The sequence below is a fragment of the Heloderma suspectum genome, chromosome 3 (genome assembly GCF_057233095.1).
Source record: "Heloderma suspectum isolate Gila_16-S chromosome 3, 16-S_ref, whole genome shotgun sequence".
Taxonomy (NCBI): Eukaryota; Metazoa; Chordata; class Lepidosauria; order Squamata; family Helodermatidae; genus Heloderma; species Heloderma suspectum.
In genome coordinates, this window is record NC_139460.1 from 83,942,091 (window position 1) to 84,014,179 (window position 72,089).

A 72,089-nucleotide genomic window follows, 5' to 3' on the forward strand; every position below is an offset into this window, starting at 1 on the left:
CAGGTCAACATCCCCCAGCCTCCTCTTGTCTCCCACCAAAAGTACCTCGGTCTTGTCAGGGTTCAGCTTCAGCCTATTCTCTCCCCATCCAGCCACTCACCGTCTCCAGACATTTGGACAGGGATTCTACGGCCAACCTTGGTGAAGATTTAAACGAGAGGTAGAGCTGCGTGTCATCCGCATATTGATTACACTGCACCCCAAACCTCCTGATGATAGCCCCCAGCAGCTTCACATAGATGTTAAATAGCATCAGGGAGAGGATGGAACCCTGTAGCACCCCACAAGTAAGTGGCCACGGGTCCAAAACCTCCTCTCCCAGTGCTACCCTCTGGTACCTGCCAGAGAGGAAGGACCGGAACCACCGCAATACGGTGTCCCCAGTGTCCAACCCCTCCAGGCGGTCCAGGAGGATACTGTGGTCAACGGTATCGAAAGCCGCTGAGAGGTCGAGGAGAACAAGGAGAACATTGCGAAAGGTGGTCTGTTTTTTTTTACTTGTGTGTTCAGCTCCTGATCTCTATCTTTATTCTGAAAGTTCACCGTCTTCAAAATTGAACCTGTTTTGCTGCATCATTCTAGAGTCAAGTCCTTACTTATGCTGTGTGTCTTATCAGTGAAACCATGAAGTATCATAACAATCCAAGTTAAAAGGCTAAAAAAAAGTGGCTTCTTATAAGAAATTTACTACTTTTCTCATTATGAACCTGTGTTATAATAAATTTAGTACTCTTGAGCATCTTCTCCCACTGAGTAGAACAGTGATGAAATGAGTGGGACTGCAACTAGAGCAATGTTGGTAGAAAACTTGGAGTAAGGCCAACTGGATATGGGCTAGGGCCCATCTGAAAGCCTACTGTGTGTCAGCAATGCTGTTGAGGACACCATTGATCTGTATGAGGATCTCTGGGGAAGTGAATGGAGACTACAGGTGGCGAGGAAATCAATGGTGCTGGGGAATTCAACATTGGAGGGGCAGTCAGGGCTGTATGGCCACAGTATAAGCCTTGGGGAGGGGGTGCAGGTTGTGCACCCCTGACCTATGAGAAGGAACAGGCGCGAGAGAGACAGAGACAGCGAGAGTGTGTGCGATGCAGGCAAAGACAATACCAGGAGCTTGCTGCTACTTGAGCTAGGCTGTTTTTGTTTCACTTTAAGTGAATGGCTTTTTAATGTATTGCTGTTCATTCATATTGTGGGCTGCCTTGAGGCTGTCAAAAGCAGGACACAAATAATTTATCAAATAAATAAATACAGAAAATATCTGGGTATATGAAGCTGCCATGTCCAACCTTTGGTTCATCTAGATCAGTACTCTGGCTGATAGTAACAAGCTAGGCCTCAGACAGAGGTCTCTCCCAACCCTGCTGCCTTAAACAGGGCTGCCAGGGATTGAACCTTGCACCATCTATCATGTGCTCTGTCACTTTTTCTGTTTGTTTGTACAGGGTTACAGTAATTGTTACCTAACACTTTGGGAACTATGGCATCAATAAACAAATCTCTCAAGAAAACAGTGTAACTATATTAAGACAAAAAGTGACAAGAAAAATGGCAGAGCATCTTGGAGATAAACACTGATACCAGTCTGCTCAGTCAATCCTCTTATGGACATTAGAAAAAAGATAAACTTCTGCTACAGTATAACATGAAACTGAGGTTTTGTCTTTATCACAGAGGACATCAAGTTAATTATTAATATTAGGATTATAGTTCCAACATCTCCTCCAGTTATGGCTGGATTTTGTGGCACTGTAGCACTGGAGCTCCCTCCACTGGCAGCTTATTTTTTTTAAAGGAAATGGAATGTGGAGTTATTCCCTTATTTTCTTTGAGTGTCCCATTTGGGCCTTATCTGCATGATTGCTAAAAGTATGTCACATTTCAGTCTTTTAGAAGGTGCACAAAATCATTTTTAATGGTATGATATCCCATCTACTTGTGATAGATTGGGTCAGTCTGCTACAATCCCCTCTTTAAAAACAAACAAATACACAAATAGCCTGGCTGGATGCACACTCCGACTGGGCTGTAGCCAAGCAACTGCTGGTAGATTTCTGAGTGATTAGCAAGTGGTTCTGACTCCCAATTCTCTAACAATAGCATCAACTAAAAAGTTTTTTACTCCTGAATTAGGTCGCTAAAAAAGAACACCTGGAGGAAAATCAGAAGTGATTTTTATGTGCAAAGACTTGTTATCTGGGTTCTGGTACTGATCACAAATTCCTGAACATATGCTCAGAGGAACCCTGTTCCTTAATTCTTAGCATATGGCTGCTTGCCTGAGCTACTATTTTACACCTGGCTTTGGTTGATGGACATTAGAGTTCTTCTAGTAAAAAGCCAAGTAGATCCTGCAAACCTGTAGTCTTGCATTCTTGCAGTACAGGAAGGAAGGACTACACAACTTCCAGAAAGAATATCTAATTAAAAAAAAAACTAAGCAAATTGGTTTGCAAAGTGTGGGGCATTACTGCAAATGTCCAGCTCCTCTTTGCCACTTAAAAATATAACTGTATGCGTATTCCTGTGTAGGTAGTGTACAATGAAGACATTCATATTTCTATAAACAAAAAGGTGGGCATGCACACAGGTTCTTAAAATAGTGGCATGTAGGGGGAAATGTGTTTCTCTTCATTAATAATGTCTCCAGAATAACCCGATAGGTACCCATGACACCAGCACAACCACACTTTAAAACCCAGTCATAACAGAAAAGAATGCACAATTTAGAAAAAGATATATTTTTATGCTTGTATGGTAGGGAAACTTGAAAATGCCAGCTTCTACAACTTTTAAGGAAAATATGTCAGTGCTGTACAACAAATAAGAAACAAGTGCACTTGCATCACACAATAAGAAGATTGTGCAGAAAGGCCCTAATTACATCTCTATATAGAGTCTTGCCCTGCTTGTGAGTAGATATGTTGTTCATGCTTACTTCTGAGTAGACATACGGAGACTTAGTACTTGAGATGCTATTCAACAGTGTTGCTGTTATTCAGTCCTATTTCGTTATGAGTAGGACTTAGGCCAACACGCTACCCACTAGGAAGTGCTACCCTTTCCAGCTCTTTCTAACAAATGATACTATGAAATAAAACAGTACACTGCCATGTACACAGTACCAATCTTGGAATATTAGATCACAATCAAATTATAGGTGATCAGTTGGCAATACTGGATTGGTCAATTGCCAGGCATGCCAAACCTATTGCTGATATAATTTGAGAGGGGAGGGTCAGGTGACATTTGAGCCAGGAAGTTCAGTAGAAATGGCCTCAGTATATTTTCTTTTGTTCAGATAGCAAACAAAAATGTGTAAAATAACTTGATATTTAGGAACTTGATTATTTAGTTGGAGCAAATCCAGAGCCAGTTCCTGGATCCAGCTGGAGCATATTTATATTTTGCATAGAAAAGGTTAGAATTATAACAAAATCAAATGTCACCACCAACTGAAACACAGCTGAATAATGATTAACATTTCTCATAATTAGACCAAACATATTTGTTTTTCACCTAGTTTTATTGATGTGGTATTTTTGTCATACAATAAAAACGGAAGAATTCTCATGAAAGAAATATGAAGGAAGCCAGAAAAGAGTTGGCTTGAATCTTGTTTTGTCTTAAGCTAAATTTTGTGAATGAAACCAGTCCTGGAAAGAGAAGGTAAGACCTTGGGAAGAGTTTGGGCTATAGTGAACAGATGCAATGAAGGATAGGATGCTGTGCCCTTAAAAGAATTATAAAGAAGAGAGGGAATTTCAGTAGGTGCAGCTTTTATCATGCCTCCAGTATTGTGACATAAGAAAGTTCTAGTGAAATACCCTGACATCTGGTGGCCTTATTTTGGAGTACTTTGAAATCAGAAACATGGCATTTATATTCTGTCATATATGCTACTTGGAACACTATGCAAAAAGCCAAAGGGGTTGCACATTTATGTTAACTATACGATGTGAATTGTATCAGATACCTGTACAATAGCTAATTTTTATTATGTACAGTGAAGCCAGAGCTTACTTGTATTGGCATGGGTCAATCAAACCATGTATTTCTAATTCTTTCAGCTCTTCTACTTCAGTTGATCATAGTAATTGCCATATACCAAATGTAAGGCATTTCATAAGGCATCTCTCTTAAAAGATATGCAGCACATAACTCTAGATATTGTACAGACTAGCTGTTGTACAGGCCCTTCTTTCTCAAAGGCTTTGGAACAAACTCCCAGAAGAGGTCCAGGCAATGCACCTTCAAACTCAGGTGTGTGGGAGCGTTGGCGAGGGGGAGTGCTACAAGGCTTGCCTATTTTGTCCAGTATTTGGGATATGAGCTGCGATTATGAAATAATTTAATAGTGTTAATGTTTTGTGGCTGAGATTATACTGTTTTTATTGCGTGCGTGATTTTATTCCCTTTTAAATGGGTTTCCCCCCGTTGTGAGTGGCTGTCTTAATTATGCTCGAAGTCACTGCAAAGGTTGGAGAAACGTAAGACAATGTTAAGGGCGCAATCCTACGCATGTTTAGACAGAGGAAAAGGCCTACAACTCCCAGCATGCCCCAGGCGGCACTGCTAGCTGGGGCATGCTGGGAGTTGTAGGCCTTTTCCTCTGTCTAAACATGCGTAGGATTGCGCCCTAAGTATGTTAAAATAAAGGTAGAGGTAAGTATCGGCACTGGCAATAAAGGCGGAGGTGGTGCTGCTGCTCAGAAATGTAGGTTTACTCAGAAGGTAGCCCCACCACAGGGCTCACTGCGAAGTAAGCGTGAGCAGCCGTCCGTCCGACACTCCCGCCTCCCCCTGTTCCGCAGACCTGGTACCAACGGGAACGTCCGGTATCTCAACCGACGCGCTCGCGTGCCGCTCCCAGAAAAGATTACGCGCCCTCCACTGCCGCCTGGGCGCGAGCGAGGCATCGGACAGACGCATGCGCGCCTGAGACGACGGCGGGGGGGGGAGGGAGGGGGAGAAAAGGAGAGGACGTCAGCTGGGACCCGCGTCCAATCGGCGGAGAGCGGGTGGAGGAGGCTGCGATGTTGTCACCTGACTGCGGGGCGGTCGGCGCGGCGCCTGCAGAAGCCCCGGCGGAGCTGGCCCCGAGGAAGGGGCGTCGAGTGGCTGACGCTCGCTCGAAGGGCTGCGGCTGGGCCAGAGGCGGGTGAGCAGACGGGGCCGTGTCGCGCGGGCGGAGCGGGGCCCGCCGGCGGCGGAAGGGAAGGGGACGGAGACCGCGGCAGAGGGGGAGCACGAGAGCGCAGGCGCGCATCTCGCGGGAGGGCTCCCCCGGGTCTACTCGCCTCCGCCTTGCCCGAGGGAGAGGGAAGGGGATCCGTTGTCCATTCGCGAGGCGGCTCAAGTATTGGGGGGGGGGGGGGAGGTTGTTGGAAGAATGCTTGGGGGGGGGGCGGGCGTCGGTGAAGACGTAGAAAGGAGTGACGGGGGCGTCCGAGGAAGAAGCTTTTAAAGCGCCGTCGCTGGCATATTGATGCCCCGCGGGAGAAAATGTCAGCGGCTCTTTGTAGGCACTTCGGGGCAGAGATCACCTCTCCTGCGACTTCGCCGTTCTGGTGCTGAAGGGGCCTCGGGCTTCTGGGCCTCAGGGGTACGTGTGCTACTAGTCCTGTCAGCGTGATCGCGGTGGGGTTTGGGCGTAAGACCCTGTGGCTATAAAGTCAAAGAAGCAGGTATGGTTGCTGTTGGATGTGCTGTCAGCGGGACAAAGCAGTTAAACCCGCAGTCAGACTTCGTTGCCTTATAACCAGAGTTTTTGTGCAGATAACTTGTGCCTAAAGCTAAGCACGCTTGCTGTGAACATGCCCCATTAAACTCAGTTGGACTTGCTTCTGAGTGAACATGAAGTGTATGGTTCTAAACACACGGTTAACTCTTAAGTTCTTATAGAGAAGCTCGCAGAAGCTGCTTCCAGATAAATGTGTTTAGGATCAAACGATGGCACTTTATAGGGACACAGGGTAACTTGGGACATGTGGTGTTTTCTGTCTTAATAACAGGATGAGTTACTATTGTGTGGAGCACTGAGACACATTTCAAATAATGACGCAAGTAGCAAAAAACATTTATTCGTTGGGGGAAGGCACCCATTGGATCCAGCAGTCAGATCTAACAGGTGACCACAATAGATTACGAGCCCAGTGAGATGTAGATATGTCCGTTTACTTGTACTTAAGGGAGATCTGTTACAGCTTTATTAACGGCAGTAATATATCATTTATATTAAACTTGGAGCTTAAACAAGTTCTCCAAAAGGTTAGTAGGGTCATGAAAAACTGCCAAGATTAAGTAATGATAAGTTGTACATTCTTTCTTGTGTCTTCTGCATTTCTATTGACACTGTGACAGAAGCGTCTTGCTCTGCCACAATAGTTAAACAGCCCAACTGCATTTCATACCGCTCATGTTCTTTCCCTTCTGGTTTGAATTTGTGTGAGCAGCAATGCTGCCGAACATGTAAGCTAAACTAGCCTTGTTTCAGGACAAGTAACAAGATTTTAGAAGGTATAAATAATGTCATAGTAAAATGCACACCATACACAACAAATATAGAAATCTCTTTGAGGCTTGCTTAAACCTAAGTTTAGTGAGCTTTCAGAGGAAAAATGAAAGCTTGTGTTTGTGCAGGCTTTGGAGTAAAGGGTGGCATAGGTGCTATTGGCTGCTCTTTTATCATGGTCATATTTGGCAGACGATTCTGCCAGGGCCCTGGTTGATCTCTGGAATGGAAGTGGCCTGGACAGTTGACACAATTGCTCCTGAGTGGGTAAGGGTAGTGGTGAACACCTCTTTACAACAAGGTGTGTTTCTATCCTGCCCAAAGGAGGCAGTGGCAACACCTTTGTTTTTTTAAAAAAATCTCCCTGAACCGCATTGTATTGGGTAATTTCCAGCCAGTCTCCAATATTGCATTCTCAGGCAAGGTCCTGAAGCATGCGGTGGCTTCTCAGCTCCAGAGATTTCTGGATGAGGCTAGATCCATTTCAGTCTGGCTTCCAGCCTGGTTGTGGGACAGCGAGTGCTTTGGTTGCCTTGGTAGACAATCTGTGACAGGAACTGGACAGGGGAAGTATGTCCCTATTTGCTGGCTTTCGATAGCATCAACTATGGTATCGTTCTGAGGCATCTGTCTGAGGTAGAACTGGGAGGCATTGCTATATGGTGGGTCTGGTCCTTCTTGGAGGGGCAATCTCAGAATGTGGTGCTGGGGGATTCCTGTGGCCATTGCCCTGTGGTATCACTCAGGGTTCCATTGTATCCCCCATGCTGTTTAACATATACATGAAACCACTGGGAAATATTGTCCAGAATTTTGCGGTTCTGTGCCACCAGTATGCTGATGACACCCAACTCTGTCCTTTCCATCTAAATCCAAGGAAACTGTTCTACTTCTAAATCCATGCCTGATGTCAGTAATGGACTGGATGAGGGCAAAGCAATTGAAGCTTAATCCAGACAAGACAGGTGGTTTTGTTCAGCTGAAAGGCATATCAGGAATAGGGATTCAGCCTTTGCTGGATGGGGTTACACTCCTCCTAAAGACTCAGGCTCACAGTTTGGGAGTACTCCTGGACTTGGCCCTGAACTAGGTGTCCAGGCATGTGTTTGCCCAACTGAGGCTAGAGTGCCAATTGTGCCCATTCCTAGAGATGTCTTATCAGCCCATGGTCACACATGCATTAGTTACATACTGTTTGGACTAACGTCACACGCTATACGTAGGGTCGCGTTTGAAAACTGTTCAGAAACTTCAGCTGGTCCAGCATGCTGTGGCCAGGGGTGGTTACAGGGAGCATGTGATTCCCTTGTTATAGCAGCTTCACTGGCTACCAGTTTCTGGGCAGAATTTAAAGTGCTGGTTATTACCTATTAAGTCCTGTACGGCTTGGGGCCAGGCTACCTGAAAGACCACCTTCTCCCATACGACCCTGGCTGGTTCTTAAGATCTTCGGGAGAAGCCTGTGTTTTGAGTAGGGATGTCAGAGAATTCCGCCACAGATCTCGGTGAGGACGAATGCCAGTACATTCGGCCTCCCGAACTCTGTGGCAGAACGGCCTGCCGCCCCCCCCCCCGCGGAACCCCCCCCGGGACGAGACTCACCTGGGGCGGATCTTCCGGGTGGCGGCGGCTCCGGCTGCGGCTTCTGCGGCGGCTTCTGCAGCAGCCGGTCTTCCGACTGGCTGCCGCCGCCGCCATTTCCAGGCTTGTGTAAAAAAAAAAAAAAAAAGACGTGATAGGCTACGTAAATCTTTACGTAGCCTATCATGGTTGGGTGGGTTTAAAAAAAAACAACTGCGTACGCAAATGGCGGCGGCTACGGCCGCTGCCATTTGGGTTCCTTCTTTTTACCGTCTTAATCTACGTAAATACGTAGACTATGATGGCGAAAATCAAGGGGAACACAAATAGCGTAGCGGGCGCTATTTGCGTCCCCTTTTGATTCGCTGTTTTAGCCTACATAAAGATTTACGTAGGCTAAAATGGTGAATGAAAAAGGGACACAAATAGCGCCCACTACGCTATTTGCGTTCCCCTTTATTTTCGCCAACATAGTCTACGTAAATATTTACGTAGATTAAGACGGCCAAAAAGAAGGAACGCAAATGGCGGTGGCCGTAGCCTCCGCCATTTGCGTACGCGGGTTTTTGGGTTTTTTTTACCCAGAGCCCTCCGCAGCTGGAAATCCGGCTGCGGACGGCTCGGGCCAGGCCGGCTGCTCCGCGGAGCTGCCGCGGAGCACAGCCGGCCTTTCGAGGATTCCGGGGGGAGGAACGGAGCGCCTCCCCCCCCGGCCAGGATTCCGGGGGGAAGGACGGAATGCTTCCCCCCCCCCACCATCAACATAATCCACGAAAGGTAAGTCATTTTCGTACATCCCTAGTTTTGAGACCCCCACATTCAGAGGCACGCTTGGTGGCAACCCGAGAGAGGGACTTTTCAGTGGCTGTTCCCAGGCTGTGAAACTCCCTCCCAAAGGAAACTAGACTTGCTCACTCTCTGCTGTTCCACTAGCAGGCAAAGACTGCTTTATTCAAGATGCCTTTGGCCTGTAAGTGTTTCTACTGAGTTGGGTGCTGTTTTTATTTTTATTCAATAATTGTTATTTTTATTGTATCTTAATGTATTGTTATTGTTTTAATCAATTTTAATTATGCCCATAAACTGCCACGTGCCATTTTTTGGTAGAAAGGCAGTATAAATCAAATAAATATTGTAAGGGAGGAATCCTATGGCCACTAGACACTGTTTAGAGGACCACAGGATTTTTTGGTTTTCAGGAACCGAGATCGGAGCAAGGGTTCTGAACGGAGTTTCAGTGACCGTACTTCAGAGGCAGCCGACTGATTACGTCCTAATTTTATTTTGAAATTTAATTGTGTTTGTGATTTCATTATTATTTGTTAGTTTTAGTTTTATGGAAAATGGTCTAAAAATTTAACAAATCAAGATGTTCACAACCTAGCTCTCCCAACTTGGCACCTACATGGTATCGTCAAGATGGTGCTCACAGTAAATCTTAATGCCTGATCCTAAGCACCTGCATTGTAAATAACCCACTGATTTCATTAGAACCTATGCAGTTGTGATCTCATTTTTCATTCTGTCGAGAGTCTGTGCCCTTCTATGGAGCCAGAATAAGGATGGAAACACTCCCTGATGTTGCACTGAGCTTTGAAAGGGATGGTTTTGGAGTGGTCTCTGAGGCTCAGCATTACAGGGATTAATCTACCTGTCTTTCCAGCTTGGAGCTGGAAGGACCGTGGGGCCTTATTCCTGCAGTCACCCTGGGATTTGGAGGTGCTTGGATTACTGCTAAAGCTCAGCATAACATTATATGCAGAACTCTTACCCCTCCCCTTAGGGTGAGGGGCAGAGTTTGTGGCAAGTACACGTTTTTGACTGGCTACCAAGGCCAGCCAAATCCTTGAGCATCTCTGTAATCCTGTACACACTACCTGGGAATAAGCCCCACTGAACATAGAGAGGGTTTACTTTTGTTTAAACATACACAGGATTGGGGTGTTAGGACACTGGTTCTGAAAATATGAGTTGGGTTCCACTTGAGGGCATGGGACTGCTGAAGGGGAATGCAAAGTTCCGGGGAAGGTGGGATTACAAAGCACATTGATCCTTCTTCCCCCACCCTGGGTAGCTTGAATGTTTGTTGCAAAGGGACATCGCTGCTTGACGTTAGATTTGTATGGATAATGTATTTTTACTCTCCTATTATTCCAGTCTGATTTGGGAAGAGGGAAACACAGGAAGAACTGCTGCTTTGTTCTAATGAAAGTTCCCTATGTGTAGTTTTGGAAGGGTTAGATGCTAGTATTGGAATAGTACTTCTGTCCAAGAATCTGAAAACAACTGCATATGAGAATATCCACCCATTCAACTTGGAATTGGGTTCAGGGGGGACTGAAGGACACATGGTGGGAAAAGTTTTGAATGTGGGGGAAGAAGTTCCATAAACTTTGAGAAACTGAGGATAAAAGTTCAATCCAATGCATGTTTATTTAGTCAGATGCAAACTGGTGTTGATTCCTAGTTAGCATGCTGGGGAGGATTGAGCTCTGAGTGTGATGGGATTTAGGGATGATACAATTTGTGGCGAAACAGAACTCACTATCACTGCAGGCTAGAAAGCAGGGTCATACTGATAGTTTTTAAAGTTAATTTTAACTCTGTGGAACTTTCCAGATGTTATCTCTTGTTGTTCAGTCGTTCAGTCATGTCCGACTCTTCGTGACCCCATGGACCATAGCACGCCAGGCCTTCCTGTCCTGCGCTCTCTCCCGGAGCGTGCTCAAGTTCATATTCATTGCATCCGTGATGCTATCTAGCCATCTCATCCTCTGCCGTCCCCTTCTCCTTTTGCCTTCAGTCTTTCCCAGCATCAGGGTCTTTTCCAGGGAGTTTTCTCTTCACATTAGGTGGCCAAAATATTGGAGCTTCAGCTTCATTATCTGTCCTTCCAATGAGCAGTCAGGGTTGATTTCCTTTAGGATGGACTGATTTGACCTCCTTGCAGTCCAGGGGACTCGTAAGAGTCTTCTCCAGCACCACAGTTCGAAAGCATCAATTCTTCGGCGCTCAGCCTTCCTTATAGTCCAGCTCTCACAGCCATACATTACTACTGGGAAAACCATAGCTTTGATTAGACGGACCTTTGTCGGCAAGGTGATGTCTCTGCTTCTTACTATGCTGTCTAGGTTGGCCATAGCTTTCCTCCCCAGGAGCAAGCGTCTTTTAATTTCATGGCTACAGTCACCGTCTGCGGTGATCTTGGAGCCCAAGAAAGTAAAATCTGTCACTGCTTCCATTTCTTCCCCTTCCATATGCCAGGAAGTGATGGGGCCAGATGCCATGATCTTCGTTTTTTTAATGTTGAGTTTCAAACCAGCTTTTGCACTCTCCTCTTTCACCCTCAACAAGAGGCTCTTGAGATCCTCTTCGCTTTCTGCCATTAGGGTGGTATCGTCTGCATATCGGAGGTTGTGGATAATTCTCCCAGCAATCTTAATTCCGACCTCTGATTTATCCAACCCGGCATTTCTCATGATGTACTCTGCATATAAGTTAAATAAGCAGGGTGACAATATGCAGCCTTGTCGTACTCCTTTCCCAATTTTGAACCAATCGGTTGTTCCATGTCTGGTTCTTACTGTTGCTTCTTGACCCTCGTACAGGTTTCTCAGGAGACAGGTAAGGTGGTCTGGTACTCCCATCACTTTAAGAATTTGCCACAGTTTGTTGTGATCCACACAATCAAAGGCTTTAGCGTAGTCAATGAAGCAGAAATAGACGTTTTTCTGGAATTCTCTTGCTTTCTCCATGATGCAGCGAATGTTGGCGATTTGATCTCTAGTTCCTCTGCCTCTTCTAAACCCAGCTTGTACTTCCGGTAGTTCTCGGTTCGCATACTGCTGAAGCCTAGCTTGTAGGATTTTGAGCATCACCTTGCTGGCATGTGAAATGAGCGCAATGGTGCGGTAGTTTGAACACTCTTTGGCATTGCCCTTCTTTGGAATTGGAATGTAAACTGACCTTTTCCAGTCTTGTGGCCACTGTTGAGTGTTCCAGATTTGTTGGCATATTGAATGCAGCACTTTAACAGCATCATCTTTTAGGATTTTAAATAGCCCGGCTGGAATACTGCCATCTCCGCTAGCTTTATTGTTACTAATGCTTCCTAAGGCCCACTTGACTTCACTCTCTAGGATGTCTGGCTCAAGTTCAGTGACTGCGCTATCATGGCTATCAGGGACATTCAGATCTTTCCTGTATAGTTCTTCTGTGTATTCTTGCCAACTCTTCTTAATCTCATCTGCTTCTATTAGATCCCTGCCTTCTTTGTCCTTTATCATGCCCATCTTTGCACAAAACGTTCCCTTGAGATCTCCAATTTTCTTGAAGAGATCTCTAGTCTTTCCCATTCTGTTGTTTTCCTCGATTTCTTTGCATTGTTCACTTAAGAAGGCCTTCTTGTCTCTCCTTGCTATTCTCTGGAACTCTGCATTCAGTTGGGTATATCTTCCCCTTTCTCCCTTGCTTTTCGCTTCCCTTCTTTCGTGAGCTACTTGTAAAGCCTCATCAGACAGCCACTTTGCTTTCTTGCATTTCTTTTTCTTTGGGATGGATTTCGTTGCTGCCTCCTGAACAATGTTACGGACCTCCGTCCATAGTTCCTCAGGCACTCTGTCTATCAGGTCTAATCCCTGAAATCTATTCCTCACCTCCACTGTATATTCATCAGGGATATGATTTAGGTCATACCTGAACGGTTTAGTGGTTTTCCTGACGTTCTTCAATTTAAGCCGAAATTTTGCAAGAAGCAGCTCATGATCTGAGCCACAGTCAGCTCCAGGTCTTGTTTTTACTGACTGTATGGAGCTTCTCCATCTTTGGCTGCAAAGGACATAATCAATCTGATTTCGATATTGACCATCTGGTGACGTCCATGTGTAGAGTCGCCTCTTGTGCTGTTGGAAAAGAGTGTTTGCTATGATCAGCATGTTCTCTTGGCAAAACTCTATTAGCTTTTGTCCTGCTTCATTTTGTACACCAAGGCCATGCCTGCCTGTTATCCCGGTGATTTCTTGACTTCCTACTTTAGCATTCCAATCCCCTGTGATGAAGAGGACGTCTTTTTTTGGTGTTAGTTCTAGAAGGTGTTGTAGGTCTTCATAGAACCGATCAACCTCAGCTTCTTCGGCCTCAGTGGTTGGGGCATAGACTTGAATTACGGTGATGTTGAATGGAACTTTTTCTTTTAAAATTATAGTCGAATGGATTCTTTACTGTTTAAGAATACAAAGTTTCAGTAGGAAAGGAAAGAAGACATGTATAAAAGAAAAGCACCAAGACATTCCAAAGTAATATTTAGTGAGATAAATAACAGCACAAACCTATTTATGTGAAAGTAAGCCTCATTATGTTTGATAGGGTTTACTCCCAAATAAGTGGGCATTGGATTTCAGTATTAATAAACGGTGCATTTTTACTGTTCATTTTAATGTGGCAGTACTCATTTGCTTGTTCTTAAATGTACTTGGAAGTATGTTCCTTGGAACTGCCAAGTAATTATAGTTAGGACTAGAACGTCAGGTTGCAGTCCTGTATTTCGGTGAGATTTAGGTGCACACAAATGTACAGGACTATAAGAACATATACTGGAGGGTTGGATTGCAACCTCTTTTTCATGTAAAATACCTTGTGATGAATGATCTTGATCCTGAAAATGTTAGTTCAGGTTAGTAAAACTGTTCATAAAAGAACTTCACAAGATGTGATTTATAGTTGATAAATTTATTTTGAAGCTATGTGGTTACCAACACTTTGAATTAAGAAGTTTAGGATAATGGGGGGGGGGGCGGTGTTAATCTTCAAAAGTCTGGAGTCATTTGTGGCAGTTAAGACTCAGAAGAACAGTCTCATTTTCACTAAGTACTATTAGAGTTGCCTTGTGTAACGAGTACCTTTTAACATCCTGGGTTATACTTAATTAAGTTAGTAATGAAAATCTTGAAACTTAACATGAGTTGAATAGTTTTCTCAACACTAATTGAGAAGTGCAGTTCCTTATCATTTTTCAAGTGCCTGGAATGCACTTGTGCACAACTTCTACTTTTAGAACTGTAATGTGGGGAAAGTTTCTATACACAGCTTTTTTTGAGACACATGTACGTAAGTAGGGTAAGATTCCCATTTGATAGAAATGGGAGATGCATAGTAGATAGGTTTATAAATCTTTCTCATGAAGGAATGGGGCACTTCTGTGTCTTTAAATGGAAGGCAAGAGTGCTTACAACTGTTTCATTTATAGTGGCAATGGCAGTGCTATGCAAACATAAGTAGTACCCCTGTTATATGGCAAGTAACAGAGCGGTTAAGGACGCAGTGCTATTGAGATAGATGGCAGCCTCTGAAGTCAGAGGCTGTCAAGTATCCAATGCAGGGAGGCTGTAGCAAAGAGGCGATCCTTGCCTCCGTGCTCTGGCCGCCCTGCATTTTTGGCTAGACAGCCGATTTTGGCTGTCTAGCCGCGGCTTCAGGGAGAGGGAGTGAAGGAAGCCACGCGGTGCATAGGAAGTGTAAAACAGCCTCCACAGTCTCCTCCCTGCCTCTGGTACCACCCGCTTTCACCACCTCTGTGCTCTGTTTCTGAGTGTGGAGACATGGACGACGTGGAGAGAACCGTGCTGGCTATGAGAGGGAGGGGGTGGGGAGCATGGTTTCTGGGAACTGCATTTGGAGCCCTGGCTTTGACCTCAGATCCCAGAAACTGAAAAATCCTGTGGCCCTCTAGACAGTGTATAGTGGCCATAGGATTGCTTCCTAAATGTGGTATATTTGCAGAGGGAATAACACCTTTTATGGCATGGCGTATATTGACTTGCTTTCTATTGTCTGGATTCTTCTTATCATAGACAATTATTTTCAGCCACTTACATTGTTTTCATTAATTGAGAGCAAATGTCTAAATATTTAAGACCACTTGCAGATAGTTTATTTTTACTTATTACATTTCTATCCTGCATTTTGTCCAAGGAGCTCAAGATGGTATACCTAGTTCTCTTGCCCCCCCCCCCCCGCCCACCATTTTATCCTCACAACAACCCTGTTAAGTAGGTTAGGCTGACGGTAACTGGCCCAAGGTTACCCAGTAAGCGTCTTGGCCGAGTGGGAATTTGAACTTAGGTCTCCCCAGTGTCAGTTTAAACCAACCACTTCATTTGTTACTGTACCTAATCAAAAGTTTCTTCAAAGTGCATATTTGCTTCACATTAAGATCTGTTATGGATATATCTATGTCAAGGTGCCTATTTCCCTTTTAAACTTTTGTAAACCTCCAGTTTTGCAGTGTTAGTCTATGGGCGGTATCAAATGCTACTGCTCCACTTATGGCATTGACTTAGCACAAGCTTAAGCAACATCTAGTGCAATTCTAGTAGTGGGTGCTGTTGTGATGGGCCTTCCCCGGAAAGCCTGTCATGCCAACATATGCATTTGGCACTGTGCTAGAGGCTGCTTATGCTAGCACTACATCAAAGGCATAAGTGGAACAGCAGCATTGGATATTGCTCTATGTCTCCTGTCTCTGTTTATTACACTTCTATCCCCCCTTCCTCTAAGGAGCTGAGGGCAACTTCAGTGGTTCTTTCCTCCATCCCCCCTTCATTTTATATTCAAAACAACACTGTGAGGTAGTGATTAGTCCCAAGGTCACCAAGTGAGCTTCATGGCTGAGCCTGGGTTTCTCTAGCCCTAGTCTGACACTCTTAATCACTACACCACAGTAACCTTTATCTCTTAAGAAAATCAATTGGCTAGACCTCGTGAAAATAGCAAGAGACCTATATTGGCTTGAACGCTGATCACGTGACTCATGCATCAAAATATTATAGATTTTGAAATTTAGAAATTATATTTTCAATCATACAGTGGCTGTTTTCCAGTCAAATGTATTTGCTAAGATTAAAATGCTTATTTCATATATGGCTGGAAAAAGAAGCTGTAATTATAATGTTTTTTTTAAACAAATTTAGGAATGGTTTGTCATATTAATCAATTGCTTTTTAAATTGAATATATTAATACAAAAACATTTCAGTAATTTTAAAGAAGGGGTGTTCAAGTTCAGTGTTAGTTAAGGTGTTGCAAAAGCCAAGTCTCTTATTTTTCAGTAAAATGCTGTTTCATGCAATGTCAGCATAACATAATGAATCAGCAGCTCTTAACTAATGCTAGCACTCATCTGGAGCGTATCTCTGTGTTTATAAAAGGAAAGGTGGTTGGGTGGGGTTAGATATGCAACTGTCACTTAAAAGCCACTGCTAGTTGTTTATCTGAACTTTTAAGCTGACTGTTTTCTTTAATAGTGAAAATAATACTTCCCACTGATTGGGAAAGTGGATTGTAAACAAAGGAAAATATCCTTAGCTTTGATTTTCAAAGGTAATTGTATTAAGTATGTGCCACTTCTGTTGTTTGACTGTTATCCAGTTATCTTCATTTAGTAGGTTAGTTAACAATGCAATAGTTATTTCCTGAGATTGGACATTAGCATTTCATGGTGGATGGTTTCTTGTTTTCACAGAGTCTGGCAACATCAGGTAATATCCGTCTACCTGGGCATTAGTATATAAAACACTATTAACAATAGTCATCCAGTTGTATTTTCTGGCCTTTAGCCATATTGAGATGTAAACATCAAAAGCATAATTAGCTATTGCATTCAGCATGATTGTTCTCGTTTTCATGCTTACACAATTAGACCTACTATACTGGATAGAAGTCCTACCATTCCAAAAGCTAAATACTATGTGATGTAGAAGTCTTTGTAGAAATCTCTGTATGCTTAAATGTGAACTGAATAACCAAGTTCATCCAGTTCTTAAACCATAGTTATATTTTGTCTGAGTCCATATATCTTTTCTGTCCAAGTCTCAGACATAACTCATTGAAGAGTCTTGGGATATTAATTATACGGAGTTCAAAGAACTAAGATCCATACACCGAATCACCACTGTACATCACAGGATCACACTGATGGTTACAGAAACTGTTGGATGTAGGCAAGGAAGGGGTGGTCTGCTATACATAGGCTTACAAGGAAGAATTATTGAAAATTCCTTATGGCTGGCAGCATATCTGTTACAGACTTTTATCCATTGAATATGAGGCTCACATTAAAAGAATCCTGTGGAGTTGATATCTCCCAGGTGCTTAATTTGGCTTGTGCTTTGAAAAGATGGCACTGATCAAGATCTGCTACTGAGTTATAGCTTGATTCTCAGTGTTGCATCACTACAAGCCTGAATTTTGTCCGTTGTTCTGAAACGTAATATTGACAGTGTATAGTGACTGAATACATAGTCTTGTCGTGTAAGATGCTTTCTTAGAAAAAGAGAAAGAAAAAGAAAAAGGAAGCTCATTGCTCATTTTAAATTAGTAAAAAAAAACTTTCCAAGGGTACAGGGTAGTAACAGCATGTAAATTTGTAAATATTGAAAATAAATGCACTAAATTAAGATGTGTCTTATCTTTTAACATTTTTATTCATTTCTTCTTGCATTTATCCTGCCTTTTGGTCTCCACTCCAGTCACTAAATGCTAACTTAGAGGCCTCACACCACTAAAGAATTATTCTTAGCCTTCTGTTTTGCTTAGTACATGTTTGTTATCTCCCGTGAGTTAAGATAGAGTGAGATGAAAAATACAGGAAAAATTGTAGGAAACCTCCTTAGAATTTGGGGTATAGAAAAGCAGTTAATATAGTTGGCATTTCCTGCACATGGGGGCCCTTCAGCACTACAGCAATTTGAAATAGGATGTAGGGTGTCATGGCAGCAAGAAAATGTCTTTGCTGAGGATACTACTGTCTATGTTGATGGAGAACTGTATCCTAAGCCATCTAAGAGTGTTTTGTGTGAGTGTGGGAGGGATAACACTTTGTGCCTGGGAGGGGGGGTAATACTTGATGAAAGCCCCCAATTTGTGATGGAATGGACAATTTAAAAAATGTATGGCATATGAGGAGGTGGCTCGATATGCTACATATGAGTCCTGTTTGAGATATTTGCTTCTGATTTGATTAATCTGGTCCTTCTTAGTAAGGTGTTGCTTCATTTAACTGAATTTGCTGTTTCCATATCTTTTTATGGCTCCTGAGAGTTGATACCGTTTAATGTTCCATGTTCTTGACTATTTTTCCCATGGACTATTAATACATGTGTACAGTTGATAATCTATATTTGGCATTTCTGTAGGTTCTAGAGGAAGAAGTGTTCCCAAAGTTGGTAATGATTGATTTTGTGAATTAACAAAGATCTGCTTTTTTTTCTTTTCTTACTTCTAATCTCCTATAGCACCTCAAATATTGGAGCCCATACATTTAAAGGAGTATTCATTCTGCTTTCTTGCTTAATCAACCTGTTTTGTTAAAAGTTCAAGTTAACGTTGGTACAGATTCACTCTGGCAACAGGGTTGCGCAATTTGTCCTGCATCAGCAAAATTTCTTTTAATTAGGGTGATTCACAAGGAAGCAATGACTCAGCTTGACTAAAAATTCAGTGTGCACTGGCTTCTCAGTGTACATTGGGTGGGAGGCTGGGGGGGACTTAAAATCTATCTTATAAACTGAACATATTTTGATGGAGAGAAGTGTTAAGAAAACAGTTGCTGTATTCTATAACTATGCTTAAAAGAGCTGAAATTAAGGTTGCTAGCCAACTGGGGATGGAGGGAACATTCTGGTCATGGCTTGTGTTGTGTGTTAAAAACTGTTCATGTATTCAAATGAATTCAAGACTAGCAAGAGATCTGGCACATGAAATAGTCACACTAGCTATCATTTTTCATTTATCAGTTAACACTGAGGGAAGGGGACTACTAAATAGCTGAGCAGAAAATGTTGTATCTATATTCAAGAAAGGGAACAAAAATAATCCAGCTTCACTGTTAGCTAGAATTTTTTTTAAGCTCTTCCTTTATTGTAACTGTCCTAGCAAACAATTTGTTTCAATTTATTGCACTTCCCAAATTCAAAGACCACCTAGTAATTTCATAGTTGAGGTGATTTGAACTAGGGACTTCTGCCCTACAGGTCTTGCTCTTACCCAGTATGCTTATACCAGTTTGGAATACTGCATAATCTGTAAAGTCGAAAAGATAGTGCATTTCATAGATTCTTAAAAATTGGGAGAACAGCTCTTGCTGGGAGTGATCAAAGCAACTTGAGAATAAACACCCAATATGATACATCATTACTGTAGAACTACTCTCACTTCTCTTCATTACACATAATATAATTAAACAGTTGTGAACTCTGCGATTAAACAAATGAAGCCTTCTTCCATCATTTAATTATATTAATAACTTAATGTAGCAACAATTTCAGCACTGGAATAAATACTATAGTTCAGAGGTGCACCATCATTTCAGAAAGTGAACAAAACATAATGGTACCACTCAATCCATCTGAGGAGCTCAGAATATTCACTTAGGGTGCAATTCTGTGGCCGCTAGACAGCAGCCAAATGGCCATAGGATTTTTCATTCTTCAGGAACTGACCTCGGAGCCAGCACTATAAGGTCGCTTCCCAGGAAACTGCCTCCCTTCCCCCTGCCCCCTCCCCCACCACCTTGTAGGCGGCATGGTTTGTCCCTCGCTCCGCACTTGGAAGAGCAGCACAGAGCGGGGGGAAAGGGGGCATTCTTTGGGGAGGGGACAACAGAAGCACCGGTACGACACTTCCTATGTGCCATCTGGCCTCCCCACGCACACTCCAAGCTGCCCCAATAGAGCGCGGAGGAGACTGTGCTCCGCCCACCCTGCATTGGATAGTTGGTTGCCCCCGAGTTTGGAGGCAGCAGACTATCTTCATAGGATTGCGCTGCTATTTAGTAGTTCAACACTAAATCATGGGAGGGGAACCAGCAATCCATGAGCCAAATACATCCTGCAGAGGGTTCTCACCCAGCCTCTCTTTTTCAGCCCCGACTGTCCTCAAGCTACTTCTGTTCATGCATTTCCACTCTGGACCTGAGAAAGTAAAGCCTTTTTTCAGAGCCCAGCATGGAAGTAAAGCAAGCTGCTAGCGGAAGAAGGGGTCACTTTCTTCCTGCATGGGCAGCTTGCGGTGTTTCTGTGCTGTGCTCTGAGAAAGGGAAGCCTCTCTCTCTCTCTCTCTCTCTCTCTCTCTCTCTCTCTCTCTCAGTATCCAGCATGGAAGGAAAATGAGCTGTCAGCAGAGGACCAGATCACTCTGTTCATGCCCTGGCAACCCACGTGAAAGGTTGTGTAAGAGATAATATGAGAGAAAGGAGAAAGTACGGCAGAGAGAGGTGTGAAGGGGGGAAAGTGTGTGAAAGGGGTTGCAGAGAGAAAAAGAGGGAAGGGTGTAGCGCACATAAGAGCTAGGGGGATGAATGGGGGAAAGTGGGGAGATGTAAATGGGTGTGAAAAATTGGGGGAGAGGAAGTGGTTTGATAGCCTTCCCCAACCTCGTGCCCCCCAGATGTTTTGCACTATAGTTGCCAGCATTTCTGAATATTGGCCGTGCTGGCTGGGGCTGATAGCAGTTAAGGTCCATCTGGAGGGCACCAGCTTGGGGAAGGCTGTGGTCTGGCCGAGAGAGAGAAAGCGCACCCCACTGTTTACTTTGTCTCCTCCCACTGCTGGTATGTGGCTCTCAACCACTTTTCACCCAGGGAATGCGGCCTTTGCATTTAAAATGTTTCCCTACCTATTTACTAATTACAAACATTGCCACCCTGATCTAGCTAATTGTTCAGGAAAAGTTGTTTGCACAATGGAAGATTTAACTTGCTTTCCAAGCCAGCAGTCTGTCTCTTTCTCTAACACATATGTATCCCCCATGCTTAAAAAGTTACTTGCCCAGATTAGTTTCTGAAAAAGGGCTCTCTGTATTGCAATGGAATGAACTCATGCCTCTTGTTTTATTTGAGATGAAAAAGAAATGCTATCCTAATAAAAGGTACTGGGGACATTACTAGCCCTTTTCTCTTTGGAATGTCACAAAGGTTGTTAAATATTTATTTTTTTGTTTTAAATTTCTGGCTGATTCCTAGGGCATGTAAAATCAGCAAAATAAAATACACAATTAAAGATACGTATAAACAGATAAAAAAAGAAAAGGGCAACTAAAATAATCAAGGGGCTGGAGCAACTCCCCTATGAGATAAGGTTACAATAGCTGGGATTGTTTAGCTTGGAAAAAAAGAGGCTAAGGGGAGACGTGATAGAGGTGTACAAAAGTGTGGAGAATATGCATGGTGTGGAGAATGTGGATAGGGAGACTTTTTTTCTCCCTTTCTCAAAATACTAGAACCCGGGGTCATCCCATGAAGCTGATTGGTGGGAGATTCAGGACAGATAAAAGGAAGTATTTCTTCACACCGCGCATAGTAAAACTATGGAATTCGCTACCACAGGATGTGGTGATGGCCACCAATTTGGGTGGCTTTAAAAGGGGGTTAGACAAATTCGTGGAGGAGAAGGCTATCAATGGCTATTAGTCTTGATGGCTATGCGCTACCTACCGTACCAGAGGCAGCGAGCCTATGTATACCAGTTGCTGGGAACATGGATGGGAGGGTGCTGCTGCTCTAATGTCCTGCTTGTGGGTTCCTGGTCAACAGCTGGTTGACTGCTGTGTGAACACAATGCTGGATTAGATGGACCCTTGGTCTGATCCAGCATGGCTCTTCTTATGTTCTTATGTACTGCCATGTCTGGTGTCTTCATGCTGTTGGTGATGTAGCTCTTGAGGCGTGCTGCTATCTTTTGCACCAGCTGAAACTTGTGAACAGTAATCAAAGGCAGCCCATATAGAGCATGTTAGAGCGATATATTCCTGCAGTTAGAAAGATAAGAATGGGGGTTACAAACTCTAAACTGGAGACAGATAGCTGCAACCCTCTTATCAGGTAGAGTTGGTGAAAAATCCTTCTACCACCACCACATACCTGAGCTGAAAATTATGCATGTGTAGTACTTTTCAACCCAACGTATACTTGAGATGGTAGAAAGCTAGTAATTAAAAGCATTTTTACCACTGAATGTTCTGTCATAGGCCAAATGAAACCTTGGTATGGAGTAGAATCGTAGAATATACTAGCGTTGGAAGGATCATCAAGTATGGGTAGATGAATTTGGATCTGCATCTTTCATGTTTACAACTTCTTTTTTTTCAATTTCCATAGGTGCCCTTACACATTTTTGGCCTTATACACAATGACAACTACCTTCAATCATTATGAAGAGTTTTGTGTTCGCTTTTTTGGGCGGGGGAGAAAATTAAAAACAACAACTTGGCCTTAACATTTAAAGCAATCTAGAAGTACTACTTCCAGAAGTATGATTCAGCTATAGGTCACAACAGAACAGATACAAACATAACCTATTAAAACTACAGAATATTCCACACCTTCAACATAAAGTTATGCTCCCAGGGTGGCTAACAAAGTATTAAGAAACAAAAATGGAATAAAAACAGAAATAAAACAAAGCATATAAGCTAACACAACAAACTAAAACAGCAACAGTTCATTCAGATAGACAGCAAAATTAAAACTGCTCTAAGTTAAAAATGCCAATGTTAGCAGTTCTGAAATGCTTGGGGAAAGATAAATATTCTTGCCTGGCACCTAAATAGCATTAATGACGTTGGTGGGCCTAGACTATTTGGATGTCTGTAAAATGTGTCTATTGCCTTTTGACAGCTTTGTTTTCTGGTGACAGTATCTTCAAAGATTTGGGGGGTGTTCATTTATTTCACTGTGTAGTATTCTGTATTATGGAGAGAGCGATCCTATGATCCCTGGGAGAGTGTCCCAGGGACCATAAGATTATTCAGAGTCCCCCTCCTGAGGCTGTAAACTTGGGAGGGGGACTCTGAGTTCCATTTGCCCTCCCCCATCCCATTTAAAGCCTCTTTGGAAAGAACCATGCCGGCCACTTCCCGAGGTTATCAGTGCGGTCTTGGAGGGAAGGAAAGGGGGTGTTCCAGTGGGTGGGAGGGGATAGGAGAGGGCAAGATATGAGAAATCCTATGGCCTCTCGAGGCCCAACCCCCACCTGTGTGCCCTCTCTGGTCAGGCTCAAAGGCCCATCTAGAGGAAAGACATTTAAAGGGAGAACAGAGTGGTGAATTGCCTCTGTCACTCTCTCACCCTGCTGGCAGCAGCCCAGCAAGGCATTGGATACATGGACATCTGAGATCTGAGGCTTCCTTCTAAGTGGAGGAGTAGCTGTGTTAGTCTATTGCAGTAAAAACAATAAAGACTAACACAATTTATTATGGCACATGTTAGTCCACGAAAATGTATGCCATAATAAATGTGGTGCCATAAGACTCATTTTTATTACGTATTTTGTAACTTTTTTTGCATTTATTTTAGGTGTGAAGACTAGAAGCATGTTCCCCTCTGAGACCTTCATCAATACTTGTTATACAGAATGCCTTTAAGCGAAAGGAACAATGTGGTTTTTGCATACGAATCCTCAGTACACAGTGCCAATGTTTTGCTTAGTCTTGATGAACAGAGAAAGCAAGATCTTTTTTGTGATGTTACCATCTTAGTGGAAGATCAGCGATTTCGAGCCCATCGCTCTGTGCTTGCAGCCTGCAGCATCTATTTTCGTTCAAGAATTGTGGGTCAGTTGGAACCAGATCTTATCATTATTTTACCTGAAGAGGTAAGTTCCTTTGGTATTCACACACACCTTATGTAGGCCATCATATCTGCAGATGCTAACTTGATGTTAAATTTTACTCATCCACACAGTATTATAGATATTACCATTAGCAGCCTTCTACAAATTATGTCTGGGCATAGTAGCCAAAACCTATTTCTCCTAGCCATCAAGAATGTAGTAAAAGTGCCTCTGAGCACATGCATTCTTTCCACCCAGGAAATGGCAGTCTGCACCTCCTGCAGAATTAAGGAGAAGGGCTAATAGTGCTAGTGACTTTTCCGACTAAAGACATGTATACATATAGGATTATTAGTGATATCTTTAGGATCTGAGTTGATAAGTAAGAGCTAAAGTGAAATGTCTGTAATTCTAAAACTACCATGTAATCAGTTCTCTATAATAACCACAATTGCATTAATTCTGAAACTGGCCAAAAGAATTTCTCATGCTACGTAATTCTTTTACATATACTTCCTCTAATTTCTTACACTTGAATTTTCATTTTTGTCACTCCTTGGTGTAAAACTTTCTTCCTCTTGTTGTAAAAAGAGAAAATGTTTTAATGTGCAGAATCTTCAGCACATTGCATCCTGTTGTAGTATCCTGTGTCACAGCTTTTTTTGTTTAACTGATACTCTAAGGACATATGAACCAATCTGATTTTTTTGCTCCTGTTTTCTTGTGTATGGTAGCCACCCTTCTCCAAAAGATGTATAACCTAGACAAAGCAGTGGAAGTGCTTCAGTGAAGCCATTAATGTCATATTGCTTACACTACCCTGTGACATCATTTCTGTATGTAGGTAGCAGTCGGAGGAAAATCTGCACTCACAGCCAGTGTCAAGGGTAGGTATGGTTGGGCACCTGCCAAGGGTCCACCGACAAGACCCCCCTGGAGTTGCTGCTCGTCTTCACCATTGCAACCTGCCTCTTGCTGTGGCTCAGACAACAAGAGGTAGTGAAAAGGGGGAGCAGTAGATGCCACTGCCTACTTGCTCATTGATCTCCCTGCCTGTCAACCAAGCATGTGGTAGTAACAGTGAAAAAGAGGATGAGGATCAATAGCAGCTGGTGGCAATGGCATTGAGAAGGTGCACTTACTGAGGGAGGGAGCCCATTGAGGGTGTCTTGTCCCAGGGCCCTCAGAAACCTGGAGCCAGCACTGCCTGCACTATATGTATCAGAGTGTTTCTTAGCATAGAGCGGTATGTGTACTTAAAATCTATTAATTCCAAATGTATTTACTTAAACTTCCTGTCAAAACATTGGGTTTATTTATGATATGAAGGCACTTTATACTGAAGTGAATCTCGTCTGGGTCTGGTCAGTGCCTGGATGGGAGACTACCTGGGTGTACTGTGTATGCCGTTTTGAGTTCTATGTATACCATCTTGAGGCGGGTTATAAATGTAATAAATAGACAACTACTACAACATGACTTATTTTATATCCTTTCTCGGTAGGCTAGATTGTGTCATCCTGTCTCATCGTAGAGATGGCTCAATCTGTGTATAAATTATGAAGGTGGCTTTATATTCAGTCAGACCATGGTCAATTGATCCATATATTGTCTATTCTGAGAAGCTGTAGCTTCCATAGCATACTGTCCCTGCGTCCTTGGGGAGGGGCACATTGAAGCACTCATCTTCCATCATCCCTGTTAAGACACTATGCTCAAGTAAGGGCTAGATGCAATAAGTTTACTTTATTGCGTACTGCTAGTTACATCGCTAGTCACATTGCTAGTCAGTTAACCCCCACAAAGTACTTCCCTTTCAGGACAATAGTTGTGTCTCTCACCAGTGGCTGGGGAATCAGATAAACATACTCTATGGTCTTGGTCTGGGGAATAAAGAGTTGGGAGCCTCCACTTTCTAACTTCTCCACTTCATGTTTCTCCCATAACCACTTTAAAGCCCCAAAATTGTTATTGCTTGCTCTCCTTCTAGGCCCTGCAGCTGTAAGTAAATTAAATTCAGCGTAGGCTTTCTGGTGTCAGGGGAAGTAGCTTTTGGAGGCGGTCAAAGCAAGTCCCTCTTCCTCCGTTTCTACAGTGACTGGCCAGAATTACTCTTGTCTGCCCATCCCTGCTCGGTGTGCCCGTCTTCCAACTGAGATTTCTTCTCTCCCAGAGGTCCCTTGCTTGTCTCCTCTCCACTTGCCTTCCTGTTCTTCTTTCCGTCTACTAGGCAGTGATTTTATCACTTTCCTCTCCATCCAGCCGCCTCCTCTTCCAGACTCTTCAGTCACTTCTGGCTCAGCTTTTCCTTCCTCCTTTCATTCCGCCCATGCTGTGCTACTGTTCTGTCTTTTCAACTCTGACTTAGCCCCACCCTGCTTGATAAGCTGCAGCATTTTGGCCCAGCTAGCCAGACTGATGAGTTTTCTTGGTCTGTTTCTTGCAGCCATTTGGAGCCTTGAACTGGTGAATCCCAGTGGTTCCCCACACATACCCAACCACTAAACTGTATGGGCTAAATTGTATGTTACATGAACAGAGATTCCCTTTCTTTCTCCCCCCCCCACTTGCATGCCCCCAACTCTGCTCTGGAGGGTCCCTCAACCCTCCAGAATAGTTTTGATGCATGGAAGGGGGAATTTGATCTGCCAGTGATGTCTGTTCTGCTGGCAGAAGGACACCCTTCTTATCTTCCCTAGTTTCGTCATCCTGGCATTTTTCACTATAAGTTTGTCTAGCCCATTTGTGTTGAGAAAACTGCTTCAATACAAGAATTACTTGCTGTAAAAAAGCCTACACCAACAAGCCAGAATCTAGTCAGTGTTATTTACAAGCAGTTTTAATCATAACTTGTTAACAGTTTACTTTGCTAAACAAGAGGGATTAAATTCCATACATGCATATTCATGTGGGAGAGGGAGAGAGGAGGGTAGAAGTTCAACATACATTTCTCTCCCCCTTCTCCCAACAGGTTACATTAAAAGGATTTGATCCTTTGCTTCAATTTGCATATACTTCTAAACTAATTTTAGACAAAGACAATGTGGCTGAAGTTTGCAAGTGTGCTGAATTTTTGGGAATACATGACATTGAGGAATCTTGCTTTCAGTTTCTCAAATTCAAGTTTCTGGACCATAAACCAGGCCAGCGGGAATACCTGAAAAAGAAATGTTGTAGACCACATTGTCAGAAAGAGGACCGTAAAATAGGTGTTGCTGATAATGGGGATTTAGAAATAGATGATGTAGGTGAAATTTTGCAAAATGAATGCATTCAAAACACTCAGTTGGGGGCCTGCAAAGATGAACAACGTTCAGAAGTATCACTTCTGCAAGAAAATGCTAATCAAACATGTGAGTCTGTATCAGAAAGGGGTCAGGTCTTGGAATCCCTGTGTCCTAAATACAGGAAGTATTTAGGGAGTGATAAAGTCCCTGTTGTGGAGTCCAACTGCAGTATTACAGACGTTCAGGTAACATCTCCTGCATCTACTCATCAGACTGAATCAAATACTAGTGGTGCTATACGAACATCTCTTGAATGTGCAGCTGTGCATCCAGTCTCAAAATGTGAAGATGCTCAGGTAGAAATGGAAGAGGATGGGAAAGAGGTGTTCTTGAAAGAGACAGCTTCTGTATTCCAAAGCACTGAAGGTTCTGCGGAGAAGATGGGTTCTGCGGAGAAGATGGATTCTGCTTTCCCCCCGCATAATTCATCTGTTGCCAGTCAAGGAGTTTATTCTTTCTTAAATGCATACGATCAGTATTGCAATTTGACTTTGAGTGGTATGCAGAGCAATGCAGAGGTAGCTGGAAAAAATGCCATTGTTACAGAAGCTGGAAATGGCAAACCAATCAGCGAAAGCATTGAAGAGGGCCCACCCTTGAAATCTCATTTGTGTGACAGAGAAAATGTGAACAATACTTCACCTTGCAATCGCAGCAGTGTGGAGAGAGAGATAGCAGAACAACTAGCAAAGGGGTTTTGGAGTGATGTTTACAACACAGGTACAGCTTATCAAGTAAACTTGTCTCCTGCCTCAGTGAAAGAATTTTCAGAGCAAGGCTGTTCAGAAAAGAAAACTGAGTGTCCTTGGTTAGGGATCAGGATCAGTGACAGTCCTGAGCATGGCCCTCAAAGAACTTTTACTACTTTGAGTGCTGTCAGTTGCCCCTTCATCAGTAACCTCAGCACTGAACACAGTACCGAGATTAACAGTGGCGATTGTGTGCCAGAACAACAACAAGAACAATGCCCTTATACCTGCGTGATAAATTTGGAAGACGATTCGGAAACTGATACAGAGGGAGATAGCGAATCATGTTCTGCCAGGGAACAAGAATGTGAGGTGAGAATGTACAAAGCATCGCTTTTTGTTTCTTTAAAGCTGTATGCCTTATTTCAAAGTTTGCTTTAGTTTCTTTTTGGAAAATTAAAAAAAGCTTATGAATTCCATCTAGCCCCCATCTCAAATGGACCAAAACATTATTGAAAAAAAATAATTTATTTTAAAATTAATTGGGCTTTCTTTACATAACTCATACATTCCTCAAAATGTGCAGTTACAATATCTGCCTGAAGAATTATAGTAAGGTTTGAAAGTTGAAAATGAAGGGTGGGATGGAAAAACCTGACTCTGATTTTAGACTGCATTCTGCATTGTATTCTTGGTTGGGTTTTACATCCAACACCCCCGCCCCCCAACTAAGGATACTTCCCAGATAATCACCAGGATAAAATTGCTACAGCCAAAAACTTTCTGTTATATTACAATTGATAATGGTTTCTTAGATAAAATGTCAGTTTTATATCATTGCTGTTCCTGCTTGAAACATTTTTGTTGAACAGTTACATGTCTTCCTGTAGCAAATCTAAATTTCTTCTCACAAGCCATGCAGAATAGCAGTATTTCTGACAGTTCCAACTTCTCTGTGTATGTGCTACTTTTTAAGAGCTCTCTTAAAAAAAAAAAAGCAGTATGGTCAAAATGTAGCTCCACTTTGGAGAACTTTATTGTATATGGTACATGGGCAATGGGGATTCATAGCCAGTCACCATAATCAGCGGGGCAAGCTGTGGGGCTATAGTGTGCTTGTCACCATTCAGTTCACTGACTTGAGCTGAGTGGTAAATCAGGGGAATTCAAGGATCAATAAAGAGAAAGGGTGTGGGAGAAGCAAAATGTTGTCCTAAGTAGAACCTAGTTTGCTCCAGTTTATGGCAGGGGATAAAAGGGAAACTCAGGAGGAGGAGGGAGAAAAATTGTGCATTTTGTTAATAGCATGCTTGTGTGAAGGAGGAACCATGTACATACACATATAGGGAAAATGTATGCACTTATGCAAGGACAGGGAGCCATAATATATCCAGCTGTGCACTTAAGACCCCAGCAAGGCAGCCAGTGCATATTCCATGAAACGAGTTGGTATGTACTTAAGTGTGACTTCCATGGGATCCCAACTTTTCAGGTAGTATCCAACACTGCCCTTTCGCTAGTGGGAACAACCACTAGTGCAATGGGAAACTAGCACTTGATAGCACAACTAGAACTTAGCCTGAAAAGAGAGCTCCGCTGACATGTCCTGTTCTGGATGTGCTAGTTTAAATTAGTTTCCAGGGTTGGGCTATGAAGTGCTATCTTCCTATGGTGCTAGCAGTCATTCTCACTAGCGCAGTGTGATTGGTACGGATTACTGCCCCCCAAGTCTTCAAATCTTCCAACTTTGGAAATTCCTGCTGCTCTTAAATTGCTCTAGTACTTTAAAGTCATTCATTGTGTTCTGAAATTCAGATCCTCTGCAAGGCTTACTTTAATTTGATGTTTAAAATCTTCTGTAGCTTATTTTTTGCTAAATGCTCAAGATAGGCATGACAAAAACCAGACATTTTTACAAAAATTCCTCATTATGTCAGACTTTGGTGGATAAACAGTCACTCCTTTCCATGTGCTGCTTTAAAAGTTAGCAATATAAGCAAGTATAGTGGTTGGCTGCTTTTATTATTGTTTCTAATTTGAAAGTGGATTTTAAGGTGACTAAACACTGTTATACCTTTAAGATATAATAAGATAATTATGTACAGTTTACAGATGTTACAAAACAGGTCTTGAAATTTGTAGTTGCTGTATTTCGGGCCTCGTGATTTGTTCATATAAGTGATAATATAAATGATGGGTCCTACTTTTTTGAAACATAGTGGAATGTGCAAGTTCCTTCATGGTCTAAAACTATATTTACCTTCCAGGTAAAGCTGCCATTTAATCCACAGAAGATAACTTCACTCTCTAGAAATGACTTTCAGTCATTTCTGAAAATGCACAAATTAACACCAGAAGAGCTGGATTGTATCCATGATATTAGAAGGCGAAGTAAAAATAGAATTGCAGCACAACGCTGTCGTAAGCGAAAGCTAGACTGTATACAAAACCTTGAATATGAAATAGAGAAACTGGTATGTATTGGGGGTCTTTTTAAATTAAAGTTTTTAAATGAATCCTGATCCTAGATCATTTTCGCCATAACCCCAAATTCCTTTAATTGTGGTTGTAAGCCAGTTTTTTTTTTTTTGGGGGGGGGGGGGTCCTGTTCAGCATTCTCAAATTTCCCTCCTTCCTCATTGTTGAATGGGCAGTGATTATCTGGGATGACACAGAGAGTGGGTAAAGGAAGAAGGACTGCACTTGGAAATGTCGTTGCAGAACTGTGCACTCCAGGGATGAGCTGGCAACTTCAGCAGGAGTGCTTCCCTACAAGGAGGATCTGAACTAAAAAAGGCTGCCACAGTGGTGGCAAATTCTCTGTTCTTAAGTTCCTCCTGTCAAGCTAGCCATCTACCTCAGTTCTAGCTTGAGTAGTAGCTTCGGTACAATCATCTTCACCAGCTAGTTCTCATCATTCCACTGCTAAGCTGGGAAAGGGGAATGTGTGCCCTCCAGAAGTTGTTGCTTTGCAACTCCCATCAGCCCACATCATTGGCTATGCTGCGTAGGACTGGTGGGAGTTGCAGATCAACAAACTATGGAGGGCAACACATTCCCCATCCCTGTGCCAAGCAATATCTGGATGTTGCTGTAATGGTAAACGTGGTAGTAGCAATGAATACATACATACACTTGCTCTGGAGGCTTCATTTATAGCTGAACTAGTGCCTCAGCTACATATGCAGCTCCTAGTAGGAGTGAGATCGTTGACTTTGCTGTCACTGACCTGGCATTGGTTAACAGATTTCAGGCTTGTAACTCTCTTAATAGCAAACATCTGAGAAGACCTTTTTTTAAAATTAGTGATACTTCTGCGCTGCTTAATATAATAAAATCCCTAAGTGGTTCACATATAAGTATTAAAAACACATTTAAAGTACATTATTAAAAACAGTTCCAGTTACAATAACAGTACAAGGCAATACAAGGAGCGGTAAGATGGAGCAGCATATGATTAGTTACAATTTACTACAAGCCAGAGAAAGCCTTGGTGAACAAGTGCTTTTTCAGGAAGTGTTTCAAACATGCCACCTTTTCTTCCTATTGAACTGCGTGGGGGAGGGTTTTCCATAGGGTGGGCGCTGCCACCGAGATGGCACGCTCTCGAGGTATTACATGGCGCCATTCTGTTGGCTGCTAAATGACCAGCGAGGCCCCCTCTGAAGATCTTAAAGGTTGGCTGGGTATATAGAAGAGAAGTAGTCTGCCAGATACCCTGGTCCAAAGTTGTTTAGGGCTTTGTATGACAATAACATAACCTTGAGCATGGTTTGGTAGCTAAAAGGCAGCCAGTGCAATTCTTTTAACGCAAGTGTTATGTGAGCATAGCTGGGTGTCCCAGTGAGTAGCCTAGCTGATGTATTCTGCATTAGCTGCAGCTTCTGAACCAGGCACAAAGGCAGTCCTGCATAGAGCACATTACAGTAGTCTAATCATGAGGTTACCAGAGCATGCAGGTTACCAGTGCTAGGCTGTCCCTGTGCAGGAACAGGCATAGTTGGTGCACCAACCAAAGTTGGTGATGGGTGCTCCAGGCCACCAAAGTCACTGGGGCCTCCTGCAGGAGCACCCCCAAACCACGTACCTGCTCCATCAGAGAGAGTGCAACCCCATCCAGAACAGGCATAGTGCCCAATTCCCAGATCTGGGAACTGCCCACCCATAGAGTCTCTGTCATCAGGATTCAGCTTCAGTTTATTAGCTCTCATTCAAGCCATAACTATTTCCGGGCACTGGCTCAGAATGTGCACGTCCTCTCCCGATTCAGAGACACAGAGAACTAGAGCTGGGTGTCATCAGCATATTGGTGATACCTTGCCCCATATCTCCTAACGACCACCTCCCAATGGCTTCATATAGATATTAAATAACATTGGGGATAAGTTGGTGCCCTGTGGCACCCCACATCTGAACTGCCACAGGGCCGAAGTGCAGTCACCCAATGTTATTCTCTGGAACTGACCCCGCAAGTAGGAGCTAAATCACTGTAGAACAGTGTCTCCGACTCCCAACTCATGGAGGTGGTCCAGGAAGATACCAGGGTCAATGGAATCAAAAGCTGCTAAGAGATGAAGTAGTAGTAATGGGCTCTCACTCCCCCCGTTCCTCTCCCATCAGAGCAACCAAGGCCGATTCCATCCCAAAATTGGGCCTAAACCCAGGTTGGAATGGATCTAGAGAATCAGTTTCATTCAAGAATGCCTGCAGCTGAGACGTACCACTCTCTCAAGCACCTTACTCAGGGAGTATTTTTGACTGGACAATAGTTGGCATAGATCTCTGAATCCAGCGAAGGCTTTTTCAGGCAGTAGGGACCAGACCATCATGCAATAATACATTCATCATTCCCCTGATCCACCCGGTTAGTCCCCCATGGCTAGCTCAAATAAGCCATGAAGGGCAAGGGTCGAGACAGCATGTGGTGGGTGGTACAGATGCAAGCATCTTGTCCACATTCTCAGGCTCCAAAACCCGAAACTCGTTTCCCTAGCCAGTAAATGTAGCTTAGCTGTATGAGGAGAGGTGCAGTTTTTCCCTTTAACGGCTTTGTTTTGTCTGGTGTTGACATCCCTGCTAGTGTATAAAGTATTTTTATGCTGTTTATTTAAAAATATTCTTAGTCCACCTTCAAGGGTATAACCCTCTCAAGGTGGCTTATATATTAAAAACCAAATACAATAATAAAACAATAAAATTAATAAATGGCAGTGATAATGATAAACAAATATCTAGCCCAGAAAATAATAAGACAACTGCAACTTAAACCATCAACATGAGAAAGAACTAAAGAAAATGAATGGGTCTTCCGAGCTTTCCTAAAGGCCTACAAACATGGGGCAAGAGGGATCCCAGATGGTAACTCATTCCAGAGGCATGGGGCCACTGCAGAAAAGGCCTTCTCCCTTGTACTCACCAACTAACAATCCTCAATGGTGGACAAGTGAGAAGAGCCTCTGTTGTTGACCTTAAAGTGCTAGCAGGCAGTTATAGACAGACAGACTTTCAGATAACTTTGACCTGAACCGTTTAAAGGTCAAAACCAACACTCCAAATTGGGCTTGGAAACTGGGCTCCCCTTTCTGAAGACAGTTCCAAGGTTGTGTGGGAGAAGTATTATCTTTCCAGTTCATCCCTTTGACTCAGACCAGGAGTCACACTTAAGGTGAAGGAACACAGCTTCTGGGCTGGCTGGTTGACAGGGAGGGAGTGTTCTTCACCTCTTTTAAGGCCCTGAAGGTTCTGTTGTTTGCTTTAGGGAAACTAAGGTCAGAGTCACATTTGGAAAAGCAAGCCCGGCCCTGCTTTTGCTTCATTTATCGCAATTGCATCTGTGATGGAAGAAATTGGGGAAGTAAAAAGAAGTGTGGGTGTGGAAAGGACTGGAATGTTCCATCTGCTTCCTTTGCCCTGCCCATCAAATTTCATGAGTCTCTTGCTGATAGAGGAATGTTTTAGGGTTATTATAGGGGATAACTTTGCTGTAGACTGGTATTTTGAAAAATGTGCCTGAAAGTACCCTTAGTCTGGCATTTTTCCATTTCTAAATGTATGGTGGGGTGTATATTTGCCCTCAGCTTCTAGAATTTGGTTACCTGACAACAGAATAAATTGCTTTGCAAGGCAGTGATTCATAATTCTGCCTAGTGCTGCAGTCACTGAGTCATTTATAGTAATTATGCCATTTGTTGTAGCAAGGGTTCTTTTAGAGTGTACACTTTTTGAGAAGCAAAGATACATTTCTAATCCACATTGGCAACCCAGCATTACATTTCCTCCCATTTTTTATTTATACTTCGTAATTTATTAAATATGTTCTGTAACTCTACTGTTAATCTGCTGTTTTGTACCTGTACTTCTGTTTGCACTTGCTTCTTTAGAGGCAGCTGTAGCCCTATGTGCACATAACTATCTGCATCTTGCAGTGGGAAATTTGGATCACGTCTTCCCAACCCACAGTCCCACCCAACATCTCTGTGGGATTATTATTTATAATGCAGACCAAACCAAAATAGGAGATATCTCCCAACCCTTAGAAATATGGCAACAAAAAAACTGGGCTGGGCTTACTGATGATAATAAATATAAATAGAACAAAATCTAAGAAAGTTTTTATCTGTGTGGTTAAAAATATATTATCTGTGTAGTTTTATATATGTGTGTGTGTGTACACACACACACACACACACAAAGAAAGAATAAAGTATGTAAGGAATCATACATCAAAGCAATGAGAGAATGCAATGTTGTTGTGCTATAGAGGCCTAACCATACCAAAACTAACCAATACCAAATAAACCAAATGTGTTTTGACATACAGTTTTCCTTGGTGGTCTAGTATAAGTGATGTGGTCTAGTATATAAGACGTATGCTGTCTTAGTATATAAGACGTAAACAGGCATATGTATACAGACATATTCTATATAACACATACAACACAATTACCAACATAAGATCCTGAAGTGTTTAGCCCTATGGATATACAAACTATGTTTTAAAATATTTTAATTATAATTAAGAACTGCTACTTAAAACTATATTAAAATATACCAAACAGTTTTTATTAAAAGTTTAAAACTCACCAATTTACTAATCTTGCCAATCCTTCCTCTAGTACATGTATCAGCAAAGGAGTGTACATGTTATAATAATGAATAAACTGCAAGGGGCAAAAGGCTTCACTATAACTGTTGCTGAGGATGGCAAGGAACTGCAGTAGTCCTAAAAGCAATTGTATAAGAACAAATCTCAATTTTAAAAATAAAATAAATTACTTAGTGCACATATGTAAAACCACATGGTGACGCACAAATGGTAGACCAATAAGAAAGTGAAGTAGTTCTGAATGCTGCCCAAACAGGAGCTTTCAAGCTATTCTCACAGCCTGTAGAGGCTTGAAGCTCTGATTAAGTTCTTAAAACAAGTAAGGCACAGATGTAGAGAATGGAGCCTGATAAAGTAATGATTAGTTCCTTAAAGGGCATTCATCCAAAACTGACTGATAACAATGGATTATTGAAAAACATCACCAGTACAACTGCAAATCAAGCACATAATGGCCAAACATAAAGAACATATACATAGCACTGTTGTTAGTAGTCCGTCTTAATACATGACTGTCCAGTTCAACTCTTCATTCAGATCAACTGGAGATTTGGTCTTTAAAGTAAAAATCCAGAATGGTTCCCACTGTAGAAATCTACGTTGCAGCTGACTGTTGAGTCATGCGAACAGCCTCATTGTCTATAATTAGATTTAATTCTTCCCATCTTGGTTTTAAGGTTAATAAAGGCATAGTCACCCTGAACAGCAGTAGGAAGGCACTTCTATAACCTAGGAGCCAGCAAAAAATAGATAGAATGGTTGTCCCCTTAACTTATGATGGATATACTAGTAAGATTTGAGATATCATTAGTCGATATTGGCACCCCTTGAAATATATATCTGATTATCAGGGAGGGCCTATGTTTGTGTATAAATGAAAACAGAACCTCAGGGATATTTTGGTACATAGCACCTGCAGACCTAAGCCCAAACTTCACTTTTGAGTGAAGGAGCAGAAGTAAAAGGAAATTTTCCGGTGCATGCAGGGTGAATGTGACCGTCGTTTTGAATATGCAACCCCCACTTGGGGGTTGTCATGCCGTATGAACCCAGCAAGTGTTGGTTATGCAATGGTTAAACAACCCTCACATAACCCATGGCCTGTTTTAGGGTTAACCCTCACATAACCCATGCTCGCCAGTTTGCATGAAACAGCCCCGGGTAGGGGTGCATATTCAGCCTGGTGCCTGCAGGTGCTGCGGCTTGTCCAAACCAAGTCTGTGTGTGTTAACTCAAACAGATAATATTTGACAAATATTATGGAACAAGAATTTAAAATCTGATACAGTATCGCTAAATGCCAGTGGTTGACCATGCCCACAGAGTACTGTATTCATTTCATTCAGGGCCATCTGACTTTTAGGTAAATGAATGATGTTTTATGAGTGGCCAAAAGAGGCAGTAGCCTGGCATCCCATTGAATTTGAACTCCTGGATGCTTGAACTTGAGTTGCAAATCATGAATTATTTATGCCAATTAGTTATCTTGCTCTGAAAAATATTAAAGAACAAATCACATTCTAAAAACACAAGTGAAATAGGGTACTTGTGGTTCTATCTGTGGCACTCTAATATGAACCTCACCTCTATATGCCATGTGCAACTAATTCATTAAATCTGTTGGGATAAGTAAGCTGGTGAAAATGAACAAGATCTAAAAAGCCTGATAAAGTAACTTTATTTCTATAGGCTAAAAACATATGGTCATCGTGTACGACAAGAAAGCAAAATCAAAGTGTACGATCATGTCACTGAATACCAAAAGTAACCAAATGCGATTTGACCATAGGTCTTCAGTGGTCTAGTATGTAAAGTAGATATAGACACACACACACACACACACACACACACACACATCTAACCAAGCTTCTCACACCTATTCACAGTATAGAATACTGCAGTGTTTCCACCTGCAATTATAAAAACTTTTTTTTAACAGAAACATGCTTACTAGATATATATATAGATATATAACATGTGTGTGTTCAGTCGTTCAGTCGTGTCCGACTCTTCGTGACCCCATGGACCATAGCACGCCAGGCCTTCCTGTCCTGCGCTCTCTCCCGGAGCGTGCTCAAGTTCATATTCATTGCATCCGTGATGCTATCTAGCCATCTCATCCTCTGCCGTCCCCTTCTCCTTTTGCCTTCAGTCTTTCCCAGCATCAGGGTCTTTTCCAGGGAGTTTTCTCTTCGCATTAGGTGGCCAAAATATTGGAGCTTCAGCTTCATTATCTGTCCTTCCAATGAGCACTCAGGGTTGATTTCCTTTAGGATGGACTGATTTGACCTCCTTGCAGTCCAGGGGACTCGTAAGAGTCTTCTCCAGCACCACAGTTCGAAAGCATCAATTCTTCGGCGCTCAGCCTTCCTTATAGTCCAGCTCTCACAGCCATACATTACTACTGGGAAAACCATAGCTTTGATTAGACGGACCTTTGTCGGCAAGGTGATGTCTCTGCTTCTTACTATGCTGTCTAGGTTGGCCATAGCTTTCCTCCCAAGGAGCAAGCGTCTTTTAATTTCATGGCTACAGTCACCGTCTGCGGTGATCTTGGAGCCCAAGAAAATAAAATCTGTCACTGCTTCCATTTCTTCCCCTTCTATATGCCAGGAAGTGATGGGGCCAGATGCCATGATCTTAGTTTTTTTAATGTTGAGTTTCAAACCAGCTTTTGCACTCTCCTCTTTCACCCTCAACAAGAGGCTCTTTAGATCCTCTTCGCTTTCTGCCATTAGGGTGGTATCATCTGCATATCGGAGGCTGTTGATAATTCTCCCAGCAATCTGAATTCCGACCTCTGATTCATCCAACCCGGCATTTCTCATGATGTACTCTGCATATAAGTTAAATAAGCAGGGTGACAATATGCAGCCTTGTCGTACTCCTTTCCCAATTTGGAACCAATCGGTTGTTCCATGTCTGGTTCTTACTGTTGCTTCTTGACCTTCGTACAGGTTTCTCAGGAGACAGGTAAGGTGGTCTGGTACTCCCATCACTTTAAGAATTTGCCACAGTTTGTTGTGATCCACACAATCAAAGGCTTTAGCGTAGTCAATGAAGCAGAAATAGACGTTTTTCTGGAATTCTCTTGCTTTCTCCATGATGCAGCGAATGTTGGCGATTTGATCTCTAGTTCCTCTGCCTCTTCTAAACCCAGCTTGTACTTCCGGTAGTTCTCGGTTCGCATACTGCTGAAGCCTAGCTTGTAGGATTTTGAGCATCACCTTGCTGGCATGTGAAATGAGTGCAATTGTGCGGTAGTTTGAACACTCTTTGGCGTTGCCCTTCTTTGGAATTGGAATGTAAACTGACCTTTTCCAGTCTTGTGGCCACTGTTGAGTGTTCCAGATTTGTTGGCATATTGAATGCAGCACTTTAACAGCATCATCTTTTAGGATTTTAAATAGCTCGGCTGGAATACTGTCATCTCCGCTAGCTTTGTTGTTACTAATGCTTCCTAAGGCCCACTTGACTTCACTCTCTAGGAAGTCCGGCTCAAGTTCAGTGACCGCACTATCATGGCTATCAGGGCTATCAGGGACATTCAGATCTTTCCTGTATAGTTCTTCTGTGTATTCTTGCCACCTCTTCTTAATCTCATCTGCTTCTGTTAGGTCCCTGCCTTCTTTGTCCTTTATCATGCCCGTCTTTGTACAAAACGTTCCCTTGAGATCTCCAATTTTCTTGAAGAGATCTCTAGTCTTTCCCATTCTGTTGTTTTCCTCGATTTCTTTGCATTGTTCATTTAAGAAGGCCTTCTTGTCTCTCCTTGCTATTCTCTGGAACTCTGCATTCAGTTGGGTATATCTTCCCCTTTCTCCCTTGCTTTTCGCTTCCCTTCATATATGAAAAAAAACCTTACCAGTTCAAGCTCAAACTCATGGACCTTGCCAAACCAACAATAAGGTATATACATGCAAATGCATATGTATGTATAAATAATATCAAACTGAAAGGGCCCTTAGGCTCCCCTGCAGCTATGTAATTCTAACAAAGGCAAGGAACTGTAGTAATTTTCTTTATCATTGCAGATTTTTTTATACAACTGTCTTGGAGGGCTTTATTCCTTTTAGTTATGTCAGACAGACTTGTAGCAAATGTAATACCACCAACATTTGTTCCGGAACATGGAAGCATTATACAAAAGCATTGTGAAGAGATTATGATTGTACATACCTTCTGTTCATTGTTGGGGCTTCAATTCATTGTTGGCTGGCAAGTGGTGCCAGTTCCCTTCTAGTCCTCTCTTGGGATACCACTTAAGTCAGTGGTTAGCAATCTGATTTTTGGTTGCAGTGATAAAACACTACTTATTAATAATTTAATTCATAATGAGGCTGCCAGTTTTGTATATAACTGAGACCTGGCTGTACTAAATGTCTGCCCAGTGTTTACATAGCTATTTCCAGCTGGATATTCAGTTTAACCTTATAATAGGTGAACAGAAAGGAAAGAATAAGTAAAGTTGCAGTGATTTTTAAAGTTGTAGTGTCAACATATTGGTAGGACTGAGTATAAGTTGATAATGGATATCTAAACAGATTGGAAGTATTGCTGTTGCCCAGCCAGACTTTCTGTTGGATCTTGTCAAATTGGTATCAGAGATTATATTGAATGAAACCAGAATTTCTAAGCGAAAATTTCCAGCCACAAATTACCAAGGACAATTAATTGTTCTTGGTAACTTCAGCAAATGTTAACATTTGGATTTAATTGTTCCATGCCTATCCCAGATAACTGAGAAGATGCAGCAGGATACATATTTGGCTGAGTCCAATGGCAACTGCACTAAATCAGAAAGGGGTGTGAGATGATGGGACAACTTCTTTCCTGAAATACCAACTACTATACTCTGTTCTTGACTGTGCCTGTTGTTAACACTGCATGCTCCTCAAGGCATACAGAGGACAGCGTAGTATCCATATAGTTTGAGCCATGGTCCTTGGGAAACAAATCTGTCTGAAAACATCCTTAAATTTGATATTTAGAATTGACCTAGAAAAAATGCTCAAATATTTGAGGGTATTAAGATGCTTTTTTGTAATTTGATTATTACGTTCTGGAAGCAAAGGTCTCTGCTCTTTTATGTCAGGTAAGGGTACTAGTCTCACTTTGAGTTCATAGCCAGAAATATAGAAAGCCAGCACCAAATGTTGCTAATGGACAATAGTTTTGTCACTGTACAGCCACCTGTGTCCACTCCTGTTCAGGATGCTGGGCACGACAGTGCAGTGATTAGGAAGGTGACATAAACAGTATTTTTCCTCTTCATCTGCTACAGGCACATTATATTTAGTGCTGCAGGAGGTGTTTGTGGTGGGGGGTTCCAAAACATGGTATGAGTTAAGAGTTTAAACGCTTAAGAGTTTCCATGGGCAACCTGTTCTGTGCTGGATTCAGTGGACTAGTCTTGATACCTAAACTTCTGAGTGGCTTGGTCCCTACATACTATAGAGACAGACCTCTCTCTTGTGTTCTGTCATGATGTCCTAGATTTACAGAATATACCTTCTTCTGCCAGGTTTTGACAAGCATAGCTGGTGGGCTTGGTGGCTGTCCCGCTGTCCTCTGTGGAAGAAATGCAGGCCAAACCAGGCTGTCTTTCAGAAGTATTGTAGTACCTTGTTTTGGCAGCCAGGTTTTAAGGCTTTATAGTTATTTGTTATTTTAGTAATGCTTTAAAATCATACTTTTCTGCTAAGCCTCATGGATGGGGTTGGCAACAAATTGAAAAAAAAATGCAAGCTGTTCAGTAAAGGGATACTAGTAACTGCTCATAGATGTTTGGGCAAACTTGTTAATATGATTTAAGAAGTTATAGTATTCCCTGCCCCCAAAGTAAACATGGAGCATTCTTCACCAAAAGGAAAGCAGTTTGTGTTCTTTGGTGTGCTTTTACTGTTAATAGATAGCTACAAGGTCCTCTAGACCAGCAGTCCCCAACCTTTTTGGCGCCAGGGACTGGTCTTGTGGAAGGCAATTTTCTATGGACCGGGGGGGGGGGGGCGGTTTCCACTGGCGGACTTCCGGCTGCTGGGATGCAAATGGCATCCGTGTTGTGGACACCATTTGTGTCCCTGTTCTTTGCATTAATCTGCTACGTAAAGATTTACGTAGCCTATTACTTGAAGAAGAGGGACACAAATGGCATCCGCTATGTGGACGCCATTTGCGTCCTAGCGGCTGGAAGTCTGCCAGCGGCTGGAGCTGGCCAGCAGCTCTGCGGACTCACTGCGGAGCGGAGCCGGCTGGGGCCGGCGCGGATTCGGGGGGGGCGGATCACCTCTCCCCCCCTAGCCCGTGGACCCAAAGTGAGGGGATTTTGCACATCTCTGTGGCCCGGTTGCTAACAGGCCACGGACTGGTACTAATAGATAGCTACAAGGTCCTCTAGTCTCCAAACCTTTTATATTGTGCACCCTTATCAGTAAATTTTTTTATTATCAATAGTAATATTTTTAGTGAGAGCAGTGTGATTGAATATGCTTCATTATTTTTGAAAATCTTGGTTTAACACTTTGTGATACTGCAATTTGAAGGTCTGATTCTAAGTTCAGCTTGTTTTGATACTTGGTCTTAATGGCTGTCATAGCTGAAAAAGAGACCTCACAGAGATACGTAGATCCAAATGGAAGGAGTGCATCATTGGCTGCGTTTACTAAATCGTGATACCCATTTTTCAGTCCCATCCACCAACAAAGGTTTTTGCTGAAATTCAGCTAGTGCTTTTCCATATTTCCTGATGTCAATCAGTTGTTCTTGCAAACAAATCGGAAGGCATTGCATTTTTGTATTTTTAACAAATGGGTTCAAAACCCACTGAAACTCTTCATTAGGAAGATTTTAAACAAGTTAGAAAATTCAATTTCCAAGTTTTTAAGTGTGCAGATATGAGAGTTTTTATAGGTGACACATTTACATCGTTTTGGCAACAAAATCACATAGTGATGGAAACATTTCCAAACATCAGTTTTCAAAATGCTCTCTTCCTGGGACAGATTTCTTTCAAAATGCAGTTACTTTCTCACTCATTGTTAAAACGTCACCTTTACCTTGAAGGGACAGATTAAGTGTGTTTCTTTTTTCAAAAATATCTGCTAGGAGCAGATACGGAGCCGAGAGAGACATAACATGGAGCTTCCCTCTTGGCTCCCGTCCCATCCTGCTGCCTGTGCCACCACCATCATTGCATACAATGGCAGCTCGTCGGGGCAGCAGGAGGCTGCTCACTTATCAGGTGGCTTGTACACCCCAATAGATCATCGTGCACGCACCCCACTTTGGAGACCATTGCTCTAGACATAACATTTCACAAATGCCAGGAACAGTGTATAAATGAGGAGTAATGCAGAAGTAGGTAGGCAGTTGTTTCTGTAATGTCTTGCTCACCCTTCTCTGTCTTGCTCACCCTTCTCTTTGCTCTAAGATCTGACATAAGGTTGATGACAGAGCTATACTGCAGTGTAGTTTCAAGGAGTTAATTTAGCTGTAATTCTTTGGTCATCTTTGCAGTCACAGAGTAGGCAAATGCTTACTCCACCCCTGTGTGGTACTACTGGAGCATTCTGGATAGGAGAAGATCTTGGCATCTATAGAACTGTTTAAGGCTGTTCCGGGTGTGTGTGTGTGTGTGTGTGTGTGTGTGTGTGTAGGAAGACAGTTGATCCATCTGGTCCAGTATTGTCCATGCTAACTGGCTGCACCTCTCCAGTGTTTCAGGCAGAGCATTTTCCTAAGCCTACTCCCTAAGATCCTTTAACTACCAAATATTGAATCTTGCTGCAGCAACCTTACACAAGTGCAGTCTGTTATATCACTGTGCTTCAAGACTACTTGAACTGCTAAATCTCCACCTAAATAATATTAGGGCTGTACTTGTAGTATAGTTAACACTGTGCTTCAACTTGTGTTGTTTGTAAATGTATACACATTATGCCATCCTTTGCCATCTGTTCTCTCTGTTTTCATACCTAATGTACACACACTGTGAAGTACAATTTAACTTCAATTAAAAAAACCCAAAAAACCTACACTGTACATTTTAGAACATAGAAAAGTACTAAACTCGGAATGGTTTTGTTTTCCTGTAGCAAAATGAAAAAGAGAACTTGCTGAAAGAGAAAGATCACATCTTGTCAACGCTGGTTGAAACAAAGCAGAATCTGACAGGACTTTGCCAACAAGTATGCAAAGAAGCAGCACTGAGTAATGAGCAAATACAGATTCTTGCAAAATATTCCACCTCCGATTGTCCACTTTCGTTTTTGATCCCAGAGAGGGAACAGCCCGCACATTCTGATGTCATGTCTGCAATACCACTGTGTGTTGAATTATCTGCAGGTCTTTCTGTTGTATCAGCTAATGAGCAGAGTTCTAGTTATCAGCATATAAAAGGAGCATGTGATACAGGATATGATCAAGCACAAGAATTGTGTCCAGTTCCTGTAAGAATATCTGAGAAAACATTGTGTTTGGAGCAGTGTGTGCAGAGTGGTGGTGGTATCACAGATTTTTGTCAACAAATGACTGACAAATGCACTACAGATGAGTAATATTCTTCTTGTCAGACCCAACCTACAGGATTGTAGCATTAGTCATTAGGTAAGAAGGTAGAACCATATAGTGCAGCTGATTAATTCGTTCTTAACTATCCGCCATCCTCAATAAAACCTAAATGTAATTATAGGCTTTTTTCTAATGACATGTAAATGATATGTCATCTTAATTTGTAACACACCTTATTACAAACAGAAGAGAATTCTTGCATTTTAGATACGTTAGGGTGCCAGTGACATGAGAAGCAAAATAACTGGAACAAACCTTTCGCGCATTGCATTCTCTTACAATTCCAGCATAGGTGTGTTAAAATAAATCAATAAATCTCGTAATAGAACAGAACCTTAAGAATCCATAACTTTGAGAATGTTGGGTCACTGCATCAGAGATGTAATCATTCTTCACATGTTGTTGCCCTTCTATGGATTCCAAATACTTGAGGTTCTGCTTAACATACCATGGTCTTTTGTGCTTCCTGCTTAAAATGGTCATAAACAGAATTAAAATGATCAACTATTCTGGAAGGATTTCAACTTCTACTATTAATAGTGGGACCAGTTCAGATATATTTGAAAACTATAACACTTTTAAATGGATACTTTTTATGGGTAAAGCTAACTGTAACTATTCATACTCAGTTTTCAATGACTTCAGTTGTTAAAAAAAATGAGCCACTTTGATTCTTCAGTAGTTTTGACTATTAAAATAAGCAAATAGAGCATTTTACTTTAGGCTGTTCTGCATTGTATTAATTACAGAAAATTCGTATAAACTCTAATAGCATAACTGCTCTTAATAACAGAAGCTTTATCTACTGAACCTCAAACATTTTCCCTGGTTTACAACATGTAAAAGCCAATGGAATTCTTCATTTCCTACCTCAGACATCAGTTTTTATATCTGCATTTGGAATATAATCATCTTTCTGTAACTATTATTTGCTTTGCAGGACTCTAGAGTAGTAAATCTTCTATCTTCTGTAACATGCTAAATTATTGGTTAAGTTAGCAATGATTTAGCCTCTAGAAAGTTTGCATTTACAAAATGTAATGTAAACATACATGGTGAACGTTCGGCCAAATACATAATCTGAACAGTACTTCAAACAACCAGCATGTATTAAAAAAAACTACACTACCTCATAGAGTGATTTCAAGATCACTCAAAGCTGCAGTGATATTCACAAATACTCGTCACGAATTAGCATTATGAATTACACAGCTTACAGACTTTTGACTTCATTATGGAAGTTCCTTTATAAGTTCACAATATTTTGCTTGTGTTCATTTCTCTTGTGATAATTTAGGGAAGGATTCTTAATAAGCATTTAGCAGCATATTTGGTGTTGTGTGCATTTAATAAGGCACGTATTCTCGGCGAGTGCACATAAATTTATTTTCCTGAAGTCATATCCTTTGACTTCTCTCCTGATCCACCTTGTTCTTTTCTGACAAATCAGTTAGCAGTGCCAAATCTGTTCAGGCATATAACATAAAAATGTGTACCCTAAAGAAGTAGCTTAATTCTATTTTGAAAGGATGTAATATTGATATAGTTGCTTGTGACAATAAATGATAAGTGTCAGCATTGTATATTATAAACTATATCTCTAGGTAACTGGATTTTCTAATTTCTATGGGCTAGCAAGTTCTGAAGTTCAAAGGGACAATCTGGCTCAGGCGTCTGTCTCTCAAAAGTAAATTAATAAGGCATCTGGAAGATGGATCATGGTCTAGGATAGAACTGAAAAAGAGCCCCTACTGTATTTGTAGGGTTGGTTAATAAATTTAATGCCTGTGAATTAGAGCTCACATTTTTATAGGAGTTGTTAAATATGCCTAGTTTCTAATTTATAATTGGGAAAGGGGAGAATTGAGGTGGCTTAATGCCTAATCGGCTACCTCTAGGAAAGTTTGTACAGTAATGTTTCAGGTTGCATGCAAATATTGGAAGGCTAAATCATCAATTCACAGATATTAGGAATGAATGTCAGTGGCAATCTTACTATACAAGAATCTCAGGTAAAACTTTTCTTTCAGTTTCAGCCAAGAGCATTCAGTTTTGAACTTGTAAAATATTTGCATCAAGGCATGTTAAAAGTAGTTTTAAATATTTGGGACAGAATGTTAGGAGTCCCAACAATAAAACAGCATAAAGATTGTAAAAAAGAACCCCCCTGCATTAATTTCAATTGATTTTATAGCTTTCATAATTCAGTGTTTTCTAATGCAATAAAAACCACTATCCTTTGTAAGAAGATCTTCATTTTTGTAAAGGTTTGGCATTGTAGAATTGATGCATACTGATTAATTCATTTACTACTACTAAAGCTGAACTCTGGAAATAACATTATTTATACAGTTTATATAATAAAGCAGCAAATATAACTGAATTGGAATAAAACTCCGAAGCTCACTTTCAAATGGCACATGTCTCATTCTTTGTAATCTTCAAAAAATAAACATTATTTGTTACTGTCTGGAATTTTAAAAGTTGCTTTTCACTTACAATAATGAAAAACTATTATGCTTTGAATCATGAAACTTGAGAAAAACCTAAACATCAGACTTTCATGACTGGAATTATTTTTAAATTTATGTTTCTCTGTTAAAAACCTCTTCGTTTTCTTACTTTGCTTCAGAAAGATCTTGCTTATAAGGACTTCTTCACACGGGGGCCAGGTTCAAACGTTACGGGAAACCTTCCATGAATTATCTGTGTGCTTGCACTCGCCTCTTGCATTGGCTGCTTTTAAACAGTCGTTAGTTCTTTGGTATATTTGAACTTGGACAACTGTGGTTTGTTTATACTGTGATTTCAGAACAAACCAGGATCTGAAACTATAGTTTGATCTTGACTTGTTCTAACAAACCAGAGTTGCCCAAGTTCAGACATAACGGGAAACTGTTGTTTGATTCAAAAGAAAATGCTGTCTTTCTGCCTTGGGCAAACTCAGATTCATATCTTGATATTACATGTTAGTGGTATTTTGTTTGCATTGTATAGTGTGCATGGATGCAATTCCTATGCAGCCCTTCTCAAAATGGAGAGGTGTGTTGACTACCCATTTTTCCCCTCAGTAGATCTTAAAGGTTTTGAAGCTTAAATATCCTTTTGAGATCTTGGTGTTCCTTTGATTAAACATTCAAATTACCCAATCTTTGTAATCAGTTTAAGAAAAATAATCTCATATCTGCTGAATTAGATAATTTCCCCAGAAAACTACTTTTTTCAAACAAAACAAGTATTGCATAGTACTTGCTGATTATCTAGGTTTATTTTTAGATGATTGTGATTAATAGGATTGACATGGGAGAGTCCATTGAAATGAGTGGGCTTTTTTGCTATTACTAAAAATTATTTCATACCATCTAGATACAAATGATGAAAGATTGTCAGAATTTTGTTATGTATATGTATAATTATCTGCATTGTACAAGATACTGGGCTTAAGAAAATCAGGCTGTGAAACTGAAATAATTTACATGCTGGTTTATAGGTATCTCCACAGAGTGCTGACTATGCGGTATTACTAACATTTCCCGATAATGCTGAACAGTACAAGCTGTGGCTTGACGAGTAGTAATGGTGATCCAAAGAGCTTGAGAGTGAGGAGTTTTTAGGTAGGTGTGAGAGCTGAGGAGGCGTTTGGGTGTAGTCTGAAGAATGAGTGTGGACATACTTGGAGGCTTTTGTTTCATACTGCAAACCAAAGTGTGAGTGTGGGGTGGGGATGTGTTAAGAAGCATAATCTTAACAATACTTTTATAAACCTTATCAGGATTATAATTTCCAGTCCATTAAACTTACTTATTATTATTATTATTATTATTATTAAATTTATTAATCGCCCATCTGGCTGGTCACCCAGCCACTCTGGGCGATGTACAGCATACAGTAAAAGAGTTTAAAACAATAAAATTCTACAATAAAAACATTTTCTAAAATACCCTAACCCACCCCAAATGCCTGCCTGAATAACCACGTTTTTAATGCACGACGGAAGCTCATTAAGGAGGGGGCATGATGGAGTTCCCTAGGGAGGGAGTTCCACAGAGTGGGGGCCACCACAGAAAAGGCCCTGTCCCTCGTCCCCACCAGTCTAGCTGTCCTGGCTGATGGGACAGAGAGAAGGCCATCCGAGGCTGATCTTGTTAAGCGGCCTGTCTGGTGCTGCTGGAGGCGCTCCTTAAGATAGGCTGGGCCGGAACCATATAGGGTTTTAAAGGTCAAAACCAACACCTTGAATTTGGCCCGGAAAACAACTGGTAACCAGTGCAACTCCTTCAGCACTGGAGTGATGTGATCTCGCCGGTGGCTGCCTTTAATCAGGCGAGCCGCCGCGTTCTGTACCAGCTGCAGCTTCCGAACCATCTTCAGGGGTAACTCCACGTAGAGCGCATTACAGTAGTCTAAACAAGAGGAGACCAGGGTATGTACTACCGATGGGAGCAGATGGTCGGGAAGGAAGGGGCGCAGCCGCTGTATCAGATGGAGTTGATACAGCGCTGTCCGGCTCACAGCTGACACCTGAGCCTCCATGGACAGCTGGGAGTCCAAAATGACCCCCAGGCTGCGGACCTGGTCTTTCAAGGGTAGCCGTACCCCATTCAACACCAGGTCAGCATCCCCCAGCCTCCTCTTGTCTCCCACCAAAAGTACCTTGGTCTTGTCAGGGTTCAGCTTCAGCTTATTCCTCCCCATCCAGCCACTCACCATCTCCAGACATTTGGACAGGGATTCTATGGCCAACCTTGGTGAAGATTTGAATGAGAGGTAGAGCTGCGTGTCATCCGCATATTGATGACACCGCACCCCAAACCTCCTGGTGATAGCCCCCAGCGGCTTCACAGAGATATTAAATAGCATCGGGGAGAGGATGGAACCCTGTGGCACCCCACAAGTGAGTGGCCACGGGTCCGAAACCTCCTCTCCCAGTGCTACCCTCTGGTACCTGCCGGAGAGGAAGGACCGGAACCACTGCAATACGGTGTCTCCAATGCCCAACCCCTCCAGGCGGTCCAGGAGGATACCGTGGTCAACGGTATCAAAAGCCACTGAGAGGTCGAGGAGAACAAGGAAGGAGCATTCACCCCTATCCAGAGCCCTCCTCATATCATCTACTTGTATTTATCTCTGTTTTCTTCCCCACCCATCTATTAAAACCCTACCATGATTCCTAACCAGTTGAGTTTAAAATCTGAATGGACTTTGATATGCCTTGAGTGCCTAGTATAAACATTCTGTTGGTATGCCAACCACCCTGCTGTTCAACAGTTTCCCTGCCTGAACTGATGGGGGTAGTTTCAGATTTACTCTGTAATATTTGTTCTCCAACATGGCCACCAAGTATATGTTAAGAGTCCTTGGAAGCCTGCTATGCCCTTTTTGCTAAGAGCAAAAACTCCCATAGCATTGTCAACATCACTCTGTCTACTGTAAGACCAGTAGACAGTGAATGTGACTAGTATGCTGTCTAGTCATGTGTTGCAGGATGAATGTCAGTTATTTAGGCTCAGAGACATGAACAAGATGCTTGGAGTGTGGCCTACCATTTCTATGCTCGATACATGATCCCTCCTGGGTTGCATAACATTGAACAGGACAGGGTTAACCAGCTTAGTCAAGAAGTAATCAATGGCCCCTTGCAAAAGGGAGTGGTCCAACTGCATGAAGGTGGTGGTCATGAGGCAACACCTAAAGAAGGCTTCTCTGAAACAGAAAATCATTCCAAATAGAAATAAATCCTTTTAGACAAAGTGTTCATGCAGATGGTTGCTGTGCAAATCCAGATACTCGTGGATCATGGTGATTGATCTGGATCCATTTTAATTTGGTTTCTAGGCAAGATTTGAAACTGATGTCCTATGCCAGGAGAAGGTGTCCTGGAGGATATACCGTGCTTCATGGGTTCAATTCCTATCTTGATAACTTTTTAGAAGGTGTTGCTGGGGGGGGGGGGTTATTGCTCTATACCAGGGGTGGGTAACCTTTTTGCCCCTGAGGGCCATATGCAGCAATGGGACTGGGGGTGCATGCCAGTGCTGGGTGTAGCCAAAGGCAGCAGTTTAGTGATCAAATAGGCAATTTAAACCAGTACTCTGGAAAGCTTCCTGAAATAACAGATACTGCTGTTGGTCTAAATGCAAGCAGTAATGAGTTGAGACATACCTTTCTTCGGGGGGGGGGGGTCAAAATTCTGGGCACCACAACAATATACACCTCAAATAATGCCTGCAGTAAATCTGATGGATGAAGCACCCAAAGGAGGCTGTCAGACATGTAACTAACGTCTCATGCAAGGTTGTACAGCTGAGGTGGTTCTTGAGATATTCTGGTGCCAAGCCATTTGGTGCATTAAAAGTCAAATAGCACCTTGAACTGAGCCCTAAAAAGAACTGGTCCAGAACAGCTTTTTAAGCAGGGGTGGGCAACACATAGCCCACAGCCTGCCCGCCTTATTGCCTCCACCACACCTATGGGGGGGGGGGGGAGTTGCAGGTTTGCTGCCAAAATTAGGTTGCAAATCATTACAGACATTTAGAGTGAACAAATGGCTATGGAGATTTGGAATAGACACGTTTAGCTTGTTTTTTCCCTTCTTTTTTTGTGCTGTGGTGTGAGTGAGTGAGTGAGTGAGTGTGTGTGTGTGTGAGAGAGAGAGAGAGAGAGAGAGAGAGAGAACGAACACCAGAGAGGGGTGGGGTGGGGTGGGGGAGAAATTGGCTCCCAGAAGGATTGGTAAAGGATTGATGTAACATGACCTGATGTATGTCTTCACTCAGAACTCTGGCTGCTGTATTCTGAACAACTTGAAGTTTCCAGGTTGTCTTCAAGGGCAGCCCCACATAAAGCGCATTATAGTTACTGACTATAGTGTGAATGACTGGGACCAGATGTGGTTCATCCAGGAAAAGTTGCAGGTGACATACAGGATGAAGCTGATAAGAATCACTTCTGACCACTGCTGTCTGGACATCCAGGAGCTGAGCCAGATCAAGGAGTACCCTCAAACTGCAAAGCTGCTTTTCAAAGGGAAGTGCAATCCTGCTCAGTCTGTTCATCTCCTAAATCACCAGAACCTCCCTTGAAAACGTACCTCCATCATATCTGGATTAAGCTTCAGTTCGTTTGGCCTCATCTGGCCCAAAACTGCTGTCAGACCCTGGTTCAGGCCTAACAATGTTTTTCATAAAATTTTACTTGGTCTTTATAGGACTTGCCCTGCCCCTCAAAGGACCTAAAGATGTCAGCACTATTTCTTAAAATTCTTGAGTCTCAAATAACATTCTTTTGGGATTTCCCCTATTAGTCTTAATCCAGACTCAGATTTCAGTATCCTATGCCCTGTATTTACCCACAATAAACCACTCAATGGACTAACTACAAGCCTACTATCTCCTATGGCTGAATCCCAACTGTTCCTTTTGAAAATCAGTCCTAAATACCTACTTTTGCAACTATCTGAAGTAACACAACTGTTTATCTCTATCAACAGCTGTCTGTATATCTAGTTGGTAGGGGCTCAGTAAACAAAAATCTGTTCAAAACCTTACTGAATTCATAGTTTTTCTTTTAATACAATCTGAAGAATGTAGCAAATAAGCATGATTCCAGGCATACATATGTAAATGTCTAGCTTCCTGAACCAACACATGTTGGATAGAGGGATGTCCTATTCACTTTGCCCATGTGTGCTTATGTCTTTCAACAAAGAGCACACAGACTCTAGGTCTGCCTGATCTGACAGAATTTTTTAAAACATTCTAAGCAATTTGTTTATAATATGTCTGTTGTGCCTCCAGTTGGGATGGAGGAGGACACAGAAAGCCTCAGCCTGAGAGTGCGTGGGGAGGGGCCCAGCACATGGGCAGGTGGAAGACATCTGCCGCTTAACCCAGCTGGCCTCGCTTATCAATCACCCTCTGCATAAAAGACCAGCCTCAAACCCAGCTCAGGTGCTGGAAGCAATTGTTGATGCTCACCCATAGCAGAAAACAGTCTTGCCACCTCCTGGACTCGGCTCTAATTATTCTTGAACCCAGAACTACTCCGACTATTCTTCAGTGCATCCCTATATCTGGTTTTGTTTTCCTTGGCTTTGGACTGACACTCTTGGCTTCTTGACCTTGGACCATTTAATGACTAACGCTAGCTGCTGCTTATTGCTCAACTTGAGTAATTGATGACAGCGTCAGCAGCTGAAACCAATGAGAGATAACCCTTCAACATATTGAAATCTGAGGTGTCAAAGCCAATAGGAACTGAGGTGTCTGCTGCCTGTGTTTACCTCAGGGTTTCCACTCTCGTCTAGTTTGCAAATTTGCCAACAAAACATGCAATCATTTTTAAAAGTGCAAATAAATGTGGCGCATCTAAGGATGCACAAATGGTCCTTCCCTGTCTCTTTCCGCCTACTGCAGCCTCTTAGACCCCCCTGAAAAGCTGCTGCTGAGAGTAGGGACGGTCGAATCTGCCAATTTCAGTTTGTCCAATTTCTCATTTTTTCAGTCCTAAGTTCAGTTTGTCCTGAACTTTGAGAATTTTTTTTAAAGTTTGCATGAAAAGCCGTATGTATTTTTCTGTAATTTATCCTAATGCGTTGCCTAATATACACATTTTGGCAAGTGATTTTTCTGATATAATGCATTTTAAACATTATTTTCACTAATATATTCATTTCTGTGTACATTTCCCTAATATATGCATACGTGTACACATGTTTTGATTGGAGAACTCCATTGCACAATTCAGAGAAGTGCAAATTTTGAAGGGCAACTTAGTTTCGGTTCGAAAATGTGAAACTATCTAAATTCACATTCAAATGTAAACTGAACAGATTTCTTCCCCCCCTCCATCCCTACCTGAGAGTGAAATGATCCTCTTGCAGGAGGGAGCTTTAATTTGATACCACATTTATGTTTCCATGGCTATGAGAAATTCCCTATAAGATTATCTCAAAATTTGAGGACAGGAATTATTAGATTAGGTTCCAAGCTAAGGGTAGGTTCAGATGTTAAAGGTAAAGGTGTCCCCAACCAGTCATGCCTGACTCTAGGGTGTGGTGCTCATCTCCATTTCTAAGCCGAAGAGCCAGCGCTGTCTGAAGACACTTCCGTGGTCATGTGGCCAGCATGACTGAACACCGAGGTGCACACAACGCTGTTACCTTTCCTGCCGAAGCGGTACCTATTTATCTACTTGCAATTTCTTGCTTTCGAACTGCTAGGTTGGCAGGAGCTGGGACTGAAGACGGGAGCTCACTCCGTCATGCGGCACTCGCGTCTTGAACTGCTGTCCTGCAGACCTTCCGGTCTGCAGTTCAGCGTCTTAACCACTAAGCCACCGCAGCCCTTTCAGGTTCAGATGTTACTTCCTGCCATTTTCCTTTCTGTCATGATGAGTGTGCGTGTGTGACTTGACTTTAAACAAATGGGATTTACACAGAGGGTGGTTTGAGTTTGGTGGCTTGTCCGCAGTCACTACTGTCTTTGAACAATAGATGGCAGCAGTCACTTGCAGACTGCCTGCTGGGCCGCCAGGGCTAAGCATGCCTTATTTAATGATGTTAACTAAGTCCAAAGAGAAAGGCATTCAATCATAAACAGAGAATATATTTATGAAATTAGCACGTACGCAGGTTTCATGTAAAAGCAGGACCATAATCACATTTAATAATGTAAATTAGTAGTCCTAATGTATTATTTGTGAGTTTCTGAATTAGATTGAATGCCTTTTAAACAAAGCTGTCTTTAGTAGAGGCAGGATATAACAGGACTGATTCATGATGATGCTCTTTCAGTCAACACTATTTCTGCATGTTTCAAACCAACCTCAGAGACCATCTGTAATTCTAAACTGTTTTAGCTGTAAACTTAGTTCATTGCTTGCAAAGAGGGAAGGACTGAGAAACAATAATTGATAGGAGTACTGGGTGTGTATAATTCAAAGTATTCTTTGGATTGAGTATATTGTATCTGGGCCTAGTGTTTAAAAAGAATCAGCCTCTTGGGACTTTATTTGAGCACTCAGTTTGGCAAAACACAGAGTTATTGGAGGTTATACATACATTAACACAAGAAATGGATAAAGGAGCCCCCCGTTCAAACTGATTTGGGGTTAAAGAGCCAATACAGATAAAGTTCAGAATAGATTTAATCCTGCACAACTTTTTTTTTACTTTGCATTCCATAGCTTTTTGATATTTTTAATTTTCTAAAATAGTATGAAATGAAGTGGGTGATTTTAAATGTGCATAAATGATACATGTAATGAGTTAACATATGCAATGAGGCATATGTTAGCAACAGGGTTTTCTTTATTTTCTGAAAGAGGCAGTAGTAAATTGATATTCTTTTACTAACCAGTAGTTAAGCTTATTCAATTATGAAGGTAAACTATTTAATTATTTAATTTATTAACTTCCCTTCTTGTAACTGGACATTTTCAAGTTGGGGTGAGGAGCCCTTCATGTAGGGCGTACATATGTGTAATTTCTTGTGTCATATAAAAGCATTACTTGAATCTGCTGCCAGATGCTTATGAAGAGTCTACTATCAGAGCTTGCCCAATACATTTTGCTGTCTGAGGCAAAGGACAAAATGGTTCCCCTGCCACCATTCCATGCACAAAAGCTGGCAATGAATCTTACTTCAACACTGGCAATGGGTCAGCATTCCCTACCATCTCACCACTGCTCACTCTCTCTGCTCATTCTGCCTAATGGCAAATGTGTAAATATCTCTGCTTGTCTAAACGTTATGTGCTTTTATAATGGTGTATTGTTTTATAGGGGCCGCGGTGGCTTAGTGGTTAAGACGCTGAACTGCAGACTGGAAGGTCGGCAGGACAGCAGTTCGAGACCCGAGTGCTGCGTGACGGAGTGAGCTCCTGCCTTCAGTCCGAGCTCCTGCCAACCTAGCAGTTCGAAAGCAAGAAATTGCAAGTAGATAAATAGGTACCGCCTTGGCGGGAAAGGTAACAGCGTTCCGTGCACCTCGGTGTTCAGTCATGCCAGCCACATGACCACATGACCTGTCTTCGGACAGCGCTGGCTCTTCGGCTTAGAAACGGGGATGAGCACCGCACCCTAGAGTCGGACACGACTGGTTGGGGACACCTTTACCTTTTTATTGTTTTATAATTTGCTGTAAATCACTTTGGGATTTTAAAAAATGGGAAGCAGTATATAAATATTCTAGAAGAAATAATAAAGAAATAATGGCAGGGCTAGTCCTGTTGTGTGGTGCAGATGTGAATAAATGCCTTGGGGCACAATTCTATGCATGTTTAAACAGAAAAAAGTCCTACAACTCCCAGCATGCCCCAGCCAGCCATGTAGTTATAGGACTTTTTTCTGTCTAAACATGCATAGGATTGTGTCCTCAAAGACACACGCTGAAGGTAAATATTTGTCTAGTTGACCTTTTGACCCATGTTTCAATATGGTCTCTTAAGGCTCTGGGGCAATTACAAGTGTTATTTGCCAAATCATTTGTCCACAGTTCTTGGACCTTTTGGAATTTTTTTTTCTGGAGGTGGAAGATAGAAGTAGTGTTCCTAGAGGTTTGGCTCTGTCACTGCTCTATTCAAAAATAGAAGAAGAAGAAGAAGAAGAAGAAGAAGAAATAATTATTAGGCACTGTACAAACTATATAAAAACTTAAGACAAGGCTCTAGAATCATAGAACCATAGAATAGTAGGATTGGAAGGGGCCTACACAACCATCGAGTCCAACCCCCTGCTCAATGCCTTTACCTATAGGTTTACAGTCTAATGAGATAAGAAAGACCAAGAGGAACCTTGTAAAAGGTGAACAGGCCCTTGGAGAAACTTCTTTATTGGCTTCAGGTCTCCTGAATTCTCTCTCACTTCACACAGAATTCCACTGTGCCCAAAATGCTGAATCCCCTCTTTACTTTTCCATTACATTACATAGGGTATCATCAGATGCTGAAATGCATTTATTTGCAAGATCCCCTTTGTTTAGAATTTTGGAAGCTCAGCTGATGCTATACATGTTATCTTTAATTAATCTGAGAAAATTACGTTTAAACTCTTCCATCTGGCATTGAGCAAATTACTGTTCAGTGTTGATCTGTGTCATCTTTTAGAGATTACACAAGTGATGTTAGTTTTGATTTACATTAGGATTAAGCCAATAAAGTTGAGTGAGAAGGTTTGAGTTCATTACAAAGGCTTCATTCATTTCAAATGAAATGTGAGATAATATAAGCAATTCTTCAAGGGCAGGTATTGTGTGTCTGTGTGTGGGGGGGTGTTCTCCTAACTGGAAGAGGGGGTCAGTGTCTGGAAATCAGTGTTGGCATATGACATGTACTTCTTGCGATCTTAAAATGGATAATAATTTTGATAATAAAACAATTCTGTGAAAGTGAAAAGATTGGGCAACATTAAATATTGAGACAAGGGAATATTCTAATTTTTTTAAACAGAGGCAACAATTTGGATAATTCTCATAAATACTTTCTACTTGCTCTTTGATTTGACTTGACCATTTTAGCTGGAGTTATGGGGACTCTCACTACTACAGACTGCAAGTACATTTCAGGCACAACTCAAAGTGAACAAAAGATATGAACTTTTAAAGCCCTAATTGGCATGGGACTGTTGTAACAGAGATTCAGTGGTGTTCTCTGGCTTCTACTAAGAACAGTCACAGCTTGTTACAAATGAACTTAAACTTTTTGTTTTAGTATAAAACACAGTTGAGGCCTAGAGCATCTAAGTACAGTCAGCCATTCTAACAGTAACAACAACAACAACATGAGTTCTTCCCATTCTGTCTCTGGGAAGTAGATGGCCCTTCTTACAAATATTTCCACTCACCACACTGTGCTGCATGCCCTTTAACAGAGGGACCAGGGTTTCTTCCACACCAAGGGCCAAGCTAAACATTACCTGATCTGTGTAGTTCTGGCTCTGAGTGCAGTTTCTCTCCCCTCGCCCCGCCATGCACCTATTGGGAGTGCAGGGAGCACAATCTGTATCAGGACCCTAGCATGGTTTCTCTCTGTCTCTCCCTCTCTCACACACGCACACATACACACACACACACACACACACACACCCTCTCTGTGGTCCTGATCCAGAGCTGTGTCTTTAATTTTAATGGATCCTCTTTTGGTAATGCAAATTGAAGGGACAGACATCCAATCTGGATCAAGAAATGAGTGGAGAGCAAAGGGTTAAAGCCGCCCTACCACCCATAGTAGGCTCTTGATCCAGATTGGGGGGGCGGGCTGTGCTGGCAATGTGTGTGTGTGCACGCGCGGGGTGTGTGTGTCCTGCACTCAAAGCCAGAACTATGCAGATGAGGTAATGTGTAGTTTGGCCACAGAATTCCTTAGTGTTGCTGAAGCATCACTTTGCTATTTTCATCTGTAAACAGGTTTAAAAGGGTGGTTCCACACTGCAATTAATACTGTGCTATAACTTCATTAACATCCACTAATGCCTATCCGCATGGTGAATGGAAAAAATGGAGGTGGGGGATGCCATTTGACAGGACACGTATGAGGAATAGAGGAAGAACAAAACCAAACATCCTTGTTGCACCACAGTACTGTCATCAATCAATGCTTTTAATTTCCTTGTAGCACACCAAGGTGTGGGAGGGTCAGGGGCTTCCTGTTGCAAGGAGCCGAAGAAGTCTGCAAAACATCCGAGTCTTGGTGCAAGGGCATGGGCTTTTACCTTTCCTGCTCTGAGTATTGTGGAGCCATGGAGCTTTGAAAGCAGCAAGAGGCAATGCTACTTTCGTAGACCTGAGTGAAAATAGGCTCCTGACCTTCTCCATTCTATTTGCTAAATGCTCTCCTGAAGGAGGAGAAGCTCTCCAGCAGTTTATTGAGAAGTGAGGCTGCCCAGCAGGAACAGCACCACCTCTTTTAGCCTCAGCAGCAGCAACTGAATTACCTGCCATTCTGCATCTTCCAAAATACCCGGACGTAGCACTGTTCTGGGGGCCATTGTGTACATGTAGGGGATCCACCCTTAGGAGACAGGAGGTGGACTATATCAGGGGTTGTTAAACTTTGTTGTATTAAGGATGACGATTCTGGTCTGCCTGTTTGTTGTGGGTTGCCGTACTTTGTTGCTGTGCGGCTACCATGGAGGAGGACATGTGAAAGGCCTATGAGTTAAAAATTCAGTTGCTACGTTTGTCCGCTGGTGAAGCAGCCCAGCAAAACTATCAAAACAATATGCTGCATGCATGAAAGAGAACCATCCACACACCCTGCTAAAGATAACTTTTTGGCTGTTTATTTTTAAACACAAATTTGTAGACAAAGACCTAACGTCTTCATCATTTAGGGGAGCACTTCCCTCTATTATTTACATTGTGATCTTAGGACCACACAAAAACATCTCTGACTAATAGATTAAAGTTGTTGTTCAGTCGTTAAGTCGTGTCCGACTCTTCGTGACCCCATGGACCAGAGCATGCCAGGCCTTCCTGTCCTCCGCTCTCTCCCAGAGTGTGCTCAAGTTCATATTCATTGCATCGGCGATGCTATCTAGCCATCTCATTCTCTGCCGTCCCCTTCTCCTTTTGCCTGCAATCTTTCCCAGCATCAGGGGCTTTTCCAGGGAGTTTTCGCATTAGGTGGCCAAAATATTTGAGCTTCAGCTTCAGTATCTGTCTTTCCAATGAGCACTCAGGGTTGATTTCCTTTAGGATTGACTGATTTGACCTCCTTGCAGTCCAGGGGACTCGTAAGAGTCTTCTCCAGCACCACAGTTCGAAAGCATCAATTCTTCGGTGCTCAGCCTTCCTTATAGTCCAGCTCTCACAGCCATACATTACTACTGGGAAAACCATAGCTTTGATCTTAGGACCACACATCTCTGACTAATAGATTAAAGACTTTCCACTAAATCACTTTGGGCTTCAAATCAAGATCAGGCTGCAGCAACCACATTTTCCCCAAGTAATATTAGGTGCCTAAAACGGCAATTTTATATTTTATTTATTAATTAAGTCTTTTATCCTGCCTTTCTGCTAAAAGTAGTGTTCATGGCAGCAAACAATAAAATACAGGTAAAACAAGGTATAATAATTTTCTTTCTTTCATACATTTCTAATCTGCCCCCAAATTAATGTTCTCTGGGCAGATTGCAACCACTTTAATTAAACCATTAAAACTCATCAAATAAAAGCACATCAATAAGAAATATCAGCACCCACCAGATGGGAGTAATTCCGTGGTCCCAGGAGAGTGTCCCAGGGAACACAGAATCCTTTGGAGTCCCCCATCTGAGGCTGTAAACACTGTTAGAAGTTCAGAAATGGGACTCTGGTATCTGATCCCTCTCCTTCCCTGCCCCTTCACAGCCGCTGTGGAAAGAACCATGCCAGGTGCTTCCCAAGGTCACAAAAGTGGCCTCAAGAGAGTTCAGAAAGGGGGCGAACTGGTGGAAGGGTGAGAGGAGAGGCCAGGATATGAGGAATCCTATGGCCACTCCCTGAGTCCTGCCCTTGCCAGCATGCCCTCTCTAGATGGGCTCAAGGGAAAAAAGCAAAACATCGAGAACAGAAAGGCTAAAATCACTTCTGTTGCTCTTCCCACTCTGCCAGCAGCCGCTCGACAGGGCATTGGATACATGGTAGCTTCCAAGTTCAGAGGCTTCCGTCTCACGAGGCCACAATCCATAGGATTGCATCCTACTTCAGCAGCAAATCAGCTTAGATCTCCAAAGCAGGTCTGAACGGAGTACCTTTGACTGCCAGCAGAAAGACAACAAGAAGTGTCCAGAGCACTGTCTGGTACAGTTTTATTGCCCGAGTTTCAGTTCTTGAGGCCCGAGGATGCAGACAAGGTGCTTGGCCAAGTCCGGTCAACCACCTGTGTGCTCAACCCTTGCCCTTCATGGCTTATTACATCAAACAAGGAGGGGTTGCCTGGCTGGGTCCAGGAGGTTGTTCCTCCTTGAGAGAGGGAGTGGTGCTGGCCTCTTTAAAAGTGGCAGTAATCCAGCCACTCCTGAAAAAGCCTAACCTGGACCCAGAGGATGTTAACTATCGGCTGGTGACCAACATCCCCTTCTTGAGCAAAGTGCTTGAGTGGGTGGTTAGAAGACAACTCCAGGCACTGTTGAATGAAACGGATAATCTAGATCCATTTCAACTGGGCTTCAGGCCTGGTTTTGGAACAGAAACTGCCTTGGTCGCCCTGTAGGATGACCTTTGCTGGGAGAGGGACAGGGGGAGTGCGACCCTGTTGATTCTCCTGGACCTCTCAGCGGCTTTTGATACCATTGACTATAGTATCCTTCTGGATAGGTTGTCTGGTTGGGAGTTGGAGGCACTGCACTGCAGTGGTTCTGCTCCTACTTGGATGGCTGATGGTGGTGCTGGGGGATTACTGCTTTGTGCCTTGGCGATTATGCCATGGGGTTCCACAGGGCTCTATTTTATCCCCCATGCTGTTTAACATCTACATGAAACCACTGGGGGAGGTTATCCGGAGGTGTGGGCTGAGGTGCCATCAATATGCGGATGACACCCAGCTGTACCTCTCTTTCTCATCAAACCCAGGTGAGGCAGTGGCTGTTCTGAATCAGTGTCTGGGTATGGTAATGGAGAGGATGAGAGCCAATAAACTGAAACTCAATCCAGACAAGACGGAGGTACTGTTAGTGGGTGGTTCGTCTGCCTGGCTAGGTGATGTTCAACCAGTTCTGGAGGGGGTTGCACTCCCCCTCAAGGATCAGGTGCGTAGTTTGGGGGTGCTCTTGGATCTGGAACTGTCACTTGGGGCACAGGTGAACTCAGTGGCACGGAGCACCTTTTATCAGCTTAGGCTGGTATACCAACTACTGTCTTATCTGGACAGAGATAGCCTAGCTACAGTTATCCATGCTCTGATAACTTCTCGTCTGGATTACTGCAATGCGTTATACGTGGGGCTGCCTTTGAAAATGGTCCGGAAACTTCAGCTGGTCCAAAATAGGGCAGCAAGATTGTTAACAGGGACTGGCCTGCGAGCTCATATTACGCCAGTACTTTTCCAGCTGCACTGGCTGCCAGTCCATTTCCGGGCCCGATTCAAAGTGCTGGTGTTAACATTCAAAACCCTAAATGGCTTGGGGCCAGGAGGGATCACCTCCTCCCATACATGCCTGCCTGGATCCTAAGATCATCCTCGGGGGTCCTTCTCTGGGATCCCCCACCAAAGGAAGTGAGGTGGGTGGCTACCAGGAGCCTTTTCTGCTGTGGCCCCCTAGCTGTGGAATGAGCTCCCTAGAGAGGTTCGCCTGGCACCTAAGTTGTTCTCCTTCTGGCACCTTTTTATTCTCCCAGTATTTTAGCATTTTAGCTACGTAATCTTTTAGCTCTGGTGTTTTAAATCTGTATTTTTAAACTCTTCATTGTTGCTAGCTTTTATTCTGGTTGTATTGTTATATTGTGGTTTTAAGCTTCTATATTTTATATTGTTTTATGTTGCACTCTGTGGTTTTAATTTTTGTGAACCTCCCAGAGAGCTTCAGCTATTGGGCAGTATAGAAATGAAATAAATAAAATAAACAACAAACATTGAACTAATCTTGCCAACCTTGTAGGGGGTTTCAGAGCCTGTGATATCCACTTACCTGGGAATAAATCTCACTTGAACTCTATGGGACCTATTTCTTTTAATACATCATTATATTAAGCGATATAGAAATATTATGAATCAATACATATTCTTTAAAATAAATATTTTGATGTTTTTGTCTCCCACAGTGTTCTTTCCAAACAGGCCCAGAATAATCATAGTTCTCTACAATAATCATAGTTCTCTACTCTCTGGCTCAAACTTTCCCTAACCCACCGCCCCCCCTTCAAACCCCAACTGATTTTCAAGGAATATATCATTTCCAATCTAAATGTTGACTGCCTTTCTCCTGATAGCAAATGTTTACTACTAAGCATTAAAGTCTGTAAATAGACATTTATAACTGAAACACTGATGAAACTAAGCAATGAAACTAGACAGCACATTAATTCTAATGTAGTTGCACACTTATTGTACAGGACAAAAAATGTACAGTGTAATCCTATATGTGTCTACTCAGAAGTAAGTGCCATTGACTTCTATGGACTTGCTCCTAGGTAAGTGTGTATAGGATCGCACCCTTCAGGTTTGAACGTCCTCACACCTTCCATATGCTGCATTACAAAAAACTCATGAATTTCTCTAATGCTGACATGAAGTCAGAAATGGTAGTCCTCAGGACCCTTGCTCTGAAATAGTTCTAATGACAATAAAAGGTTGGCAAAATAAAATGTGGCAATTAACTCCTTCACTCCAGTATATTGATAGGCAAAAGTGTTGCTATTTTTATTTGCTTTTAAATTAGAAAGCAGTAAATTGTTACTTCGAGGACTGGAAAAAACAAACCAATATCAAGATCTATCTTTCCTTCTCCATCTAGGATATTGACAACTTTAGTGAAAATAAATACTCGCCAACTGAACAAAACAGAATATGTATTTTTGTTGTTTATTCGTTCAGTCACTTCCGACTCTTCGTGACTTCATGGACCAGCCCACGCCAGAGCTTCCTGTCGGCTGTCGCCAACCCAAGCTCCCCCAAGGTTGAGTCCGTCACCTCCAGAATATCATCCATCCATCTTGCCCTTGGTCGGCCCCTCTTCCTTTGGCCTTCCACTTTCCCTAGCATCAGCATCTTCTCCAGGGTATCCTGTGTTCTCATGATGTGGCCAAAGTACTTCAGTTTTGCCTTTAATATCATTCCCTCAAGTGAGCAGTCTGGCTTTATTTTCTGGAGTATGGACTGGTTTGATCTTCTTGCAGTCCAAGGCACTCTCAGAATTTTCCTCCAGCACCACAGTTCCAAAGCATCTATCTTCCTTCGCTCAGCCTTCCTTATGGTCCAGCTCTTGCAGCCATAGGTTACTACGGGGAATACCATTGCTTTCACTATGCGGACCTTTGTTGTCAGTGTGATGTCTCTGCTCTTAATTATTTTATTAAGATTTGTCATTGCTCTCCTCCAAAGAAGTAAACGTCTTCTGATTTCCTGGCTGCAGTCAGCATCTGCAATAATCTTTGCTCCTACAAATACAAAGTCTGTCACTGACTCCACGTTTTCTCCCTCTTTGCCAGTTATCAATCAAGCTGGTTGCCATAATCTTGGGGTTTTTTTGAGGTTTAACTGCAACCCACCTTTTGCACTTTTTTCTTTCACCTTCGACATAAAGTTCCTCAGCTCCTCCTCACTTTCAGCCATCAAAGCGGTATCATCTGCATATCTGAGATTGTTAACGTTTTTTCCAGCGATTTTAACTCCAGCAATTTTAACTCCAGCCTTGGATTCATCAAGTCCAGCACGTCGCATGATGTGTTCTGCGTACAGGTTGAATAGGTAGGGTAACAGTCTACAACCCTGCCGTACTCCTTTCCCAATCTTAAACCAGTCCGTTGTTCTGTCGTCTGTTCTTACCGTTGCTACTTGGTCATTATACAGATTCCTCAGGAGGCAGACAAGATGACTTGGTATCCCCATACCACTAAGAACTTGCCACAATTTGTTATGATCCACACGGTCAAAGGCTTTAGAATAGTCAATAAAATAGAAATAGATGTTTTTCTGAAACTCCCTGGCTTTCTCCATTATCCAGCGGAGATTGGCAATTTGGTCTCTAGTTCCTCTGCCTTTTCTAAACCCAGCTTGTACATCTGGCGATTCTCGTTCCATGAATTGCTGGAATCTACCTTGCAAGACCTTGAGCGTTACCTTACTGGCATGTGAAATAAGTGCCACTTAACACTTAAGTGTTCGATAGTTTGAACATTCTTTTGTTTCCCTTTTTTGGTATGGGGATATAAGTTGATTTTTTCCAATCTGGTGGCCATTCTTGTGTTTTCCAGATTTGCTGACATATGGCATGCATCACCTTGACAGCATCATCTTGCAAGATTTTAAACAGTTCAGCTGGGATACCGTCGTCTCCTGCTGCCTTGTTATTAGCGATGCTTCTTAAGGCCCATTCAACCTCAATCTTCAAGATGTATAAATGTTAGAAATATACTCATTTCACAATATGCTTTCTACCAGTTATATGAAATAATGACAACTGGGAATTAAAAAAAAAAAGGAACTGAAGCAGGTGAATAGCAATATTCATACAGAAAGCGAAATTCTCACAATGTCATTTACTGAACAGGTAGTGTCTAGTGTAGTGGACTCGTTAATGCACACAATACCAGATCTGGTTCAAGTTTACATTTAAATACCAGCTGGGATGGAAAGATCTCAAAGCACCCAAGCAGCAGATTAGACCACAAGCTTTAAGCAGAACGGAAAGAACTAGGAGGGAGCAATCCTATGGCCGCTAGTCAGTGGCTAGATGGCCGTAGGACATGTCGGTTTCTGGGAACTGACCTCAGAGCCCGGAGAACTGACCTTCCCCCCTTCCGCGCTGCCTTGCAGCTAGCTCGGAATGGCCCCACGCTCCACGCTTGGACGAGGAGCACGGAGCGGCAAAAATGGGGCATTCCAGGGCGGGGAAGGCAGAAATGCCAATACGACACATCCAATGTGGCATCCAGCAGCCTCCTCCCCTGCTCTGCCTTCCCACAGCTAGAAAGCCAAAATTGGCTATCTAGCCGCAAATGCAGGGTGGCTGAAGCACGGAGGGGACGATCCCCTCCATGCTTTTTCCACCCTACATTGGATAGGTGGTCGCCTCTGAGTTTGCAGGCAGCTGCCTATCCCCATAGGATTGCGCCCTTAGTGTGCTAACCTGTTCCTCCAATAGTATCAAGAATCCTCATGCATACCTCTTCAAGGAGGGAGTGCCTTATCCCAGCACTTTGTGGCAACAGCAGTGTGTCATGCCCAGGGCCTGTGACAGTGCACGGCATCCTTGGGCAGCTGCCAGGGCCTCAGTAATCCAGCAAGGCCCACTACAAATGGCTGCCCTGGGTCCCTTTTAATGTATTTTTACATATGCATGCTGATGACACGCAGCTCTATCTCCCTGCGACATCTGAATCAGGAGAGGCTGTGCAAGTCCTGAATCAGTGCCTAGACTCAGTGATGGGCTGGATGAGGGCCAATAAACTGAAGCTGAATCCTGGCAAGACGGAAGCCCTGTGGGTGAGTGGTTCCCTGGTCCGGGAGATAGGCTCATTGCCTGTTCTGGATGGGGTTGCACTCCCTCTGAAAGATCAGGTCCGTAGTCTGGGGGTACTCCTAGATCCATCAGTGTTGCTGGAAGCCCAAGTGGTCGCGGCAGTTCGGAGTGCCTTTTACCAGCTTTGGCTGGTTCACCAGCTACGGCCTCTCCTGAACAGGGATAGCTTGACCATGGTGGTACAGGCATTAGTAACCTCAAGACTGGATTACTGCAATGTGCTCTATGTGGGGCTGCCCTTAAGGCTGGTCCGGAAGCTGGAGCTAGTGCAGAATGCAGCCGCTCGGCTGTTGTCGGGAGCTGCCCCTTTTCAGCATGTAACTCCTTTGCTGAGGGAACTGCACTGGCTGCCTATTCTCTACCGGGCCAGGTTTATGGTATTAGTACTAGTGTACAAAGCCCGAAACAACTTGGGACCAGGATACCTGAGACAGTGCCTTCTTCCCTACCAACCTGCCCAGTCACTGAGGTCATCAGAGGGCATGTTCCTGGTGGTTCCACATTGACCTATGGCCCGGTTGGAGTCCACCAGGAGAAGAGCCTTCAGTGTGGTGGCCCCCTTCCTATGGAATTCCCTGCCTTTAGAGGTCAGGCAGGCGCCAACATTGCGTTCTTTCCGGCGCCTCCTGAAGACGTTCTTTCAAGAGGCCTTCCTTGCATGACCAGCCGTGGGTTGTTGAATTCCACTTGGTTGGGATTTGTCTTTTTAAAAATGTTTTAACTTTTAAAACTCTTTTAACCATTGTTTTATTCTTTTGTTGTTCACCGCTCCGAAGTCTTCTGATGAGGAGCGGTATATAAATATTATAAATAAAATAAATAAATAAAATAAATTTTACATGAGAACATAAGAAGAGCCATGCCGGCTCAGACCAGGGGTCCATCTAGTCCAGCGTTCTGATCACATGGGGGCCAATCAGCTGTTGACTGGAAACCCACAAGCAGGTCATGGATGCAACAGCATGCCCATGTTTCCCACCCATGTTTCCCAACAACTGGTGTACATAGGCTCACTGCCTCTGGTACAGTAGGTAGCATGTAGCCATCAAGACTAATAGCCATTGATAGCCTTCTCCTCCAGGAATTTGTCCAACCCCCTTTTAAAGCCATCCAAACTGGTAGCCATCACTACATCCTGTGGTAGCAAATTCCATAGTTTAACTATGCGCTGTGTGATGAAGTACTTCCTTTTATCTGTCCTGAATCTCCCACCATTCAGCTTCATAGGATGACTCCTGGTTCTAGTATTTTGAGAGAGGGAGAAAAATGTCTCCCTATCCACATTCTCCACACCATGCATAATTTTGTAGACCTCTATCATGTCTCCCCTTACCCCCCTTTCTTCCAAGCTAAACAATCCCAGCTGTTGTAACCTTATCTTTTTAGTTGTCCTTTTCTGCACTTTTTCCAGCTCTACAATATCTTTTTTTAGGTGTGGTGACCAGAACTGGACACAGTATTCCAAGTATGGCCGCACCATAGATTTGTATAGGGGCAGTATGATATTGGCAGTTTTATTCTCAATTCCTTTTCTAATTATGCCTAACATGGAGTTTGCCTTTTTTACAGCGGCTGCACACTGGGTTGACATTTTGATTGAGCTGTCCACCACAACCCCAAGATCTCTTTCTTGGTTGGTCACCACTAGCTCAGATCCCATCAGGCTATACTTGAAGTTGGGATTTTTTGCCCCAACATGCATCACTTTATACTTGTTTACATTGAACTGCATTTGCAATTTAGATGCCCATTCTCCCAGTTTGGAGAGATCCTTTTGGAGTTCTTCACAATTCCTTTTTGTTTTAACCACCCTAAATAATTTGGTGTCCTCTGCAAACTTGGCCACTTCACTGCACACTCTTAAATCCAGATCATTTATGAATAGGTTGAAAAGCGTTGGTCCTAATACAGATCCCTGTGGGACCCCACTGTTGACTTCCCTCCATTGGGAGAATTTACCATTGATTCCTACTGTCTGTTTTCTGTTCTTTAACCAGTTACCGATCCATAAGAGGACCCGTCCTCTTATTCTGACTGCAAAGTTTGCTCAGGAGTCTTTGGTGAGGGACTTTGTCAAAAGCCTTTTGGAAGTCCAAGTAAACAATGTCTACTGGATCACCCCTGTCTACATGTTTATTGACACTCTCAAATAACTCTAAAAGGTTAGTGAGACAGGACTTACCTTTGCAGAAGCCGTATTGATTCTTTTTCAGCAGAGCTTGTCCTTTTATATGCTTACTAATTTTATCTTTAATAATGGCTTCAACCAATTTACCCGGAACAGACGTTAAGCTAACCAGCCTGTAATTTCCCAGATCCCCCCTGGATCCCGTTTTGAAAATTGGTGTTACATTGGCCATCTTCCAGTCCTCTGGTATAGAGACTGATCTTAGGGACATGTTGCATATTTTGGTTAGAAGATCAACAATTTCATATTTGAGTTCTTTGAGAACTCTAGGATAGATACCATCTGGGCCCAGTGATTTATTTGCTTTCAATTTATCAGTAACGTTGAGAACTCCATCTTTTGTCACCACTATTTGCTCAGTTCCTCAAACTCCCTTCCTGAAAACATCTGTTCAGGCACAGGTATCTGTCCTATATCTTCTGCAGTGAAGACAGATGAAAAGAATTTGTTCAGCTTCTCTGTGATCTTCTTATCCTCCTTCCGTACTCCTTTAACTCCATTATCATCCAATGGTCCAACTGCCTGTGAAGCTTCACATCTTTGAGGCTTCGAAGATCATGCCTGAATTAGAAAAAAAAAATTGCAGAGAAGCCCCAATTCTGTGAGGATAACGCCTTAATTTAAAAAAAAAATAAAATCCAGAGGGGGGTAAAACTTAATCTCATTTGAAGGGATAGAATAACCCCCTACTCAGTGCATGAAGCCTGATTCCCAGGCAGTCACCCATCCAACTACTGACCGGGGCCGACCCCTCTTAGCTTCCAAGATCAGACAAGCACGCACACATCCAGCCCTTTGCTTGTTGCTGAGGAAACGGGGGCTGCTGAGGAAGCTATGCGATCAGTAGCCGGAAGAAGACATGGTGCCGTCGAGAGCTGTGATTGGACAGGAGGGAAATACAAACACTGCTGTATATGGACAGGCGGGGGAGGGGACTACGGATATAGTAGCGAAGGTGGAAAATCAAAGCACATTAAGGGGAAATACCGGGATATTAGGGTATTGAAAGCGGGAGCACGGAAGTGGGAAATTCCGGTTCCAATTTGAGGCGGGTACTGCGTAGTGTGAAAGGCGGGCGGTGAAACCTCATTGGAAGCAAAAAAAAGGCGGTAAGTATAGATCCAGCCCTGGACTTGGGGACAATAGCATGTTTCTAGAACTAAATTAGTTTTGGAGCCCGGTATTGTCACCAACAGTGCTTCTGTGGAAGAGTCTACCCCTTTTACATGTTCTAGTCCATTCGACACTATGTCTTCTTTGATGTACAGGGCAACACCTCCCCAGTATGCCCTTTCCTGTCCTTCCTATGGAGTTTATATCCAGAGATGACCGTATCCCACTGGTTCTCTCTGCTCCACCAGTTTCTGTAATGCCCACTATATCCAGGTTTTCCTTTAAAATCAAGCAGTCCAATTCTCCCATATTGGCTCAGAGGCTTCTAGCATTTTGCATAAAAACACCTGTACATGGTATCCCTCCCCAGATGCCTCTGGCGTGTGCATCTTTTGCTATGGGACATTGGCCCCTTTGACTGGCTATTATGTTCTACCATGTAGTCCTGGCCTATTTCTTCCCCTTCTACATTTGGGCAATCAAAAACATTTTCATCTTCATCCCTTTGGGATGGTTTAACCCAATCCGGATGCTTCCCAGCTCCTGTTGGCTTTCCCCCAGGATTTAGTTTAAAAGCTGCTTTGCCACGCTTTTTATGTTTAGCACTAGCAGTCTGGTTCCATTTTGGTTCAAGTGGAGCACGTCCCTCTTGTACAGGCTTGGCTTGTCCCAAAATGTTCTCCAGTGTCTATCAAATCTGAACCCCTCCTCCCTGTACCATCGTCTCATCCACGCATTGTGACTCCTCAGCTTCGCCTGTCTGGCTGGTCCTGCAAGTGGAACAGGTAGCATTTCAGAGAAAGCCACCTTCGTGGTCCTGGATTTCAACCTCCTACCTAGCAACCTAAATTTGGCTTCCAGGACCTCACAACTACATTTCCCCACTTCGTTGGTGCCAACACAGACCACGACCACTGACTCCACCCTAGCTATCTACTCCACTATCTACTAGGCTATCTAGACGGCACGTGATATCCACAACCTTCACACCAGGCAGGCAATTCACCACGCAGTCTACACACCACCACAAACCCAGCTGTCTATGTGTCTAATGATCAAATCTCCCACTACCACAAGCCCCCCCCCCCGGCACATCATCAGTGCGAGGGGATATTTGTTCATCTTCCAAGGAATGGGTCCCTTCTAAAGGATTGTTTCCATCTTCCTCAGAATAACACCCTCCTTCCCCAAGACCCACATTCTCCAAGACAGCAGGGGAGCTGTCACCCTGGGAGTGGGACACAACTAACAGGTCCCTGAAGGTCTCATCCACCAACCTCTCTGCCTCTCTTGGCTTCTCCAGGTCAGCAACCTTGGCTTCAAGGGAACAAACTTGCTCCCTGAGAGCCAGGAGCTCATTACACCAAGCACACACCCACAACTTTCGTCCAGCAAGTAGATAGTCGTACATGTGGTACTCAATGCAATACACTGGATAGCCCCCACCCCCTTGCTGGCTTTCTACCTTCATAACTGTTTTTTTTTATCTAGGTGTGTTTTCCCTGGAAAACTTTAGTTGTTTACTACAAGAAGGTGGAGAAATTATTTATAGTTATTTATTTACACTTACTTACTGTGAGTACGGAGTAGGGAGGGAAGAGTTCACCGCCCTGGCTTCCTCGCCCTGTTGATAAACTTGCACAGTTGCTTAACTCGCTTGTTTGCTGAAACTTCATCACTGGGGCTGTGACGCTTCATCACTAGCGCTCCTCGTGCTTGGAGACCTGGCTTCCTTGCAAGCCTGCTTCCTTACATAGATAGGCCCAACTATTGCTGCAGTGAATCTGATTGGAGGGCTCATTTGAAAAACAAGGGTGGCTGTGTGAAAACTCCTGACCAGCACTGGCTTTCAATGAGGGAATGTAGGTCAGCCAGCCCCCCCCCCCTGCCCCCGGAATGGTGATTCTTATTTAGGAAGGAACAATAGTGAATGGGAGACCTATTGAGGGGAGATTTTCTATTCAATGGGTCGTTGGAGGGGAGAGCAGAAAAAGGATAAGTGATTTGGGAAGGCTGTGGCTTACAAGGTCTGGATCCTTTTTCTCTGTGTGCTTTTTAAAACTTAAATGATATGCTGAAACCCTTAAACATGCTTTATTTGGTGAACTGCTCTTTAAGGCCTAAAGCCTGAGCCTAAACTGAGCCCAGTCTGAAGCTAGCCTGCACTTTTTCCTGCTTTAAGCAGACTCTTATTCCCCCTTTCTAAGCTTGGGGTGAGTTTAGAATATGCAGCTGAGGTTCTTTTCAACCACTCAGTGGTCTTTGTTAATGCAAGGCTGTAAGCTCTTGCTGGATCCCCCCCCCCCCATTAGCTCTCTCTTGTAAGTTTGTAAGGGATTAACCCTCTGGGATTTAGCTATGCTCTTGTTTGGGCTTCAGCGGCTATTTATCAATTTTAAAGACGTATTTTAATAGATAATTAAGTAATTTCATTTCCCTTTCCCTCACACAGTTGCTTAACTCACTTGTTTGCTGATGCTTTGTCACTAGGGCTGAGACGTTTCGTCACTGGGGCTCCTCGCGCTCAGAGAGCTCTTCAAGCAGCATCTAGGGATGTACGAAAGTCACTTACCTTGAACAAAATTTGATTTGCGGTGGGGGGGAGGCGCTCCGTCCCTTGCCCCGAAATTCTGGCAGGGGGAGGCTCTCCGTCCCTCCCCCCCGAAATTCTGGCCGGGGGGGGAGGTGCTCCGTCCCTCCACCCCCGAATCCTGGCTGGCTGGGCCGCAAATGGCGGCGGCCGTAGCCACCGCCATTTGCATCCCTGCAGTCAGCCGTGATAGGCTACGTAAATGTTTACATAGCCTATCACGGCTGAGTAAAAAAAAAAACAACTGCACATACGCAAATGGCGGCGCCCATGGGCGCTGCCATTTGCGTTCCTTATTTTGGCACGTCTAGTCTACGTAAACATTTACGTAGACTACGGCGAAAATAAGGGGAAAGCAAATAGCGTAGATGCTATGTAAAAGTTTACGTAGACTAGACGTGCCAAAATAAGGAACCCAAATGGCGGCACCCATGGGCGCCGCCATTTGCATACGTGCGGGTTTTTTGGTTTTTCTTACTCAGCCGTGATAGGCTACGTAAACATTTACATAGCCTATCACGGTATTTTTTAAAAATCTAGCCGTGATAGGCTACGTAAATCTTTACGTAGCCTATCACTTTTTTTTGGTTTTTTACTGGAAATGGTGGCGGCGGCAGCCGGTCGGAAGACCGGCCGCCGCGGCCACCGCCGCTGCCGAACTGCCACCGAACCGCCGCCGGAGCCGCCACCGCCAGGAGGATTCGCCCAAGGTAAGTCCCGTCCCGGGGGGGCGGGGGAGGCAGACCGTTTCGCCACCAATTTCAGGGGGCCAAATGCACTGGCATTCGGCCTCCCCGAGATTTGTGGCAAAATTCTCTGACATCCCTAGCAGCATCAGACAGCTTCGACTAGCTCCGTTTTAGTTTTCCCCAATGCCCTGACATAGTGTTCCTCTGGGGCATTGTGGGAGATTAAACTAGTGGCTAGACCCAGCTACTCGGTGCTTGTTTGGAGTGCTGGGCTGCCTCCCACCATCACCAGGTAAGTCCGCCAGGGCCCACTGACAGGGTACTCTTCCCAGGGCCCCCTCACACCTGCAGCTGGCCATGCCAGGAGGGAGCCAGATGTGAAGTTGCATAGCACTGGGTACAACTTAACTCTTGATTAATTCTCTGGCAAAGAGGCAGGTTGGGGAGGGTATATGCCTGCTATGCAGCAAAACCCACGCACAGGGACTTCAATATCTAGCGCATCATGTGCAATCATGATTGCAAAGAAAATCCAGAAAATTTGCAGGTACTTCCTTCCAAAATATAGGTTGGGTTCATATACTATTTTTTTAGGTCTCTGATCCCTTGCGTCATGTATCTAATCCTATAATACAAACATGCAAACATATAATCCTACAATTCAAGCTTTACCCCTGCCTGTTCACATGGCTAATCAGGGTAACTAGGGGGCTGTGCAATGCACATGGGCTGTGCATTGCAGTGTCAATGTCCTCAAAGAAATATTTTTTCCAGTGACACTGCATGTGCTTCTAGTTGTGTGCTAAGCACTGAGCCATAGATGTGCACCATTTCCATACAGATACACTTCTCATCAGCAGGGGTCGATGGCAGTCAACTCCCAAAGTCTGCAAATGAGTTTTCTGCATCCCGCACAGCTCCTGGCTCATCCCTCTCACTGTGTTGCCCAGTGACATTCCCTTGAAAGCTTATTTCACTCCTCGTGTTTTAGCCCTTTCTTC

The 72,089-nt window shown here is 43.0% G+C and overlaps 1 protein-coding gene across 3 annotated transcripts; it reads left to right on the forward strand.

Moving 5' to 3' along the window:
* The first annotated feature begins 5,015 nt into the window (after positions 1-5,015).
* Positions 5,016-45,762, forward strand: BACH1 (BTB domain and CNC homolog 1). Of its 3 annotated transcripts, none has more exons than XM_084843582.1 (5): positions 5,016-5,164; positions 23,444-23,741; positions 26,671-28,047; positions 29,943-30,149; positions 42,874-45,762. In XM_084843582.1, the coding sequence occupies exons 2-5, from the start codon at positions 23,502-23,504 to the stop codon at positions 43,333-43,335; spliced, it is 2,286 nt and encodes a 761-aa protein (XP_084699708.1). In that variant the 5' UTR covers positions 5,016-5,164; positions 23,444-23,501; the 3' UTR covers positions 43,336-45,762. The 3 variants fall into 3 exon arrangements, with proteins under 3 accessions (XP_084699708.1, XP_084699709.1, XP_084699710.1); XM_084843583.1 differs by lacking the exon at positions 5,016-5,164 and adding an exon at positions 5,538-5,608; XM_084843584.1 differs by lacking the exon at positions 5,016-5,164 and adding an exon at positions 16,398-16,473.
* The last annotated feature ends 26,327 nt before the right edge of the window (positions 45,763-72,089 follow it).

Coding starts and splice junctions, on each gene's coding strand:
- BACH1 (XM_084843582.1), top strand. CDS start 23,502: ATGCCTTTAAGCGAAAGGAACAATGTGGTTTTTGCATACGAATCCTCA. Junction 28,048..29,942: donor CCAGGGAACAAGAATGTGAG/GTGAGAATGTAC, acceptor TTTACCTTCCAG/GTAAAGCTGCCATTTAATCC. Junction 30,150..42,873: donor AATATGAAATAGAGAAACTG/GTATGTATTGGG, acceptor GTTTTCCTGTAG/CAAAATGAAAAAGAGAACTT.